The sequence below is a fragment of the Lathyrus oleraceus genome, chromosome 2 (genome assembly GCF_024323335.1).
Source record: "Lathyrus oleraceus cultivar Zhongwan6 chromosome 2, CAAS_Psat_ZW6_1.0, whole genome shotgun sequence".
NCBI lineage: Eukaryota > Viridiplantae > Streptophyta > Magnoliopsida > Fabales > Fabaceae > Lathyrus > Lathyrus oleraceus.
In genome coordinates this window covers 307,291,617-307,363,705 of record NC_066580.1, presented here as the reverse complement: position 1 = coordinate 307,363,705, position 72,089 = coordinate 307,291,617, and the positions used below count along the sequence as shown (strand labels likewise).

The window sequence follows — 72,089 nt, the reverse complement described above, 5'->3', positions numbered from 1 at the left end:
GGTGGCATTTTACTTTGAGATACATGTTTTGTGTTTTGTATTCATATCCCCACATGTAGCGCGGTTCCTTCGTCAAGGACTGCCTATTTGCCCTCGAGCATCCCAAACCCTAAAACCCAAAGCAACACGTTTACTCCTTCTACTACAGGCGAGTAAGTCTCCAAAGGTCGAGCATCTGGTAGATTGCGTAGTGACGTCGTTCGTCCAAAACCCAATCCACAACCCCGTAGTTAGCCGAACTACGGCTTGCTCTGATTCTCATTCCAAATGAGATACGTAGGCATAAGACGCGATGTCTTAGCGAGCACACATCCCCCCAACCCATAGGTCAGCCGAGCTACGAAGACTCTGATTCTCATATTCAGATGAGATACGTATGCAGTGGATGCGACATCCGAGCGAGTCATTTCTCTTAACCTTTTTAGTAAATAAACACATTAGGTAAACCCACACCCTTTAGACAAAAACCACAAAAGTGGATCCCGTAGAGTACTACGGATGCGTAGGGGTGCTAATACCTTCCCTTCGCATAACCGACTCCCGAACCCAAGATTTGGTTGCGAGACCCCGTCTTGTCCTTTCCTTTTTTAGGTTTACTTCGAGCGTTTCCTTTCCCTCCTTTGGGATGAATAACGCACGGTGGCGACTCTTCTGTCATTTTCTTTCGCCGGTTGTTTTTTCGCGCACTGTATTTTTCAGGTTGCGACAGTAGGACTTCAGCGAGCCAAAAATCAAAGAGAATAGTGAAGAAATGAGAGAGAATCAAAGAGATGAAGTTTCTAGAAAATCACCTTTGAGGGAGCGTGAAACTTGCTTGATCTTGCTTCCAATTGGCCTTGGCTTGACTTCAGATGCTTGTAGGAAGTGAATTGGATCAAGGGAGGGCTTGAATTCTTGGAGTTTCATCTTTAAAACTGAAGTGAAATTGAAACTCAAATTTCAATTTAAAACCTTCAAGTTTATCCTTTAATGGTGAGGGTTATGGTTGCAGGATCAAAGCTTGGGCAAGGTGTCCCCAATTCTGAGCATGAGGGTCTTATTTATAGGCTATGCATTTGCTTTCCACACACTTCATTCAAAATTCCAAAAAAAGAAATCTCACTTTCATGGATGCATGGGCATGTGATAGGCCCATCCAATTATGCCAAATGATCCATAATTCTGTATTATCCAACCTGAAATGATGTCACATGGCCATGCATAAAGGAAATGAATATTGACCATAAATCTTACCAAATAGAACCTTGTGAAGAACTCATGCACAATTCCTTTAATCCTTTTTGAAATATGGTGATCTTGGACTTTTTGGAAAGGTGAGATCAAGGGGAACAACTTTAATGTTGAACACTTTTCCATTTGAAGCTTGGATAATAATGAAGTTTGAAGTGGCAGTTTGGAAAATCAAACATAAATGAAATTTTTCTAAGTACCAAGCCAAATGTTCACTTCTTCCACCTTGAATAACTTTTGCTATGGGCTTCAAATGGAAAACATTCCTTCTCAAATTTATATCTATTTAAAACCTAATAAATTTGGTCACCAGTTTGGCCTCATTTGGATTTGGCATGAAGGATTTATGCATTTTAGAAGTTGAGGAAAATCTCTTGTTCAATGGTAATGGCCCAAAGTGACCCATAATGTTTCCTTTTGGCACATGCATTTTCAAGTTGAATTTTAATTTTATCAAGGAATAAAAGTTGGAAAGGACATATTTAATTTAATCATGAAACTTTAATGGCCTTCATATCATAAATATTGAGCAAGTTGTGGTACTTGGAAGTTGACCATCTAACTAGGGTTCAGACAAAATGACTTATAATCTGTCACCATAAAAATGAATTTACAAGAAAAACTATATCTTTACCTAAACATGAAAGTTGTTTGGAATGTAATAAGGAGTAAGGTTTCTCTTGGAATCATTTTCATATGAAAAACATTGTAGGAGATAGGGTCTAGGGAACCCCAGTTTTGACTAGTTGACTTTGTCTGGTCAACCACCATGAACCAACTTGCAAACTTGAAGTTATCTTGATCTATTGGAATCATGGAGGATCATATATGTGTAAGATAATGTAATATTAACTATCCCTTTAAATATTTTATCAATTGCTGAAGAAGCTTGTTGAGGAAGTCACACAAGATACCCAGATGAATTAGGGTTTCCAAGGCAAACAAACTTCAAACTCTTGATGGTTTCTTGATCAAAATGATAAGTGAAGATCATGGGGATACATATATGATGTATAGAGCCAATATGGACCATATCTTGATTGATCTCCTTGCATCGAGGGTCTCAAACCCTAGATATGAGCTTGATGAGGCCTTGGTGGATGCACACACTACCTACCAAAGAAGTAAAATTATACGTATACATATTTTTGGCATTTGGGTTACTAAACAAAGAAAAATAAAGTATGATACAATCCCAATGCAAACCCAATGAATGAAGGGTAAGAAGGATGCTAAGGTGTGATCCCGAAGCCAATGCATATGATGAGATAACATGAGGGATCTTAGGGTCAAAATTGGGGTCTTACAATATGATAATGATGTTGTTATTTAGGTAATGTTATAATAATAATGTTAAGGTGTTGATGAGTTTCTTCTATTTTTTCATATCATTTATGTGGTAACTGTAAGACCCCAATTTTGACCCTAAGATCCCTTATGCATTTCATCATGAGCATTGCCCTTGGGATCATATCTTGGCATTCTCCTTATCCCTTTTACATTGGGCTTATTTTGGGAGAGATCACCAAGCACTTTGTGATTATATCATACTTATATTTTTATCATTTCACTAACCAAAATACCAAAAATATGTCTTTGTATCCATCTAACTCTTTTGTAGGAAGGGACGTGATTTCCTAGATTCATTGATCACATCTAGGGTTTGAGACCCTCATGAACAAAGAGAACAATCAAGAATTGATTCGAGAGTGGTTATGAGCATCAGGTATGAGTACCAATTGATTCTACATGTTATATTGATCAATTTTTCTTCAAGAGTTTAAGGATGATTTGCCTTGGAAACCCTAGTTTGACTGGGTATCTTGAGTAACTTCTCCAACAAGCTATCTCACCAATTGATCAAATTTCTCAAGGGACATATCAAAATATCATCATCTTATGCATATATGATCTACCATGAGCCAATAAAGACAAGAGAATTGGAAATTAGCAAGTTGGTTGATGGTGGTTGGCCGGATGAATTCATCTGATCAAAACTGGGTCTCCTTAGACCCTATCTCCTACAATTTTCACCATATGGAAATTATTCCAAGAGAAACGTTACTCTAAATGACATTATAAACAACTTTAATGTTGAGACCTAGAGCTAGTTTTGCTTTGAAAATCATTTTCTATGTTGAACATTATAGGTCATTTTGTCTAAACCCTAATTTCAAATTCAACTTCCCAAGGCCATAACTTGCTCAATTTTTATGAGATGAAAGATTTCCAAGTTGCATAATCAAATTCAATGTGTCTAATTAAACTTTTATGTTTGGAGTGATAGCTAATTCAACTTCTTTGCACATGTGATATGAGGCTACATTATAGGTCACTTTTGACCTATACCATTGATCAAGTGATTTTCACAAACTTCAAAAATGCATAAGTCTATCATTTCAAATCCAAATGACATGAAATTGGTGACCACTTTGAAGGTATTTGATAGAGCTACAACTTTTATGAAGACACTTTTCTCATTTGAACTCCCATAAAAAGTTAAGCAAGGTGGAATATTAAGACATATGGCTTGACACTTAGAAAATTTTCAATATGTCAAATTTTTCCAAACTTCCACCTCAAATATCTCTAAGTTCCAAGCTCCAAATGAAAAAGTGTTCAACATAAAAATTGTTCCTCTTGATCTCACCTTTCCAAAGAGCTAAAATTCATGCATTTTGGATGAGAAATGCATAGGCTGCACATGGCTTAAACAGACTGGTATCATGTGTCATGGATCAAACTTCAATTTCAAATTCTCAATTGCCTTGCATTCCAAGTTTGCCTCAACATATCTGAACTTCAAATATGGACTTTTAGCAATCATTTGATGGGCCTAGGCGCGCCCATGCAGCTGATTACCTCACTTTGCCAATTTTAGAAACTTGAATGGAGTGTGCAATTAACACTTGAATCCTCTATAAATTGAAGCTCATTTGCTCACAATCAACACCCACACTGTGCAAGCTTTGATTCCCCACAGAAAACCCTTCACATTGAGAGGATAAACCTGAGATATTCTTTTGAATTTGAGCTTGAATCTACACTGTTTTGGAATTCAACTCTCCAGAAGTCCTTTGATTCTAAGCCATTCCATTCCTTTTCTGCAAGCAATTGGAGTGAAGCAAAGCACGATTCAGATCAAGATCTAGCAAGCTCAGACCTCCATTGAAGGTATTTTGTAGAATTTTTCAATTCTTCGATTCTCCTTGTTTCTTGCTCAATTCTCTTGATTATTGTGTTGGCTGAAGTCCTACCAATGTAGGCAAGGTGTTTGAGTTGTTTTGATGATGAATCAAAGCAACTCAGATCATGAACCTCATTTTTCAATTCCACATATCTCTCAATATAGTTGGAATTGGAAGAAATGGAGGTGATATTCTAGCTCAGTGATGTTTTCTCTTTAAAATCATGTCCCTGTTTGAAATTTTGGTGATGGTTGATGATGACCAGTCCGGCGAGGCTCGCTGGAGAAGACAACCGGAGCTCTGACTCCGGTGATGATGTGGTTAAGGTCTAAACCGTGTGATCCAATCCCTACGTTCTAATCTTGGCCGTGCATTCTGATTACCATGTTTACAGCGCGCTTGACTAGGGTGTTGATGGAACGCGCATTGTGGATCATCAGATCTTCCACCTTAATTAATGAGGGATCTGATGGTCCATGTTTTTTTGTAATTTCTGATTTTTCATTTAATTCCATTATTTTCAATAATTCATAATAAATTTAATATTGATCCAAAAAATATGGGACTTTCACCAAAAATTCTCAAATATTTTTCTCTTTCATATTCTGAATTAAAATTAATTTTTGGATCATTATTAATATTTTTCATGAATTAATTGATTTTTCACTTGTTTTTAATTGTTTAAAAATATTTTTAAGTGTCCAAAAATTATGAAATTTTTTATCCAAGGTCCTTTGACCTTGTTTGACCTATGATAAATCAAATGGCTATTTATTTGGTGTTTTGATGTGATTTTAGGATTTGGACAAAACATATTTGAATTTAATGTATTATTTTAATATTTTTAATTGATTAAATGCCATTTTAATTGTGTTGACCATTTGGATTGACTTATTTGAGTTTTTCTCATTTATTGTTGGGCCTTGGTCAAGGTTGATTTGACTTTGTCAAGTTAATATTATTGGATTTAGGGGATTGATGGAATGTACATTCCATCTCCCAAAATGAATGAATAATATTAATTTGGTAAAAGTCCTCCTTTGACCAATTTGTGATTTCATTCATCCTTTTCTCTCTTCATCTAATTCCCCTTCTTCATCCATTCATTTCAATTGCCCAATGATATATCTAAATCCTAATGCTAGTTGATTGAAAAATTAACATGAGTATGGATGAGATTAGGTCACACCTTTGCATATTTTTGTGTGTGGTATATTTAATGAGCATAGTTCTCAATACTATGTCTCCAACATGCATTAACACCAAAAGTTTATTGCCCGGCCTCAAATAGTTGTGACTTCTACATAAGTCCAATTACGATTGCTTAACATAGCGCTAAATTTGTGACACAAAAGGCATAAGCATTCTAGTTAGTGAGATTGTAAGTCTCCCCTCTTCCATGGTATTGTGTGGAAACTTGGCCTTCTTTCCTTCCTTTGGAAGATGTTTTGGTTCAAGGATCCATGCTTGTGGCAAGTGGGTTGAGTGTTCTCCAAAGAATGTCTTGAATGAAAAAAGCAAAACAAAACTAACTATTGACCTACTAACCATTAACTTTTACTTTCAAGCTTTTACTTTTAATGCAATTTATTTTTATTGTTCTATTATCGTTTATCATTGTACATATCATTCTAATTGTTTATGTTTATTGCAATTTTCATTTTTGTCCACTTGGACCATATGGCGTGATATACTTTGTTGCTTTGTTTGTTTGGTCTTTGACCATTAATGCACATAATAATAACAAGAACCCTAAAACACTTTTTTGAGTGGACTGTTGTTTTGATCTTCCCAGTTGGACTTAGAATTTAGGCAAAATTCCTTTGCTAATGGACTTGGCCAATGCCAATTTGTTGAAGAACCAAGAACTTGCAAGATTGAATTCATTTGATACATCATTCTAGATCTCTCTAGACTCATCTGCAACATTGATCCTTGTTAAGCTGTTATGTTGAACTTGTGACTTGTGGATTTCATTTGCTACATGGACTATATTTGAAGGAGATCATTGAAGTGGATAAGGTTGGATGAGGCCATCTTTATTTGATGCTTTTGCTCTTAAAGATTGATATAATTGTGCATTTGTATGTTGTCTGATTCTAAAGAAGTCCAAGGGAATTCTGGGTTTCTATTGACATACTTGTCTATTGGATTGCTCCCATCTTGGTCAGATCTTTTCAACTTTAAACTTTTAAATTTCTTGTATCTAGGGTAGTCTTTTCATCTTCTCCCCACTTCTTTAATTTCAAAATCTCTCCCTCCATTTTTAAAAATCTTCTTTGTGTGAACTATTCTTTTGTTCTAAACTTTGACCACTTTCAAAAAAAGATAGAAACTTTGGCCCTATGCCATTGCATTTTCAAACTTACTTCCTTAAATCAAAATTGTAAATGAACTTAACTATATTTGACTTAAACTTTCAAAAATCCAAAAAGAACTAACTCATTCAAACCATTTTTGGGCCCTTGTGCCTTTCAAACTTAAAATTTTGTTAAAACCAACATACTCACTTTGAAATTTCTCGCACGAACTACAAGATTTTGATCCCTCATTTATATGTTGGTACGTAGGCATGAGACTAAAGGTCTTGTCAAACACAAAAATATAATTAATCAATTCTTTTCTCATCCCCCATTCTATTTGTTTGTAAACATCACTTTGTACCAAATACATATGCATACAAAAAGGGCTCCCTAGGAGTACCTATGACACTTTGGATGCTAATACCTTCCCTCTATGCAACCAACTCCCTTACCTGTGATCTATTATTTTTATTAGTTTTTATTTGAAAACTTCTTACTATTTGGGTTTTGTTCGCATTTTTTCCCTTTTCCCTTGGAAACAATAAAATCGCGGTGGCGACTCTTGTTAATTGATCTTTAGCTTGTCAATAGCTTAATGATCATGAATTTCCCGCTACAGAAATTAAGTGGCGACTCTGATGGGGAGTAGTCTCCAGTGGGTTTAGCCTACTTTTTGTGTGAATTTATTTGTATATATGTGATGTTTATATATATGTATGCGTGATGTAATCTGCTTGTTGTGCTTGGTGATCTCTGAGTGGTGAGATAAGTTCTAACCCGAACTTGTGTGCAATTAAGATAGGAGGATGGTATAGTCATGTTTGACTTATGTGGAGTAGTCCTTAACAAGTTGGCTTGAGATCCATCCGCTCAGTGGAGACTCCTTTGGATTTGGGAATGTCACACAAGTATTTGTGGTTAGGCATGACTATTTCTAATTGAGTCTGAGAAGCTGAGGACCTTAGAACACCTAACCCATCTTGGCCTATTTAGGACGTAGTGAGGAAACTGTTCAGGTGTAGACTTGATAACAGTTGTTATGCGATACTACACTCAGACGAGTTTCTCTTGAGAATATTATGGGTCGATGAGTCAGTCATCTTAACCCGTAATATCCGATAGATGGAATTAAGACTCTGGGAACTTTTTAGAACATGATCTACAGGTTTTATCCCTAGTTCACTCCTTTGGGATGGTTCTTACCCAGACTCCATGCTCGTGACTTGCAACAAACCCTTGATTCTTGGTTGATCCAATCAAGTCTTGTCAATATCAATGGAACTTGGGTGTTGATAAGGTTTAAACCATAATCCACCAAAATGGATGATTGATCTTGACAATGAATTGATTCATCCCTTGACCTTTGTTTGCCTTGTGTGTGATCCCTTATTTGTGATTGTTGCATTCATGCATTCATGTGCATCATAAAGTGTTCCTTACGGAATGCAGTATACTCCTATGGACTTTCAGTCTCTCCAGATTCTTTTTCTTTGTGGCAATATATTACCCACAAAGGTTATTTTAGCATTCATATCATATGCATCATGAGGTCTCTTAGGGACCAAAACTTGTTTCTATATGTTATTATTTAAGTCCATTCTACTGAGTTGATACGAAGATTTTAACCTTTACATCCTAAGTTAGAATGTCCTTAAATAGGGGCAGCTGTAAGACCCCAATTTTGACCCTAAGATCCCTCATGCTATCTCATCATATGCATTGGCTTTAGGATCACACATTAGTATCCTCCTCACCCTTCATTCATTGGGTTTGCATTGGGAGAGGTCACCAAGCACATTTGATTGTATCATACTTTATTTTTATTTGTTTACTAACCAAAATGCCAAAAATATGTATATGTAGAGTTTTATTTCTTTTGTAGGTAGCGTGTGCATCCACCAAGGCCTCGTCAAGCTCATATTTAGGGTTTGAGACCCTCAATGCAAGGAGATCAATCAATATATGGTCCACATTGGCTTTATACATCATATATGAATCCCCATGATCTTAACTTATCATTTTGATCAAGAAATCATCAAGAGTTTGAAGCTTGTTTGCCTTGGAAGCCTTAATTAATTGGGGTATCTTGTGTGACTTCCTCAGCAAGCTTCTTCAGCAATTGATCAAATATTTAAAGGAATACTTCATATTACATCATCTTACACATATATGATCCTCCGTGAGTCCAAGAGATCAATAGAACTTCAAGTTTGCAAGTTGGTTCATGGTGGTTGACCAGAGAAAGTCAACTAGTCAAAAGTGGGGTTCCCTAGACCCTATCTCCTACAATTTTTGTCATATGAAAATTATTCCAAGAGAAACATTACTCCTTATGACATTCCAAACAACCTTCATGTTGAGGTCAAGAGCTATTTTTTCTTGTAAAGTCATTTTTTATGGTGAACGATTATAGGTCATTTTGTCTGAACCCTAGTTAGGAGGTCAAATTCCAAGGACCATAACTTGCTCAATTTTTATGATATAAAGGTCATTGAAGTTTCATGATTAAATTAAATATGTCCTATCCAACTTTTATTCTTTGATAAAATTCAAATTCAACTTTCAAATGCATGTGCCAAGAGGAAACATTATGGGTCACTTTGGGCCATTACCATTGAACAAGAGATTTTCCTCAACTTCTAAAATTCATAACTCCTTCATTCCAAATCCAAATGAGGTCAAATTTGTGACTAAATTGAATATGTTTGAAATAGATACAAATTTTATGAAGGAATTTGTTCCATTTGAAGGCCATAGAAAAAGTTATTCAAGGTGGAAGAAGTGAACATTTGGCTTGGTACTTAGAAAAAATTCATTTATGTTTGATTTCCAAACTTCCACCTCAAAATTTATCATGATCCAATCTTCAAATGTAAAAGTGTTCAACATGAAAGTTGTTCCCCTTGATCTCACCTTTTCAAAAATTCCAAGATCACCTCATTTGACCAAGTATTGAGGGACTTGTGCATGAGTTCTTCATAAGGTTCCATTTGGTAAGATTTATGGTCAACACTCATTTCCTTTATGCATGGCTATGTGACATCATTTCAGGTTGGATAACACATAATTATGGATCATTTTGCATCATTGGATGGGCCTATCAAATGCCCATGCATCCATGCAAGTGAGATTTCTATTTTTGGCATTTTGAATGAAGTGTGTGGAAAGCAAATGCATAGCCTATAAATAAGACCCCTCATGCTCAGAACTGGGGACACCTTGCCCAAGCTTTGATCCTGCAACCATAACCCTCACCATTAGAGGATAAACTTGAAGGTTTTCAATTGAAAATCGAGTTTCAATTTCGCTTCAGTTTTGAAGTTGAAACTCCAAGAATTCAAGCCCTTCCTTGATCCAACTCACTTCCTACAAGCATCTGAAGTCAAGCCAAGGCCAATTGGAAGCAAGATCAAGCAAGTTTCAAGCACCCTCGAAGGTGATTTTTCAGAAACTTCATCTCTTCGATTCTCTCTCAATTCTTCATTATTCTCTTTGATTTTTGGTTGGCTGAAGTCCTACCAATGTTGGCAACAAGATGGAGTTGCTTTGAGGTCAAATCGAAGCAACTCGGTTCATGATCCTCAAAATTCAAATCCCTATATCTTTTTATATATTTGGAATTGGGTAAAATTGAGGCCATATTCGAGCTCCTGAGCATTTTTCCTTTAAATCCATGTCCTTGTTTTTCATTTAGGTGGTGGTTAATGGTGGACCAGTCTAGTGAGGTCCACCGGAGAAGAAGACCGGAGCCCTAGCTCCGGTGGTGTATTGGCAGCTTCACATCCATCTGATCCTGGTCCAATGATCTAATCCTGGCCTTTAGTTTGAATTACCACGCGTACATTGCTTTGACTTTTGTCCACCATGGAAAGCGCGTGTGTGACCATCAGACCTGCCACCTCAATTAATGAGGGAGATCTGATGGCCCTTGTTTTTTCTAATTTCTTTTTATTTTCTGAATTTTCATTTAATCCTTTTATTTTGTTTAATTCATATTAATTTCATTTTTAATCCAAAAAATATGGGACTTTCACCAAAAATCTTTAAATATTCTTCTCTTTCATATTATGAATTAAAATTATTTTTGGATTAATTTTGGTATTTTTCATGAATTGAATGTTTTTGTGAATATTTTTAATTGTTTAAAAGTACTTATGACTTTCCAAAAATAGTGAATTTTTTGTCTAAGGTCCTTTGACCTTGTTTGACCTAGGATAAATCCCTTGGCCATTTATTTGGTGTTTTGAAGGGATTTTAGTTTTTGGCCTAATTAAAATGTAGTTTAATTCACTTTTAATTGGATTTTTAATTGATTAAATGCTTAAAAATATTATTGAGCCATTTTTATGGTCTTGTGATGTTTGACTTTCTTTTTGGGCCTTGGTCAACGTTGATTTGACTTTTGTTGGATCAAAACCATTGGATTTAGGGGATTGATGAAATTTACATTTCATCTCCCAAAATGAACGGATGGTTTTGATTTGATGAAAATCCTCTCTTGGTCAATTTGTGTTTCTATTTTCCCCTCCCTCTTCATCTTCATCCCTATTCTTTCCCATTCCCTCATTTAACCAATACAAGTATGATTGAGATAGGTCCACCCCTCTTGGTCTTTTCGTTTAGTGTGTGGTATGTTTTAGGAGTTTGGTTCTTCATACCAAATCTCTAACATGCATTAACACCTAAATTTTTATTGCCCGACCTCAGATAGTTATGACTTCTACATAAGTCCAATTACGATTTCTTAACATAGAGTTAAATTTGACCCTAATGGCATAGCATTCTAGTAAGTGAGATTGTAAGTCTCCCATTCTTCATGGCATTGTGTGGAGACTTGACCTTTTTTCCTTTCATGGGAGCTAGTGGCATACTTGTTGAATTATCCAAGTTAGGCCCTTCTCATGGAAGATGTCTTGGTTTAAGGATTCATACTTGTGAATGAATGGTTGAGTGTTCTCCAAAGAATGACTTAATCAATTAAAAATCACCACTGACACTTGACTAAGTTTTGACTAACATTTGAATAATTCTTGTTAATATTGCTTTACTTTCAAGTCATTTACTTTATGCAATTTAAATTTCAGTCATTTATCATTCATTGCCATTTACATTTCATTTAACTTGTTTATGTTTATGTCATTTTCACTTTGTTCATTTGAGCCATATCTTGTGATTATATATATTTGTTTATGTGTTTTGACTTTGTTTGTGGTCTTAGGACCTTAAAACACCTAATAACAAAAAAAACCCTAAAAAATATTTGGTGGACTATTGATCTTGATCAGAACTCTTAGACTTAGAATTAGGCAACATTCTCTGTGCAAAAAGAACTTGGCCAATGCCTACCTTTTGAGACCAAGCTATTATAAATTAAGTCTTCATCTGATACAAGTCTGGAGATATGTTTGAATTCATCTACTACTCTGTCTTTGTGCTTAATTGTTATTTTGATCTTGTGTCTGATACTTTGCTCTGAGTTGATCAAGGAATATTTCATCTGATACATAAGAAAACAAAGAAAGACTGCTAGCTTTTGGATTGCTTGCTTGGATATGGCTATATTTATTTGATGCCTTGATCTTCATAATATCTGGATATTTCTCATTGATTATTGATCATTGCTTGATTAAAGTCCAAAGGAAAATGGATTTCTATATTACATTATTGTCTATTGGATTGCATCCCATTGGTCAGATCTTTTCAACCCTTAAATTTTAATGTGCTTAGGATAACCTCTTCATCTCATCTCACTTCTTAAATTTCAAAATCTCTCCCTCTTTTCAAAAACCTTTCTTTGCTTGTGATTTCAAACTTAGACATTTTTTAACAATTAGAAACTTTGGCCTTATGCCATTGAGTTTTTGAACTTATTTTCTTAAATCAAATTTATAAATAAACTTAAATCATATTTACTTAAAATTTCAAAGGACAAAAAGAACTAACAATCTCATTCAAATTTTTGGCCCTTTATGCCTTTTCATTTAAACTTTTGTTAAAAGCAATTCACCAACTTTGAAATTTTTACCACGAAATACGAGGTTTTGATCCCTCATTTTTATGTTGGTACGTAGGCACAAGTCTGAAGGTCTTGTCAAATACAAAAATATAATCAATGAATTCTTTTCTCATCCCCACACTCTATTTTTCACAAACATCTTTTATACCAAACACATATGCACACATAAAAAAGGGCTCCCTAGGAGTACCTAGGACACTTTGGGTGCTAACACCTTCCCTCTATGTAACCAACCCCCTTACCTGTAATTTCTGGCATTTTATTAATTTTGATTTGAAAACTTCTTATCTTTGGGTTTTGTTCGTACCTTTCCCTTTTCTTTTGAAAATGATAAAAGTGCGGTGGCGACTCTGGTTTTATTGACATTAAGTTTATCCATAGCTTGATGATCATGAATTTATCGCTACACACACCATAATATTACAACAATGCAATGATTAATCAATCAAACATATAAACAAATACATTTATCAACATAGTAGGCACGTGAATAATATTCAAGTTGTTGGTGTAAGCCCTAGAGGCCAATACTTTTGGTACTTGTATCTAATTATTTTTTAATAATAAAAGGTTTTTTCTTTATTATGTTTGTTTAATAAAGTCCCTAGAAAAGATTGTTCGTTTAATGTATCAAGTGTGACTTAATCATTAGATCCCATTAAATATAAGGACACTATTCTTAAAGTATCCGTAGTCGAGCTTTGTTGTGAAGTGGGATAAAATTAAAGCATTAAGACTATTATGTATATAGACTGATGATCACATCTCATGGATCATGGATAAGGAGTTATCAAGTCTTAAGTATAGGTATGAATATTAGGAGTAATATTTATACTGGATTGACCCGCTATGAGAATACCATATAGAATGTTATGCAAAGTGTCATAAGTTATTCTCATGGTGATAGTGGTGTATACCATCCTTCGACCTGAAACCACTATGGACCCTAGATGTAGAGTCGAGTGCTTTATTATTGATCAAAAGTTATCCATAACTGGATGACCATAAAGACAGTTGATGGGTACTCCATGAAGCATGGTGAAGGACATGAGTGACCTAGATGGAAGTTGCCCATCCTGCGTAATAGGATAAATGTCTATGGGCCCAATATTAAACTGGACAAGGATGACATGGTCTATGCCTTGTGTTTAATATAGACATAGGGGAAAAAGGATAATTATACACATAAGTATTATCACAAAAGGATTTGTCAGATCACATGACATTTTCGTGTCTTGGGTAGCAGTGATGTGTTGCTAGATACCACTCGGTGTTTATTATCTTAAATACGTGATTTAATATAATTGCTAATGTCGCGAAAACCTACAGGGTCGCACACAAATGGACGGATTGATGAGAGATAGAGTAAATAAGGAACATCGTAAGGTACGGTGCACTTAAGTGAATTGTAGAACATCGTAAGGTACGGTGTACTTAAGTAGAATATGAAATATGGTAAGGTACCACGCGCTTAAGTGATTTTGGCATATCATAAGATTGGGCCAGATACACTTAAATGGGCTTTTTAGCGTGAAGCCAACACAAGTGATTTTATAAATAGAACCCTTGTGCAGAAGCATTTGTGCAGTTGAAATTTATTTTCTCTCTCTCTCACTCAAAGCCTTAATTCGTAGCAGCTAGCACTGAGATTGAAGGAATCCGTTCGTGTGGACTGAGTAGAGGCGTTGTCACCATTAAACATTCATGATCACTCCTTAGATCTGCATCAAAGGTTTCAATCTCCATAAGAGGTAATGATTCTATCACTGATCATGCCCATTCGTAAGGATCACTAAAGGAGAAATTTTTAATTTCCGCTGTGTTTTGGATCGCTATTCTCCTTCACAAGCATCTCACCAATCACTACCATGTTACACATATGAACATTATCTTTCTAACACTTCAAACGAAATCAAAATCGGAATTACAGAATGAAAGTTATGACCAAAAATCGTTGGGATATGTCAACGATTCATGTAATCAAATACTCATATTATCACAACACATTCGCCCCTAAAACATAATTCATTAGATAGTAATTTACGTTAGCTTTCCAACGCTTCAAACGAAACTCGATTGGACTTACAAATCAAATGTTATGGTCAAAATGATTTCGACCTAAAAACACGAACAACGGCTCTCGCGCTGAGCGTACCCCCCCCCCCCCCTGGGTTGAGCACGGTCGTGACGAACATAAGCCAATGAGATCAGAATAATTGCAAATTCCCTCAAATTAAATATTAAGTTTATGCTTTCCAAGTTTTAGCACTCATCAAGACTAATATCGAATAATGTAGGTTTCGCCTACGCGAGGTGCATATTCTATATTAGTAAGATGCGATGGGATGATTGTAATATCCAATTTCTAAAACAATGGGTCAAACTTAACTAAACAAATTATAATAAGATTATATATGTATAGAAGCAAGAGTTGGAAATGATCCATGTGATGGATTGGAATAAGGAGTTATTCACCCAACTAAAATATTTAAGAGTTGTATTAGATACAATTGGAAGGAATTCCTACCTAAATAACCTAGTTTTGTGTAATCCGCCTATGTAGACTTAAAACAAAGTGAAATGTGGATCTCGACCCACTAGAAAATCTTCCAACGGGATTTTCCGAACAAAATGGTGAGGGTCATTTGTTTTGAGTAAAATAGTGGGAGAATATTTAATTAAATGTATAATTAAATATATTATTGATACTTATATTTTCATTATTTTCATATAGATTACCATGACAACAAACACCTCTAACAACATTTTACGATCAATCCTTGATAAGGAAAAATTGGCTACGACAAATTTTCTGGATTGGCACCAAAATCTGAGGATTGTCCTCAAACATGAATGATATGGACAAATCTCTTCCTGAACTGCTAGCCATGTTAAGAACTGCTGAGCAGAATCTGAAGTCAAAAGGGAAGTCCATTCTGATGATCAGAAATGGAAAGAGACAGAACAAAAGACCCACCAAGCAGGGTGATAAAGGGAAAGGCAAGGAAATTGCCAAACCCAAACCCACAACTCCTGCTTTTAAGCCTAGTGGAGGCATAGCAACGGAAGGCACCTGCTTCCATTGCGGTAAGACCGGACACTAGAAGAGAAACTGCCCAAAGTACCTAGAAGATAAGAAGAATGGAGTAGAGACTTCAACTTCAGGTATTTTTGTTATTGAAATTAATTTATCTACTTCTGTATCATGAGTATTAGATACTGGACGCGGTTCTCACATTTGTACCAATGTGTAGGGGCTAAAAAGGAGTAGAGATTGGGCAAAAGGTGAAGTTGTCCTACGAGTTGGCAAGGGAGCAAAGGTTGCTGCTTTAGCCGTAGGAACTTATGTATTGACTTTACCTAGTGGTTTAATAATTCAGTTAGAGAACTGTTATTATGTACCCGCAATTAGCTGGAATATTATTTCCGTTTCTTGTTTGGACAAGTTTGGTTTTTCATTTATAATAAAGAACAATTGTTGCTCCATTTATTTGAATAATATATTCTATGCTACTGCACAAATGAACAATGGACTATATGTCCTTGATATTGAAATGCCTATTTATAACATTAATACTAAAAGGATGAAACCTAATGAGTTAAATCCAACTTACCTTTAGCATTGTCGATTAGGCCACATAAATGAGAAACGCATTTCCAAACTCCATAAAGATTGACTCTTGGACTCTTTTGATTATGAATCATATGAGACATGCAAATCTTGTCTAATTGGAAAGATGACAAAGTCTCCATTCATAGGAAAAGGTGAAAGAGCTAATGATCTTTTGGCCCTCATACATACTGATGTATGTGGACCACTGAACATACCAGCCAGAGGAGGTTTTCAGGACTTCATCACATTTACTGATGATTTCAATAGATATGGTTATGTGTATTTAATGAAACACAAATCAGAGTCCTTTGAAAAGTTCAAGGAATTCAAGAATGAAGTACAAAACCAACTAGGTAAGAATATTAAAACTCTTCGATCAGATCGAGGTGGTGAGTATTTAAGCCTAGAGTTTGATGACCATCTAAAAGAGTGTGGGATCCTATCCTAACTTACTCCTCCTGGAACACCCCAATGGAACGACATATCTGAGAGAAGAAATCGAACATTGTTAGACAAGGACTCATTCTTAATATATGGAGGTCGGGAAGAGCTTGCTGTAATTGGATACACCGATGCTAGCTTCCAGGAAGATAAGGATGACTTTAGATCACAATCTGGTTATGTGTTTTTCTTAACGGTGGCGGTGTGAGCTGGAAAAGTTCAAAGAAAGATACAATTGTTGATTCTACAACCGAGGTCGAGTATATTGCTTCCTCAAGTGCAGCAAAGGAGGCTGTTTGGATCAAAAAGTTCATTAGTGAACTTGGCATAGTTCCTAACATTGTGGATTCCATTGGTCTCTATTGTGATAATAATGGTGCTATCCCACAAGCTAAGGAGTCTAGATCTCACAAACGATCCAAACACATACTTAGGTGTTATCACCTCATTTGAGAGATAATAGATAGAGGAGATGTGAAAATATGCAGAGTACCTACACTTGACAATATTGTTGACCCACTGACAAAGCCTCTTGCACAACAGAAGCATGATGGTCATACTAGATCTATGGGCATTAGGGGTATGCCTGATTGGCTCTAGTGCTAGTGGGGGATTGTTGGTGTATGCCCTAGAGGCCAATACTTTTGGTACTTGTATGAATTATTTATTAATAATAAAAGGTTTTTTCTTTATTATGTTTGTTTAATAAAGTCCCTAGAATAGATAGTCCGTTTAATGTATCAAGTGTGACTTAATCATGATATCTCATTAAACATAAGGACACTATTCTTAAAGTATATGTAGTCGAGAATTATTATGAAGTGGGCTAACATTAAAGCATTAAGACTATTATGTATATAGACTGATGATCACATCTCATGGATCATGGATAAGGAATTATCAAGTCTTGAACATAGGTATGAATATTATGAGTAATATTTATACTGGATTGACCCGCTATGAGAATACCATATAGAATGTTATGCAAAGTGTCATAAGTTATTCTCATGGTGATAGTGGTGTATACCACCCTTTGACCTGAAACCACTATGGACCCTAGATGTAGAGTCGAGTGCTTTATTGGTGATCAAACATTGTCTATAACTGGATGACCATAAAGACAGTTGATGGGTACTCCATGAAGCATGGTGAGGGACATGAGTGACCTAGATGGAATTTGCCCATCCTGCGTAATAGGATAAATGTCTACGGGCCCAATATTGAACTGGACAAGGATGACATGGTATATGCCTTGTGTTTAATATAGACATAGGGGCAAAAGGGTAATTATACACATAAGTATTATCACAAAAGGATTTGTCATATCACATGACATTTTCGTGTCTTGGGTAGCAGTGATGTGTTGCTTGATACCACTCATTGTTTATTATGTTAAATACGTGATTTAATATAATTGCTAATGTCGCGAAAACCTACAGGGTCACACACAAAAGGACGGATTGATGAGAGATAGAGTAAATAAGGAACACCGTAAGGTACGGTGCACTTAAGTGAATTGTAGAACATCATAAGGTACGATGTACTTAAGTAGAATACGAAATATGGTAAGGTACCACGCGCTTAAGTGATTTTGGCATATCATAAGATATACGCCACATACACTTAAGTGGGCTTTTTAGCTTGCAGCCCATACAAGTGGTTCTATAAATAGAATCCTTGTGCATAAGCATTTGTGCAGTTGAAGTTTCATTTCTCTCTCTCTCTCTCTCACTCAAAGCCTTAATTCGTAGCAGCTAGCACTGAGATTGAAGGAATCCGTTCGTGTGGACTGAGTAGAGGCGTTGTCACCATTCAACGTTCATGATTACTCCTTAGATCTGCATTAAAGTTTTCAATCGCCATAAGAGGTAACGATTCTATCTCTGATCATGCCCATTCGTAAGGATCACTAAAGGAGAAATTTTTTAATTTCCACTATGTTTTGGATCACTATTCTCCTTCACAAGCATCTCATCAATACTACCATGTTACAAATATGAATGTTAGCTTTCTAACGCTTCAAACGACATCAAAATCGGACTTACAGAATGAAAGTTATCTATGCAATCCATACAATACTCTAATTATCTCAAGTTAATTTACAATTTTAACACAATTAAATCATCAAATCATTATCTTTAGATTATGTCTAAAACCTTCGAAATTGCAACAATGGTGGATATAAGTTCAATCGTCACAAACAAAATAATACACACATATAAGGCATACGAAATTCATCATATAACAATCATTATAGCATCACAATTCAAAATTATGAATCAAAACACCCAACCCTAGGGAAGTTAAGAGTTCCTCAATTCTACCATTCCATCACACCCCTTATTATTGAAACAATTTCTCACCCTTACCTCAATCGTTAGCATAAATTCTGGTTTTGTTGTGTTCTTCCTTCCTAAATCTCTTCAATGGGGTCCTTCTTATGCCCTAACTTTTTCCTCTTTCTCTTCTCACCAAATTCTGATTTTTTCTATGTAAAAACTCTTCAACATCTTACTAACCTTTTTATCATTAACCTAATCTTCCTCAATTATAAATTTTCACCATTGCCCTCACTTAACCTCTTACTTACCACCATTCCCCTATTGGCTCTAATTTTATTTTAATAAAAATAAAACTAATAATATTATCCTTTTATTTTATTATTTCATTCAAATAATAACACTAAAACATTATTTTAATCCATTAAGTAGTTCTAAATGAATCTACCAACCTCTAATTACCCTTCACACTCTCTACCTATAGGTTACCCACCATTGTCGTTCTAAAATATCCTAATTATTACACAAATAATAATTAGATACACACATAAAATTATAATTATTTAATATAAATGATTTCTAGAAAAATGGGGTGTTACATATCACACATATTCTCCTTGTACACCTGCTACATGGGATCCGCTAGCTTAACAGTCATGCATGGAAGACAAGTGGCAACTGACCCGCCATTTGTCTCAACCAAAATGAAACATATGAAGCGCTTAAAACAAATAAAAAATGAGATGAGGGTTTCACTTGTAACCTTTGAATCTTTATCTTCATTTCTTCTTCACACACATTCTCTCTACTATGTAATTTCTAATTTTCGATCATCACCTTCGTCTCACCTTGCCGAAGAGGGGCGACGGTCGACGGCGGTGTCACCGTCATCTCCGACGGTCAACCACCACGGATCAAAAAACCTAACACACAAATCCCCTTTTATTTTAGCCCCTCTTTCTGAATCCGACCTCAATTTTATCAATATCCCAACTAAACACCAGGATCGAAACTCACATAAACCCTAACCTCATAGCAATCCAAAACCCATCCTATTTTATTCAAAACTCAACGACTATCCACTATTCAAACATTAAACAGGCACAAAATTATTTTAAACAAACCAAATCAACATTTGAGCTCGAGCATTAAAGGTTTTCTTCAAAGATGTTCAAGGCGACAAATATTCAAGTGCGACGGAGTTAAAAAGAAAGAGGACTACCGAAACTTCAGGTGACAGTCTTCTTATCCTCGCTCTTGTGTTCTTCGTGTTTTGTTTGGTTCACCCTTTCCTCCAATTTCTTTGTTATTGTTGTTTGTATGTTGTTAGAGGTTAAGCTCTTGAATCTCTGAATTTCAGTTTGAAAATTAAAGTTGATATAAAATATTAGCTGAGCTTTAGTGATAGGCATCTGTTAGGGTTTATGTAGAAAATTTTGCAGAGTTTCTTTGTAGTTTTTTCATGCAGTTTATGAATGAAGTAAGGTAGTGCATTTATAGGGAGTGAAATATGTGTGAGGAATTATGATATTTTCTTGTTTACTCGTGTGAAATTTGTTGCAAATATGTTGAACTGTGATTTTTCTGCTGAGTAATTCCTTAAGGGTTCACTCTAAACCCCTGATTTTGTGGAATTTTGTGTAGTGGGGTGAAATGAATTTTTACTGCTGAAATGCTTTGTGTGTGTCTGTTTTGTACACACGTTCTTTCCAATATGCCTAACTTTTTTCCTTGAATATGGGTGCTCTATTGTATGCCCCTTTTGGATCGTCCTGATCCATATTCATAATTTTTGAAGTCATGAAACTTGATAAAAAAATCTAGCTCGACGTCATTCGTTGGGTTGAATATGGACGTAGAATGGTCTAGAAGAGAGAGGGGGTTGAATATACCTTTCCCAAAAAAAGTAGTTTTCAAAATATTTCTAAAATCATAATTTAAAATGTGTGGTAGCGGAAGTTTAAAAGTGTTTACAAAATGAATTACAAAATTGAATTAATGTAAAGAGGAATTCAATAATGATAGAATAATGATGAATTGATCAAACAACAATATCGTAATTAGTCTAATTTGATTCAAACAAGACATTCAAATAAAATGTAATTAATTGATATAACAATCTACAATTACATATTTTCGAAATTAATCATCAAAAATAAATATTTAGCGGACAAAATCTAACACAAACCTAAGCTTAAATATTTAATTGCTATAAAAAATAAAACCTAGAAACATACCGTTCTAGAAAGTGATTAAACCTAATAACATGCAAATCTACATGTACACCAAACCTAGAAACATACCGCTCTATACTAATTATGTGTGTTGTCCTTACTTGCACCTAATTTAATTTTCAATGACAAATCATTAAAAATTATCGAGTTTTTCACTAATTAAAAAATTATCACAAGTATTTTTTTTATACAACAAATAATAAGAATTCAAAATTTAAAGTAAACCGTCAATCAACACAAATCTGAATCTTGATTTTCTTCTTTTGGTGTCACTATATTTTTCACTTATATTTTATTTTTTATAGAATTTCTTACAAATTTTAACAACAAGCATAATTTTTTAAAATTGAAAATTCATAAAAAATATTCTTACAAAGTCTAAAATATAAGTAAAAAAAAACAAGTGACACTAATTTCAATGGCGCTGCCTATGAAAAATTTAGTGAGTATCAATATACTAAAAAGAATTTATCTGTTTGAAATTTAGATACATTAGGAATTAGTTTAGAGACTAAGCTAATTTAAGAATAAAGTTGAAAATATTGATACTTTTGATAAAAAAATCTATATATATATATATATATATATATATATATATATATATATATATATATATAGACGTGCGTAAGCAATGACTCTATGCGCAAGGCAGAGTGTGACAGTCTCAGCTTTTTGTTTACTCTGTCCTCCGAGCCACATGGATATGATCATCATCATGGGCAATTACGAAAATTCATGCTGTAATTTTGTAGTATATCTATAGCTTGCGTTATGTCACAATCAAAAAAGGTGTTGGTTAAATTCAGTAAGACATTTTGACCACTTAAAACAAGTAATATTGCAATTAAAGTAGTTTCCTATTTATGAATTTCTAATGTGATATATCTCTTTCAGTTGATTATTTTATATATATTAAAAGATAAATAAATAAAATAAATAATAATATTTTTATTAAATTATCTTTATCATGTATTGAAAAAGATAAAATGAAATATTAATTAGAGATAAAATTAAAAAAATACATATTAAAAATTGATATGAATCATTAATTTTGGACACATTTTTATTCCAAATAAATTATACTTATTATGGGATAGAGGAAGGACAAATTATTCTATATTCTAAATTACTTTACAAATAATATTATTCCAAATTCTAAATTACTTTACTATATTGTTTAAATATTAATAACCTTTTTTTATTAAATATTTCTTATCTATTACTTTTTTCATTCTTTTAATTTTCAATTGCACTAATATATTACATATAAATTTCATTAATCTACTTATTTATTTTATTGATTATCAAATTCCATATATATTTAAGGTTAAATTATAGTTTTCTTCTCCAAATTTTATTAAATTTATGAATTAATCCTCCATATTTTAAATTTAAATAATCTTGACCAATTTTTATAATTTTTCATAAGAAATCATTGATATGTTTATTATATATATATATATATATATATATTATATATAATATATATATATATATATATATATATATATATATGTATGTATATATATATAATAAATTTATATATGATAATTTATTATATTTTATAAAAAAACTTATTTATTTAAAAAATAAAAATATCGATAATTTTAAATATAAAAATATAAGAGAAGATTAAAATTATTTAATATTAAAATAAGGAGATTAATTTCATGAATAAAATAAAATAGAGACATCAAAAATTGTAATTTCATTATATTAAAAGTGGTTGAACTAATTAGTAAAATTAATTGTTGCACTTTTTAAATAGTTGTACGAGACAATAAAAAATAATATATTTAAATCATATTTAATATTTAAATACATTATTTTTGTTAATCCTCGTATCTTTTTATAAAAAAAACAGCAGAAATTTATACAAAAATAATTATTTATATTCACTTTATTCTTGATGATTTGAAACAAATTAAATAGTCTTAAAATAATTAACACTTTCAGTTTTTAAAGTGTTGTTAGTTATATTCTTAAATACTTTAACTTAATTAATGTGACTCTACTATCACTCTCAATTTAATATATTAATAAAATTAAATATTTATCATGATAATAATTGCACAAAAATTTCTAAATTTAATATAGTAATAATATTAAATTCATTCATTAGGCAAATGGAGTAAGCAAAACTGAAATTGAGCAATTTGAGACAAATACCTGTTCAACTTTGAGACAAATACCAATTTCCTTTAAAAGCCACACTTTAGACAATTGAACTTGAACCTCTCAATCATTCCTTCTTCTCATCTTTTTTTTCCTTTACTTTTGGGTTAACAAGCTAGCCCAAATTGCTTGGTAGCTATGTCGAACAAAAAGCTATCTTCACCCTTAGGAGAAGCAAAGGTTCCATTATTACTACGAAATGAAGATGAAGAAGAACAACAAGAAGAACAAACTCTTACAAGAAAGGTTTTGATTGAATCAAAGAAGCTATGGCATATAGTAGGTCCTGCAATTTTCAGCCGTATTGCATCCTATTCTATGTTGGTCATCACTCAAATCTTTGCTGGCCATCTCGGTGATCTCGAACTTGCTGCTATCTCCATCGCCAATAATGTTATTGTTGGCTTCGATTTCGGACTCTTGGTAAATTAACGTAACACTATTCTATTCTAATATATACTCATTTTGTTATCGCTATATTCAATTTTTCTGATGAATTTTCAGTTGGGAATGGCGAGTGCATTAGAAACACTATGTGGCCAAGCATTTGGAGCAAAACAATATCACATGTTAGGAGTATACATGCAACGATCATGGATAGTATTATTCATCTGCTGCATTTTTTTATTACCGATATATCTTTTCGCAACGCCGGTGTTAAGAGTGTTGGGACAACCAGAGGATTTGGCGGTATTATCAGGAGAAGTTGCAATGTGGATGATACCGTTACATTTCGCATTTGCGTTTCAGTTTCCTCTGAATAGGTTCTTACAGAGTCAGCTTAAAACCGCAGCTATAGCTTGGGTTTCTCTGATGGCACTTTTGGTTCATATTTTTGTTAGCTGGTTGTTTGTTTATAAGTTTCAGCTTGGTGTGACTGGAACTGCTGCAACTTTGAATTTCTCTTGGTGGGCACTAGCGATTGGGCTTTATGTTTATACTGTTTACGGTGGTTGTCCTTTGACATGGAAAGGGTTTTCTATGGAGGCTTTTTCTGGCCTTTGGGAATTTCTTAAACTCTCTGCAGCTTCTGGAGTTATGCTATGGTAATACTAGTAGATTCTATGTTTGTTACTGTTTTTGAAGTTTCTGATTGTTTTTATGTTTTTCTTGTCTTGTTTTTGCAGTTTGGAGAATTGGTATTATAGAATACTGATATTGATGACTGGGAATCTACCTAATGCAGAGATTGCAGTAGATGCTTTGTCCATATGGTAAATGATTATTTATAAAACATTTTTAATTTTATTTTTATATATTTTCAGTAGATGCTTATCAATATACTAATATTTGGTTGTTTCAATATATGCATTTTCTCAGAATTATATGTAATCAATTTTTGTACTGATGCGTAAACGTTTTTGGTTTTGCAGTATGACGATAAATGGTTTGGAGATGATGATTCCTTTCGCATTCTTTGCAGCAACTGGGTAACATTTTTCTCTTATTTTAATTTTAATAACATGCTATTCTAAATTTTGTAGTACTAGTTTCTTATTTTATTTTATTTTATTTTAGTTTTTTCATAAATAAATAAAAAAGACCTCATCAAACTCATGGTTAAGATTAAAGCATGATAAGCCTAAATTTTTTGTATGATTATGCCATACCCAATAATTTAAATTGAGGTGGTGAGTGAGACATTTGGTCTTAGTGAAAAAATACAAATAAAACACGAAATCTGAAATCTACAACCATGTAGTATATACTAATTAAAAAAAAACTCCTCAAAAAGAAAAACATAGTCAAACAAAGATTTTTGTATTATGTTTATTGAAATATGAATGGTTATCTCTAGACTTTGGCTGCAAAAGACTAAATACATATAAAATACGACAAAGATTTCTTACGTGTTTTTTTACCCAATATTTTAGTAGTTTTTTATTATAAATATTTTAGGCTACTTTTTATGACCAGGACAAACCTTTAATATTGTCCGTGGATGCCAGAGTTGTTAAAAAAACCATAACCGATCCGTGGAACCGAATTGTTAGGTTTGGTTAATCAATCTGATGATATTGTACAAAATATTTTAAAATTAAATCAAAATTAAAATTGTAACCGATCCAAAATTAAAATGAAAAAATATAAAAAATAAATTATAATTAAAAAAGAAAAGAAATTTAAGATCCGATTCAAATAGTTTGAGAAAAATTAATTTCTAACCATTTCTTATAGTTTACAATGTCAAAACTGTATACTAAATATTAATAATTATGATTCTATTTGATTCTAAATAAATTAAAAATATTCATTTTAAATTTAAATAATTTTTATTATAATTTAATTCGATTTGGTTCAATTTTCTAAAATAAAACACTAAGAATCCTAGTGGATGTCACCTTCCAAATGGTGGTGTTTTCGTGTTCAGTGAATCATGTGTGAAGATATGAACAATTGTTTGTTTGGTCACTGATTTGTCAACTTGAGGGCCACGTCTATGGTTTGGTATTGCCGCCATCAATAATCTATATAATCTGACATTTAATAATATGGATTTCCATATAGTAGTACTAGAATAAAGACAAGTAACTTTATATATGGTCATACATTTTTAAGAAGAAAAATGGGCAAGAATTACAATTATTGAGTGCTACTGATAGAGAATAAAAAGAATCTTTTATAATAACATATTTGGATAATATATATACTATACAAAAATTCAATAAATTTAAATTCTTTTTTTATAAGTAAGTAGAAAAAAATAATCTCAACACAAGCGAAAACACATTCACAAAAGAAGAAAAAAATAAAAAATAAATTTAAAAATAAAACTCAAAAGTTTATTATTCAATTTCTAGTTAAAAAAAAATTATAAATCCTCTCATACATTAAAAAAAATTTATAGAAAAAATTGCAAATCTTATCTACTACAGTAATTGACAACACAACTTGTGTTTATGCAGAGTGAGAGTTGCAAACGAGCTTGGAGCTGGAAATGGAAAAGGAGCAAAATTTGCTACTATAGTATCTGTATTGACATCATTAGCAATAGGACTTTTCTTCTGGATATTGATTTTGGCATTGCACAATAAATTTGGTTACATATTTACTACTAGTAAACCTGTTCTTGATGAAGTAAGCAAGCTTTCTCTTCTATTAGCTTTCACTATTCTTCTCAACAGCATTCAGCCAGTTCTATCAGGTACTACATTCAACAAATTACAATAAAGAATCTTTACAATTTTAAAATTAAATATATTTTTTTTAATAATTCGACGATTCTGATTGTTCGATAATGTTGAATCAGGAGTGGCCGTTGGATCAGGATGGCAATCATATGTTGCATACATAAACTTGGGTTGTTATTATATTATTGGAGTTCCTCTTGGATTTTTAATGGGTTGGTACTTTAAGCAAGGAGTTATGGTATGTTTAATTTCTCTAATTTTTTTTTTAATATTGTTGATTAAATTGTGAATTTAGTATTTTACTAGAATGCAAACTAATGGTTATGAAATTGAACAATCAGGGAATTTGGGCAGGGATGATTTTTGGAGGAACAGCAACTCAGACATTAATATTGTGTTGGATTACACTTAGGTGTGATTGGGAGAAAGAGGTAACTATGTAGTGTCTTTTCTTTTGTTTTTGTTTTTGTCCTTATGAATTTGGATAATCTAACTTTATTTTGTTTTTTGTTTTGGTTAAAATTGCAGGCAGCGAAAGCAAAATTGCATGTTTCAAAGTGGTCAGATAAAAAACAACAACTCGGGTAGTGTTTGTTTTGTTTAAGATATTTAGAAGAAGTTGAAAAATGTAATTGTTCATTACTTCTTTGAAGGGGTTGTCTCTTTGTAACTAAATTGGATAGGAATTAGTATTATTTGTACTGGGTTTTCGGTATATGAATATTTGTACTGGATTTTGTTGGCTAAAATTATATAGATACTATTGTTCATTTAAAAAATAATTAATCAGATTTATTATAGTTTTTCTCATTCTGTTTGAATTGAGGATTGCTTGTTAGTTTTTCTCATTCTCTTATAGTTTATTTTGTAAAACTTCAATTTATTAACTAATTCATTATCATTATCATTATTTTAATTCAGGATGATGATTATTATGATAATACTGATGAAGATGATTCAAAATTTCAACAAATTTAATATTTTAATATAAAATAGAAGAGAATGAACAGTTTGTTTTAAAGAATTTGGGACGTTGAATCAAATTTTATATGTTAAAGAACGAGACATGAATTATAAGATGCATGCAATTCGAAAAACATTTATTGATCTAAGTTGATTTTCAAATATAACTTAACTTCCCGATTATCATTTTCTAAATCAATTTAAATGAATGCATGTTCAGTGAGGGGATAGTGAAATAAACAATCTACATACGACATGATAAACTCAACTGAAATTAAAAAACAAGGCAACCATTTTTGAACAATAACATATCAATTCATAAAATGTTTCACAAATGTACCTTTTATTGAAAAGATTTGTGAAAAATGAAGACGAAGAAATGATCTATTTGTCTCATTATGACATTCACAATGAAAGGAAGCTGAAGCTGAAGTGAAAGCAACAAACTTGTGTCTCATGATCCGAGTCTTTCACACAAGTTTGCAACTTTCACATTAACTTCGTTCTCATTATATTTTTTCTTCATAGCAACAAAAATAATTTTTGAACCACACCTACAAGTCAAAATGTATTAACATGTTAACCTGATTTGGAAACATAAACTAGCATGACATTATAATCCTACAAACAACATGTTAACTTGATCTGGAAACATAAACTAACATGACATTGTAATCCTACAAACAACATGTTAACCTGACTTAGAAACATATCAACTCATAAAATGTTTCACAAACATATTTTTTATTGAAAAGATTCGTGCAAAATAAAGACGAAGAAATGATCTACTTGTCTCAGAATGACATCCACAATGAAATAAGGATGAAACTGAAGTGAGAGCAGCAAACTTGTCTCTCATGATCTAGGTCTTTCCCACAAGTTTCCAGTTTTTAGATTAGCTTCATCCTCTTTGTATTTTTTCTTTATAGCAACATAAACAATTTGTGAACCACACCAAGTCAAAATATATATTAGCATGTTAACCTAATTTAGAAACATAAACTAGCATGACCTAGACACGGTGATGTCTCTATTGAACTAATGTCTTAAATTTAATAAAATTGACCTAGACACAAATTAGATTTGTAAGAAGAACACGAAAATGAAGGTCATTTCATGGAGAAAATATGCTAACATAGATTTTAAGATTTTTAATAAGAACTAGTGTCATACATAGAACAAATATGGTAACTGAAATCCATTTCAAGTTTAGAGGACAAATCATATCTTGATTGTTAAGAAGATTATTCGGTCTATGACTTCAAGATTTGGTTATGTCATTTGTTCAATTGAAGAATCAAATTATTTATACCACCGTATCAATTGATAAACACCAAAGTAGTTTATTGGTTCGTGAGCAACGCATGAGGTGTCATAGTGAAGAAGATCACGCTCTCAAAATGACCAACGGTGGTTAGTGTAACACCCTTCTAAAATACCCCAAATATTTAATTAAAATAACAACATATAAATCAGAGTAATCATGCAATTAAGGGTGTCACACATTTATTTCGCACCATTCGTCATACTATTTAGTCATGCTCATTATTTAACTCAAAACATAAAGTATTGCACAATACGCAGCGGATAGAGATCAAATCGATCATTCAAAACATGTAACATACTACATGTAAATTGGTTCAACAAACATCAACAACACAATTAAAATGTTCCCTCCCGATGTTACATCTATCAGAGCATGACCCACTAAGGAGACTACACTAGACTCCAAGCATTAGCTTCTACTCAATCACTGCTCGCTACCTGAAAAATAGTCGTAAGGGTGAGTTCCTCAATCGATATAATAAGCATTATAGAATATAATGTCATGTTAAGTAATTTAACACGTTAATCACCCTAATCGTATCACACATTCAGTAACGGCACATCAACTCAAATATCATACTCAATATCAACACAATTCATACTCATGCTCAATGCCAACACAACACACGTATAACATTGGAATACATCCATTCATATTATACACTACACATATATTATGCAATGAGACTCCATGCATGCGGTACCGACTATTCGTGAACATATAGTCCAACTTCACCGACCAAATCCAGGTACGGCTACCAAGCTCACCAGTCCCACTCATTTGAGACCTAGTGACTCACATCACTAATTCCTCACCATGGGAATTAGCTACCACCCCAAGGGCCATGCTATGCACGCTAATTCACCTAGCATGCAAACATCAAAAACAGTCCAAATGACTCACATCACTAATTCCTCACCATGGGAATTAGCTACCACCATAAGGCCACATTATGCACGCTAATCACCTAGCAATGCAACATCACAACAATAATCCACAATGGACCGATGCTCACTCTCTAAGCCATAAAACAGTCCATTCACAACACATGCATAACATACACATTCACAACGTTATGCATACCATCATACAGTATCAACACATGTATCAACACATCATATCATGTCAAATAATTAAACATAGTATTAGCACACTCTACTAATACCTATACTGCTCAAAACAGCGGGAAAATAATCCCTACTATATCACACACCGATATAGGCAACCATCAATTAGGCACACAACATTTTAATTAACAATTTTTCCACTCTGCAACAGTGTTAACCGGTTAACGCCCTGGGTTAACCGGTTAACGCAACACAAACACGCTTCCTGCCCAAAACTTAACAGTGTTAACCGGTTAACGCCCTGGGTTAACCGGTTAACGCAGACAAAACAGCAATATCTCAGCAATCACAACAGTGTTAACCGGTTAACACCCTGGGTTAACCGGTTAACGCAGACAAAACAGCAATTGTTCAAAATACATAACAGTGTTAACCGGTTAACACCCTGGGTTAACCGGTTAACGCAAGACAGAAGCTGTTCCTGCGCTAACACAAGGCAGAATGCAGAATTCTCCGCATTTTCCGCCGTTGGAGGACTTCCGGACCTCCGATTCCAATTCCGTAAAAAGCTATACGTTCGGAAATTCACAACTAACCCAAACACAGATTCAATTACAGCCTAAACACAGTTTATCCAACATAATTTTCCAGCATTCATAATCCCAATTAGGGTCAATTCAACGGCTTATCACTACCCATTACATGCTAACCCATAATACCCATTAAACGACGATAAACCCCCCTTACCTGAGTTAATCCGGCAAATCTCTAAGCTCCAAGCTTTTCTCTTCTCCAACCTTTGCCCTTGCTCTTCCTCTTTGCCCTTTCTCCACTTTCCACTTTTCAGCCGCTTCTCTGTTTCACGTAACACTCTTTTTACCAAATGGGATTCTTTTTCCTTACTTCACACTTATATATTTTCCAATAATTATTATTCCAAAATAATAATAATAATAATCCAATAATTCCAATTATTTAACTAAATTAATAAATATAATATTAATTTAAATCAAATAATTATCTTATTTTTTTATTGGGGTGTTACAACTCTCCCCCACTAAAAGAGTTTTCGTCCTCGAAAACATACCTCAAGCGAATAACTCCGGATAAGACTCCTTCATCTGACTCTCCAGTTCCCAAGTCACATTGCCACCTGCTGGTCCTCCCCAAGCTACCTTCACCAAGGCAATCTCTTTACCCCGCAACTGCTTCAACTCTCGATCCTCAATCCTCATAGGTGATGTTTCAACAGTCAGGTTATCTCTCACCTGTACATCATCTACTTGGACTACATGCGACGGATCATGAATGTACCTCCTCAACTGAGACACATGAAAAACCTCATGCAAATTCGCAAGTGACGGCGGTAAAGCGATGCGATAGGCTACCTCCCCTATCCTCTCCAAAATCTGATAAGGACCAATAAATCGAGGTGTCAACTTCTTCGACTTCAAAGCTCGACCAACACCAGTTATCAGAGTGACACGAAGAAACACATGATCTCCCTCTTGAAACTCAAGTGACTTCCTCCTCTTGTCGTGATAACTCTTCTGACGACTCTGAGCAATTCTCATCTTCTCCTGAATCATCTTAATCTTTTCCGTAGTTTGTTGAACAATCTCCGGTCCAACCACAACACTCTCACCGGACTCATACCAACATAAAGGCGTCCGACATCTCCTACCATACAAAGCTTCAAACGGTGCCATACCAATGCTCGAATGAAAACTATTGTTGTAGGTAAACTCAATCAAAGGAAAATAACAATCCCAAGCACCTCCCTTTTCCAAAACACAAGCCCTCAAAAGATCCTCTAGTGACTGAATCGTCCTCTCAGTCTGACCATCAGTCTGCGGGTGATATGCAGAACTCAATCTCAGCTTAGTTCCCAAAGCCCTCTGCAAACCTTCCCAAAACTTCGATGTAAATCTAGGATCTCTGTCCGAAACAATACTCGACGGAATACCATGCAAACTTACAATCTTCTCAATATACAACTCGGCTAATCTCTCTAACGGATAATCCATTCTGATCGGAATGAAATGAGCCGATTTCGTCAATCTATCAACAATCACCCAAATAGCTTCAAAATTCCTACTTGTCCTCGGTAAACCCGAAACAAAATCCATACTGATACTATCCCACTTCCACTCTGGAATAGCCAACGGTTGCATTAGCCCAGACGGCTTCTGATGCTCAATCTTTGACTTCTGACAAGTCAAACAAGAATAAACAAAACTCGCAATTTCTCTTTTCATTCCCGGCCACCAAAATAACTTTTTCAAATCATGATACATCTTCGTAGCTCCAGGATGAATACTCAGGCCACTACGATGTCCTTCCTCAAGAATACTCTTCTTAAGTTCGGTAACATCCGGAATACACACCCGATTCCCAAATTTCAAAATACCATTCTCATCAACTCTGAATTCACCACCTTGACCTTGATTCACTGAAGTCAACTTATCAACCAAAAGCACATCGGATTTCTGACCCTCTCTGATCTCATTCAGAATACTACTCGTTAACTTCAACATTCCCAATTTAACACTATTGTGAGTACTCTCACACACCAAACTCAAGTCTCTAAACTGCTCAATTAAATCCAATTCTTTAACCATTAACATAGACATATGCAATGATTTCCGACTCAATGCATCAGCCACTACGTTTGCTTTACCCGGATGGTAATTCAAACCAAAGTCATAATCCTTCAGAAACTCTAACCATCTCCTCTGTCTCATATTCAGCTCTTTCTGATCAAACAAATACTTTAAACTCTTATGGTCACTGAAAACCTCAAATCTTGATCCATACAAGTAATGCCTCCATAACTTCAGAACAAATACCACAGCTGCCAACTCTAAATCGTGTGTCGGATAGTTCCTCTCATGAACCCTCAGTTGTCTCGAAGCATAAGCTATAACCTGCTTATTCTGCATCAACACACCACCCAAACCCAACAATGAAGCATCACAGTAAACCTCAAATGGTTCCGACGGACTCGGTAATATCAGAATAGGAGCAGTAGTTAACCTTCTCTTTAACTCTTGGAAACCTTCTTCACACTTTGAGTCCCAAACAAACGCTTGCCCCTTTCTGGTCAACATCGTCAACGGTAACGCCAACTTAGAAAATCCCTCAATGAACTTCCTATAATAACCAGCCAATCCAAGGAAACTTCGAATCTCAGCAACAGACTTCGGAGCTTCCCGCTTAGACACCGCTTCTATCTTAGAAGGATCAACAGCAACACCACCTCTTGAAATTACATGACCAAGAAAACTAACCTCCTCTAACCAAAATTCACACTTGGATAGTTTAGCAAATAACTTCTTTTCTCGGAGAACTTCTAAAACCACTTTCAAATGTTCAGCATGCTCTTCTTCAGATTTCGAATACACCAAAATGTCATCAATAAACACCACAACAAACTTGTCTAGGTACGGATGGAAAATCCTATTCATATACTCCATGAATACTCCAGGCGCATTAGTCACACCAAAAGGCATTACAGAATACTCATAATGTCCATACCTTGTTCTGAAAGCAGTCTTCTGAATATCCTCAGTTTTCACACGTATCTGATGATACCCAGATCTCAAATCTATCTTGCTGAACACACTCGCACCAACCAATTGATCCATCAAATCATCAATCCTCGGCAAAGGATACCGATTCTTGATCGTCACTTTATTCAGTTGCCTGTAGTCCACACACAACCTCATAGTACCTTCTTTCTTCTTAACCAATAACACTGGTGCACCCCACGGTGACACACTCGGACGAATAAATTTCTTATCCAACAGATCTCCCAGCTGACTCTTCAATTCAGCTAACTCAACAGCAGACATATGGTACGGAGCCATCGATATCGGTCTAGTACCAGGTACCAAATCAATTGAGAATTCAACTTCACGCTCTGGCGGCAATTCATTCACTTCTTCAGGAAACACATCAGGAAAATCACACACCACGGCTAGATCGCCAATCACCAGTTTATCTTTAGCCTCCAAAGTCGCTAACAGCATAAACAACTCTGCCCCATCTGCTACTGCCTCATTCACCTGCCTCGCTGATAGAAGCAAACTCTTTCCTTCCTCAATCTCAGGAAAAATCACAGTCTTATCAAAACAGTTGATAGAAACTCGGTTAAACACCAACCAGTTCATACCCAAGATAACATCAATCTGCACTAATGGAAGACACACAAGGTCTATCCCAAAGTCTCTACCAAAAATACTCAAAGGACAATTCAAACAAACTGAAGTAGTAGTCACTGAACCCTTCGCAGGAGTATCAATCACCATACTTCCATGCATCTCAGATATCTCTAACTTAAGTTTCACAGCACAGTCCAAAGATATAAAGGAATGAGTAGCACCGGTGTCAATAATAGCTACAAGAGGAAAGCCATTAATATAACACGTACCTCGGATCAAACGATCGTCTGCAAAAGTCTCAGAACCCGATAAAGCAAAGACCTTGCCTCCCGACTGGTTCTCTTTCTTCGGCTTAGGACACTGTGGACTGATATGACCCACCTCTCCACAGTTGAAGCAAGTCAGAGTCTTCAACCGGCACTCTGCAGCCAAATGACCACCTTTACCACACTTGAAACACTTCTTCTCAGCACTGGTACACTCGTGGAAACGATGTCCCGCCTGACCACATCTGTAACACTTAGCAGGAGCACTAGAGTCTCCCCCACTAGGCCTCTTCATCCCACTCTGTCTCTGGAAACCTTTGCCAGCTGCATACGGTTTCCCACGATCATTCTGATTCTTGCCTTTCCTATCAACCCTCTGCTGATAGCTTTCCGTTCTGGCCTTGGTATCCTGTTCAAAAATCCTGCAACAGTCAACCAGATCAGAAAACACTCTAATCCGCTGATACCCAATAGCCTGCTTGATCTCAGGACGTAACCCGTTCTCAAACTTCACACATTTTGAAAATTCTCCAGCAGCCTCATTATAGGGAGTGTAATACTTTGACAGCTCTGTGAACTTAGCAGCATACTCAGTAACAGACCTGTTACCCTGCTTCAATTCCAAGAACTCTATCTCTTTCTTTCCTCTAACATCCTCTGGAAAATACTTCCTCAGGAATCTCTCTCTGAACACAGCCCAAGTGATCTTAGCATTCCCAGCAGATTCCAACTCAGTGCGGGTAGCAACCCACCAATCATCTGCTTCTTCTGACAGCATATGCGTACCGAACCTGACCTTCTGGTTATCGGCACACTCAGTCACTCGGAAGATTCTCTCTATCTCCTTCAACCACTTCTGAGCGCCATCTGGATCGTATGCTCCCTTGAACATTGGAGGATTGTTCTTCTGGAACTCACTCAGTTGACGAGCAGCTCCCATTCCCGCAACATTCGGATTCCCTCCAAGTACTCCAGCTAGCATACCCAGAGCCTCAGCAATCGCAGCATCGTCTCTACCTCTTCCCGCCATCTCTATTCTGAAAACCCAACAAGCTAAAACAATAAGTACTGATAGGGTTACACAACACCTATCCCGTACAGGGGAAACAGAATAATTACGACTCGACTCGACCGACCAGGCTCTGATACCACTAATGTAACACCCTTCTAAAATACCCCAAATATTTAATTAAAATAACAACATATAAATCAGAGTAATCATGCAATTAAGGGTGTCACACATTTATTTCGCACCATTCGTCATACTATTTAGTCATGCTCGTTATTTAACTCAAAACATAAAGTATTGCACAATACGCAGCGGATAGAGATCAAATCGATCATTCAAAACATGTAACATACTACATGTAAACTGGTTCAACAAACATCAACAACACAATTAAAATGTTCCCTCCCGATGTTACATCTATCAGAGCATGACCCACTAAGGAGACTACACTAGACTCCAAGCATTAGCTTCTACTCAATCACTGCTCGCTACCTGAAAAATAGTCGTAAGGGTGAGTTCCTCAATCGATATAATAAGCATTATAGAATATAATGTCATGTTAAGTAATTTAACACGTTAATCACCCTAATCGTATCACACATTCAGTAACGGCACATCAACTCAAATATCATACTCAATATCAACACAATTCATACTCATGCTCAATGCCAACACAACACACGTATAACATTGGAATACATCCATTCATATTATACACTACACATATATTATGCAATGAGACTCCATGCATGCGGTACCGACTATTCGTGAACATATAGTCCAACTTCACCGACCAAATCCAGGTACGGCTACCAAGCTCACCAGTCCCACTCATTTGAGACCTAGTGACTCACATCACTAATTCCTCACCATGGGAATTAGCTACCACCCCAAGGGCCATGCTATGCACGCTAATTCACCTAGCATGCAAACATCAAAAACAGTCCAAATGACTCACATCACTAATTCCTCACCATGGGAATTAGCTACCACCATAAGGCCACATTATGCACGCTAATCACCTAGCAATGCAACATCACAACAATAATCCACAATGGACCGATGCTCACTCTCTAAGCCATAAAACAGTCCATTCACAACACATGCATAACATACACATTCACAACGTTATGCATACCATCATACAGTATCAACACATGTATCAACACATCATATCATGTCAAATAATTAAACATAGTATTAGCACACTCTACTAATACCTATACTGCTCAAAACAGCGGGAAAATAATCCCTACTATATCACACACCGATATAGGCAACCATCAATTAGGCACACAACATTTTAATTAACAATTTTTCCACTCTGCAACAGTGTTAACCGGTTAACGCCCTGGGTTAACCGGTTAACGCAGCACAAACACGCTTCCTGCCCAAAACTTAACAGTGTTAACCGGTTAACGCCCTGGGTTAACCGGTTAACGCAGACAGAACAGCAATATCTCAGCAATCACAACAGTGTTAACCGGTTAACACCCTGAGTTAACCGGTTAACGCAGACAAAACAGCAATTGTTCAAAATACATAACAGTGTTAACCGGTTAACACCCTGGGTTAACCGGTTAACGCAAGACAGAAGCTGTTCCTGCGCTAACACAAGGCAGAATGCAGAATTCTCCGCATTTTCCGCCGTTGGAGGACTTCCGGACCTCCGATTCCAATTCCGTAAAAAGCTATACGTTCAGAAATTCACAACTAACCCAAACACAGATTCAATTACAGCCTAAACACAGTTTATCCAACATAATTTTCCAGCATTCATAATCCCAATTAGGGCCAATTCAACGGCTTATCACTACCCATTACATGCTAACCCATAATACCCATTAAACGACGATAAACCCCCCTTACCTGAGTTAATCCGGCAAATCTCTAAGCTCCAAGCTTTTCTCTTCTCCAACCTTTGCCCTTGCTCTTCCTCTTTGCCCTTTCTCCACTTTCCACTTTTCAGCCGCTTCTCTGTTTCACGTAACACTCTTTTTACCAAATGGGATTCTTTTTCCTTACTTCACACTTATATATTTTCCAATAATTATTATTCCAAAATAATAATAATAATAATCCAATAATTCCAATTATTTAACTAAATTAATAAATATAATATTAATTTAAATCAAATAATTATCTTATTTTTTTATTGGGGTGTTACAGTTAGGGCTTTATTCAAGTAAGTGGTGTTTTACATGTATTCATGTTAGAAGGAAACAAAGTAAGGAAATTATGGAATGTTACAAGCATCATAAGAAAGGACACTATCAAAATTAATGTCCCGAATGAGGGAAAAACGCCAATTATGCTAAATTTTTATAGGTATCTTGAAGTTTATTCTTGGGGGTGAACATATGTTAATTAGGTAAGTTATCATAGCAATAACTTTACCCCATGAGATAATTGGTAACCCAACTCTCACCAACATGCAAAATACTCTGTCTAAAATGGTTTTAGTCACGTGTTCTGATAGGCCATTTTATTGTGTGCCAGCAACGGTTCTATGCCTTTTGATACACTATTTTCTGTAAAACTCATTAAATTGCTATGAAACACACTTTTGGCCTTTTTCGTTTCTCAGTACATTATGTTTAGTTCCAATTCATCTATTATAAAAGTATATCATTCATTAAACATTTCAAAGGTGTCACTTGTACTTTTCAAAATGTAGACACATTCTCTTATAAGAAATTCTCAATAATATAGAGGAAATAGAATCCACCCCGTGAGTTTCCACTCTTGTAGGACCTCATGGATTTAAGTGAACATACTCAAAAGGTCTAATAGAATTATGTACATTGCTCTTAAAATTCAGCATGTGTTGTTTGCATAGTATTTAATTATCACAAAATTTTAATTTATTCAATTTATCACTTCCGAGAAATCCTTGTTTAGCAAGTTCAGCTAACATTTTTCATTGAAATACCCTGATCTCAAATTTCATAGCTTAGTTTTGTCATGAAAGTCTTGCTTAGCTAATGTTACATGACCAATAACAATGAAACCATCTAGTATATACAACCGACATATTGTGTGATTTGAATCAAGTATAACACATGATTCAAATTAAATATCAAATCATCAAAATTCAAATGTTCTAACTTTTGATTCAAGCTACTCATGTGGAAATGAAAAAACAATAACTTTCATACGCTCAAAAAGGAAATAGCTAACAAGGATCAAATGAATATAGTTAGAAATGCAAAGGGTTTTCAATGGTACAATTAAGTAGAGGAAACGATTATAATAAAATGGAAAGAAATATCACAATCACACATAGGAATGCAAATAGCATACAAATTACAAATACATAATGAAATAATAATCGAATTGTAAAAAAATAAAAACATAATAGATACTTAAAGCACGTAAATGATACCAAGTGATACTATGTGCTTTTAGTTCCCCCCTTTTTGATGTTTGGCAAAATTATGAGATTAATGTTGATGAAATAACCAAAAAAAATTTTGGAATTTGATGAAACATCAGTAAATCTGATGGCTATCATACAATACTTGTTGATGAAATGTACATTTCATCTCCCAAAATGAATGGATGGTTTTGATTTGATGAAATTCCTCCCATGATCAATTTGTGTTTCTATCTATCCCTCCCTCTTCATCTTCATCCCTATTCTTCCCCATTCTATCTTTTGACCAATGAAATATCTAAATATCTAAAGGCTAATTGGTTCAGCAATGACCTTGTGTCAGATGAATCAATACAAGTATGATTGAGATATGTCCCTCCCTCTTGATCTTTTCTTTTAGTGCATGGTATGTTTTAGGAGTTTGGTTCTTCATACCAAATCTCCAACATGCATTAACACCTATATTTTAATTTCCCGGCCTCAGATAGTTGTGACTTCTACATAAGTCCAATTACGATTGCTTAACATAGAGCTAAATTTGACCCTCAAGGCATAGCATTCTAGTAAGTGAGATTGTAAGCCTCCTATTCTTCATGGCATTGTATGGATACTTGACCTTTTTCCTTTCATGGGAGCTAGTGGCATACTTGTTGAAATGTCCAAGTTAGAGCCCTTCTCATGGAAGATGTCTTGGTTTAAGGATTCATACTTGTGAATTAATGGTTGAGTGTTCTCCAAAGAATGACTTAATCAATTAAAAATAACTACTAACACTTGACTAACTCTTTACTAACTTTTGACTAACATTTGATTAACTCTTGTTAATATTGCTTTACTTTCAAGCCATTTACTTTACGCAATTTAAATTTCAGTCATTTATCATTCATTTCCATGTACATTTCATATAACTTGTTTATGTTTATGTCATTTTCACTTTGCTCATTTGAGCCATATCTTGCGATTGTATATATTGTTTGTGTGTTTTGGTTTTGTTTGTGGTCTTAGGACCTTAATATACCTAATAACAACAAAATCCCTAAAAAAATCTGGTGGAATGTTGAACTTGATCTGAACTTTTGGACTTAGGATTAGGCAACATTCCCTGTGCAAAAAGGACTTGGCCAATGCCAACATTCTGAGACTGAGCTATTGTGAACTGAACCTTCATCTGATGCAAACCTTGGGATTTGTTTGAATTCATCTGTTACTTTGTCTTTGTGCTTAATTGTTATTTTAATCTTGTGTCTGATGCTTTGCTCTGAGTTGATCGAGGAATATTTCATCTGATACATGGGAAGACAATGAAGACTGATAGCTATTGGAGTTGCTTGCTTGGATGTGGCTATCTTTATTTGATGCCTTGATCTTCATGATGTTTGGATATTGATCATTGTTTATTGGTTATTGCTTGATTAAAAGTCCAAGGGAAAATGTGTTTCTATATGACATTATTGTCTGTTGGATTGCATCCCATTGGTGAGATCTTTTCAACTCTCAACCTTTAAATTTGTGCTTAGGATAGCCTCTTCATCTCCTCCCATTTCTTAAATTTCAAAATCTCTCCCCCTTTTTAAAAATTTCTTTGCTTGTGATTTCAAACTTAGACATGTTTTAATGATTAGAAACTTTGGCCTTATGCCATTGAATTTTTAAACTTCTTTTCTTAAATTAAATTTATAAATAAACTTAATCATATTGACTTAAAATATCAAAAGACAAAAAGAACTAATAACTTCATTCAAACTTTTGGCCCTTTGTGCCTTTCTTATTAAACTCTTGTTAAAAGCAATTCACCAACTTATTTGAAATTTTTACCACGAACTACGAGGTTTTGATCCCTCATTTTTATGTTGGTACGTAGGCATAAGTCCGAAGGTTTTGTGAAACACAAAAATATAATTAATGAATTCTTTTCTCATCCCTAGACTCTATTTTTATCAAACATCTTTTATACCAAAAACATATGCACACATAAAAAAGGGCTCCCTAGGAGTACCTAGGGAACTTTGGGTGCTAACACCTTCCCTCTGTGTAACCAACCCCTTACCTGTAATCTCTGGCATTTTATTAGTTTTGATTTGAAAACTTCTTATCTTTGGGTTTTGTTCGTACTTTTCCATTTTCCTTTCGAAACAATAAAAGCACGGTGGCGACTCTGGTTTTATTGACGTCATGTTTATCCATAACTTGATGGTCATGCATTTACCGCTACAGAAATTAAGTGGCGACTCTGCTGAGGAGTAGTCCTTAGTGGGTTTAGGCTACTTTTTTATGTGTATATATTTGTATATTTGATGTTTGTACATATTTGCTTATGTGATATAATCTGTCTGTTGTGCTTGGTGATCTCTGAGTGGTGAGATAAGTTTTAACCCGAACTTGAGTGCAATTAAGATAGGAGGATGGTATAGTCATGTTCAACTTGTATGGAGTAGTCCTTAACAAGTTGACTTGGTACCCATCTACTCAGTGGAGACCTCTTTGGAGTTACTGATGTCACACAAGTTATTTGTGGATAGGCATACTTTCTCTGATTTGGGGTCTGAGAAGCTGAGGACCGTAGAACATTTAACCCAACTTGGCCTATTTAGGACATAGTGCGGAGACTGTTCAGGTGTAGACCCGATAACAGTTGTTACGTGATACTACACTCAGACGAGTTTCTCTTGAGAATATTATGGGTTGATGAGTAAAAAATCCTAACCTATAACATCCGATAGATGGGATTAAGGCTCTGGGAACTTTTTAGAACATGGTCTACAGGTTTTTATCCTTAGTACACTCCTTTGGGATGGTTCTTAACCTGACTCCATGCTCGTGACTCACAACAAACCCTTTGATTCTCGGTTGATCCGATCAAGTCTTGTCAATATCAATGGAACTTGGGTGTTGATAAGGTGAAAACCATAAACCATCAAAATGGATGATTGATCTTGATGATGACTTGATCCATCCCTTGACCTTCGTTTGTGTTTGCATTGTGTGTGATCCCTTTGTCGCAACCTGAAAAATACAGTGCGCGAAAAAACAACCGGCGAAAGAAAATGACAGAAGAGTCGTCACCGTGCGTTATTCATCCCAAAGGAGGGAAAGGAAACGCTTGAAGTTGTAAGAACAAAAATTGTTCTACAACAGATTCCTTGATTTTGATGATAACAAAGGATGAAACCAAAAATGGCACCCTAACGAAAAGTTTCTAAGTGTGCAGGGTTCTAAAGAAAGAAGGAAGAAATCTGATGATGTCATCAGATACAAAACCAGATCAGATACAAATCATCAAATGATCAGAAGCATCTGAAGTGAAAACAAGTTCAAGAAAGTCTAACTCTGAGCAAAACAACAAGTATCAGAAGCATCTGAACAAGAAGTAGCTCTAGAAGTTCTGATTCTGAACAACGCTATCTCTAAGCTCCAGAAGTTATCTGCGCTATCTGGAGAAACTATCTGAACTCACAAGAGATTAAACGTCAGAAGCAAGATTCCAAGACTCTCCAGAAACACATATACTCTGAGCATGGAATTGCTAATCATGAAAGAGTAACGTTAAAGTCAAGTAAAGATTTGCAAATGGATTTCCTAATTAAGAAAGAGACGTTAATCTCCAATTTCAATAAAGAAGATACTACTTGTGGTAAGTAGTCATTTCAAGGAGAAAAAGTTATCCTGCAGAAGCTACTTATGTTATGGCGTAAAATCATCTTATTACTCATCAGTTTCAACTACTACCTCACTGATCTATATAAAGGATTGCAAATCAACTTTCAGTATACAACAAGAAGCCAACAAGTCAAAACTATACTGAAACATCCACGCTCAAGAAAAACACTCCTGCTCTCTAAGATCTTCACGAAGCTTTTGCTTATTACGTGAAAAACTCTTGTTCTTAATATTGTAACACTTGCTTTCTTAGAAGCACTCTAGTTTACATAAATCTTTCTTCTATTATTTGTTGATTTCCTCAAGTGACTCTGTGTAGTCTGTATACTTGAGAGGGCTAAGAGATTTTTTATCTTAGACGTTGTTTGTAATCTTTCAAGATTAGTGGATTAAGTCCTTGTTGAAGGCGAAATCACCTTGGCCGGGTGGACTGGAGTAGCTTTGTGTTATAAGCGAACCAGTATAAAATCATTGTGTGGTTTTCATTTTGAAAAGCGCTTATTTTTCAAAACAATTCAAACCCCCTTTCTTGTTTTTCTCACCTTCAATTGGTATCAGAGCTCCGGCTCTGTTATTGATTTTCTAATCAAACACTTAACCGTGTAGAGAGATCCAGTACGAGAAAAACAATGGCCCACTCAAATGAAAGAGATTCTTACAATGCTAAGCCTCCTGTTTTTGATGGAGAGAAATTTGATTACTGGAAAGATAGAATCGAAAGTTTCTTTCTGGGTTATGATGCTGACCTCTGGGACATAGTCACAGATGGATATACACCTCCAGTCTTAGAAAATGGAGCTGAAGTTCCCAGAAACAAAATGTCAGAAGATCAGAAACGTATCTTCAAAAATCATCACAAGGCCAGAACAATACTTCTAAATGCTATATCATACAACGAATATGAAAAGATCACCAACAGAGAGACAGCCAAAGATATACTTGACTCTCTGAAGATGACCCATGAAGGAAACTCCCAAGTCAAGGAGACGAAGGCTCTGGCGCTTATCCAGAAATATGAAGCCTTCAAAATGGAAGATGACGAAGCTATAGAGGCTATGTTTTCTAGATTTCAAACTCTTATTGCAGGTCTTAAAGTGCTAGACAAAGGATACACGACTGCAGATCATGTTAAGAAGATAGTCAGAAGTCTGCCAAAGAAATGGAGACCTATGGTTACTGCTCTGAAGCTGTCAAAGGATCTGAACAATATCAGCCTTGAAGAACTTGTTAGTTCTCTCAGAAGCCATGAGATAGAACTAGAGGAGGATGAGCCTCAGAAAAAGAACAAGTCCGTAGCGCTAAAGTCCAGATCTGAAAGACGGAAACCTGACAGAACCAAAGCTCTCCAGGCAGAAACTGAAGATACTGACGATTCTGAACCAGAAGACTCTGATGATGAAGAAGAGTTGTCCCTACTAACCAGAAGAGTCAAGCAACTCTGGAAAAAGAGGAACAACAACTTCAGAAGACCAAGACCCAGAGGGGATCGATCAGAGTCAACTTCAAAAGGTAAAGCTAACAAAGATATTACCTGTTATGAATGTAAAGAAACAGGTCATTACAGAAATGAATGCCCCAAGCTGAAGAAAGACAACTCTAGAAAAGAAAGCTTCAAGAAAAATACCTTCAGAACAAGGAAAGGATTAATGGCCACCTGGGATGATAGTGAATCTGGATCATCAGAATCTGACTCTGATGAACAGGCCAACGTAGCACTTATGGCTACCACATCCAGCAGCTCAGATGAAGAATCTGAAGAGGTATTTTCTGAACTTTCTCGTTCTGATTTAGAATCATGCTTGTTAGAAACTCTAAGCTCATATCAGAAATTAAAACAAAAGTTTAAAAACATCAAAGGCTGTCTTAAAGCAAAATTTGAAGAATGTAGAGAGCTTGAGATAACAATTTTATCACGAGAAGATACAATCAAATCTTTAATGTTAGAAAGAGATGAAGCAAAAACAAAAAGCTAAGAATTAGAAGAAGCATTATCTCAAGCACCACAAACTTCAAATAAAATAATTTATCAATATGAAGAAGCCTTTCAAGAATTTCTGAAAAATGGGATAGATAGGAGTATTATGGCATCCATGATTTATGGAGTAAGTCAGAACAATAAAAGGGGAATTGGGTATGATCCTAAGGAAGATAAAACTTCTACCAGTGACTAACTTAAATCTCCCTTTTCATATCATTACACACACACACAAGAACAAAAATTTAAAAATGCTAGAAAACCCAAAGTTATAAGAAACTCTGGGAAAACTAATCTGAAAGGACCCAAGAGATTCTGGGTACCGAAAGATAAGATTATCTATGTTGCAGATATCCTATGCAGCAAAGTTCAGACACCAGTCATGGTACCTGGACTCTGGATGCTCGCGACACATGACGGGAAGAAAGTCTATGTTCCAAAGTCTGGAACTTAAAGACGCTGGATTTGTAGGCTTCGGAGGAGATCAGAAAGGAAGGATCAGAGGCTCCGGAACTATTGGTAATGGTACTCTTCCCTCTATTTCTGATGTTCTTTATGTAGAAGGATTAATGCATAACTTGTTATCCATAAGTCAATTAAGTGATAACGGTTATGATGTAATCTTCAATCAAAAAACATGTAAAGCCATTAATCAGAACGATGGCTCTGTCCTTTTCACAGGCAAGAGGAAAAACAACATTTACAAAATAAATCTTTCTGATTTAAAAGATCAAAATGTTAAATGTCTAATGTCAGTTCACGAAGAGCAATGGGTATGGCATAGACGCTTGGGCCACATTAGCATGAGGAGACTTTCTCAGCTAACTAAACTCGAGTTAGTCAGAGGCCTACCTAAACTGAAGTTTTCTTCAGATGCTCTGTGTGAAGCTTGTCAGAAAGGAAAATTTTCAAAAACATCTTTTAAAAAGAAAAATGTTGTTTCTACCTCTAAGCCTCTGGAACTTCTTCACATTGACTTATTTGGTCCTGTGAAAACAGCATCAGTTAATGGAAAGAAGTATGGACTAGTCATTGTTGATGATTACAGTCGCTGGACATGGGTAAAATTCCTAAAGCACAAGAGTGAGTCTCACTCTGTATTCACCAGTTTCTGTTCCAAAGTGCAAAAAGAATTTGACTCTAAAATTATTAGAGTCAGAAGTGATCATGGTGGAGAATTTGAAAACAAAGATTTTGAAGAATTATTTGATTCAAATGGAATATCCCATGATTTCTCCTGCCCTAGAACTCCACAACAAAATGGAGTTGTAGAGAGGAAGAATAGGACACTCCAAGAGATGGCCAGAACCATGATCAATGAAACTAATGTAGCAAAGCACTTTTGGGCAGAAGCTGTAAATACAGCGTGTTACATTCAGAATAGAATCTCTATAAGACCTATTCTAGAAAAGACTCCCTATGAACTGTGTAAAGGAAGAAAACCAAACATTTCATATTTTCATCCTTTTGGATGTTCATGTTTTATATTAAATATTAAAGAACATCTGAACAAGTTTGATTCCAAAGCACAGAAAGGTATTATGTTAGGATACTCAGAACGCTCTAAAGGCTACAGAGTATACAACACAGAAACCAAAATTATGGAAGAATCAATTCATGTCAGATTTGATGATAAGCTTGACCCTGAAAAGTCAAAGCTAGTTGAAAAGTTTGCAGATTTGGAAATCACTCTTGTAGAATCTGATAAAACTCCAGAAGCAACTGTCACTCAGAACTCTGAAGAAATTAAATCTCCAGAAATCCCAAAGAAAGTCAAAAGTCGTATCAATGTATCTGAAGATTTGATTCTGGGAAACAAGGACGAACCTGTCAGAACCAGATCTACCTTCAGGACTTCTGAAGATACTACTCTGGGACTAGTGTCTCTGATTGAGCCTACGTCTTGTGATGAAGCACTTCAGGATAACGACTGGGTGGCAGCTATGCAAGAAGAATTGGATCAATTCTCAAAGAATGATGTCTGGGATCTCGTTCCTAAACCCAGAGGCACTCATGTCATTGGAACCAGATGGGTTTTCAGAAACAAGCTGAACGAGAAAGGAGAAGTTGTCAGAAACAAGGCTCGACTGGTAGCTCAAGGTTACAGTCAACAAGAAGGTATTGACTATAATGAAACCTTTGCTCCAGTCGCGAGGTTAGAATCTATTCGTCTTCTTGTATCTTTTGCTATTAATCATTCTATTAAATTATATCAAATGGATGTCAAGAGTGCATTCCTTAATGGTTATATATCAGAAGAAGTGTATGTCAACCAACCTCCAGGTTTTGAAAATTCAAATTTTCCAGAACATGTCTTTAAACTTAAGAAATCCTTATATGGACTTAAACAAGCTCCCAGAGCTTGGTATGAACGATTAAGCAATTTTCTTCTGGAACAAAATTTTATCAGAGGAAAAGTTGATTCTACACTCTTCTGTAAAAACCTTAATAATGATCTCATGATATGCCAATTTATGTTGATGATATTATTTTTGGTTCTGCTAATATCTCTGTTTGCCAAGAATTTTCTAAGTTAATGCAGGCAGAATTTGAGATGAGTTTAATGCAAGAACTAAAGTTCTTTCTGGGAATTCAAATTAATCAAACTTCAGAAGTCACGTACGTCCATCAAAGTAAATATATTAAAGACGTTCTGAAGAAGTTTGACATGACTGAATGCAACTCTGCAAAAACTCCCATGCACCCAACTTGCATTCTGGAAAAGGAAGAGGTAAGCAACAAGGTTTGTCAGAAGCTCTATCGAGGTATGATAGGCTCTCTTCTCTATCTGACTGCTACTCGTCCTGATATTCTCTTTAGTGTCTGTCTTTGTGCCAGATTCCAATCAGATCCTAGAGAATCTCATTTAACAGCAGTTAAGAGAATTCTTAAGTATCTGAAAGGAACTCCTAACCTGGGCCTGATGTATGAGAAAACATCAGAGTATAGACTCTCGGGTTATTGTGATGCAGATTATGCAGGAGATAGAATAGAACGAAAAAGCACCTCTGGAAATTGCCAGCTTCTGGGAAACAATCTGATATCCTGGGCTAGCAAAAGACAATCAACAATTGCTCTATCAACTGCAGAAGCAGAATATATCTCAGCGTCACTGTGCACAACTCAGATGCTCTGGATGAAGCATCAGTTAGAAGATTTGCAAATCTTTGAGAGTAACATTCCTATCTTTTGTGATAATACTGCTGCTATTTGTTTAAGTAAGAATCCCATTCTACATTCCAGAGCCAAACACATTGAAATAAAACATCATTTTATCAGAGACTATGTTCAGAAAGGGATAGTAACATTGAAGTTCATTGATACTGAACATCAATGGGCAGATATCTTTACTAAGCCTCTAGCTGAAGATAGATTTCTTTTTATCTTAGAACATCTGAACATTAAAAATTGCCCTGAATGAAGTGTGGCTCTGAAAAAGTAAAATGAGACTCTGATGTAAACAAATGTATTTCTGCCTCTGACTCTGATACTTCTACCAAGTTAAGAAGATATCTGAGTTAGAAATCTTCAGAAACCTATCCTTTGGTATTCCTGAAGATCAGATACATCAACACGTGGAGCACTAAGCGTCTAACCCTAGAACTTCTAGACAGCTGTCAAAAGAAATTCAAAGGTCAGAACGTTTGAAATCTCCTTGAGCAGTGTGCGTACTGTGGGATTAGACATTCATTAATTAGCTGTAATCATTTTTCCCCCCAAGCGTGCTTACTTGAGCGTTGTGCTAACGCAATTTTATGTGTCGTTTTGCATGTGTTTCACTTAGAGTATATAAACACTTTTCTCACATTTCACACACTTATCACTCTCACTCACTCTAAAACCCTAAACCCTCTCTGAAGCATTCTCTGCAAGTTCTTCATCTTCATCAATCTTCATCTTCTCCTTCACCATGGACGCTCAACAACAACAAGTCTTTAACTTCTCTCAAGAAATGGAATCTAGTTCTACTGCTCAAACCTCAAGCATTCCAACACCAACGGTTACAGGCGTCACCATAACCCCTGTTTACAAAGAACCCCATGTTCTTGACCGTGAACGCCATATTAACCTTTCAACCCTTTTGAAGGATTGGACGTGTTGTGTGAATCACTAGTTGATTTCGACAACTTGAAGAGAAATGGCGTTGATCTTACTGAAGAGCTTCGTAAACAAGGATGGGAAAAATTTCCAAAGGCTTTATGGTCCTGTTTACCCTCTTCTCATCAAGGAGTTCTGGAGGTTTGCAGATGCAGATGACCACTTCATCGTCTCATATGTTCTGGGGGTGAAGATTGTTATCACTGAAGGGTCAATAGCCTCTCTACTGAACATGGAGAGAGCTGGAGGAAAAAGGATTTACAACATCCCTCCTAGGTCAAAGCGCATTACTGAAGTAATCAACCCAACAATCTTCAAACCCAACATTGAAGGAAATCCTTCAAAGAACAAAGAGCTGCATCAGAACCTCAGAGTGTGGCTGAAGATTATTCTGGGAACTATTCACCACCGTCCAGCCTCTAACTCCTCTGACTACATCAATGCAGACCAGAAATGCATTCTGTACTGCATTCAGAAGGGTGTGAAGATCTGCCTCCCTGCTCTCCTTTTCAGATATCTGAGAGATTCTGTCAGAGAAACCAGAAACAACATGAAGCCCAGATCCTACATCCCTCTGGGAAGATTGTTATCTGATGTCTTCATTGAGAATGGGCTGGTGGATCATCTGGAGAAGGCCAAGCTGATGCTAGATCTGGCAATAGATGTTGGGAAGCCTCTGAATGCCAGAAATCTCAAGAGTATGGGGATAATTAAGAAGATTCATGTCAGACCCACTCTGGATACATCCTGGGATTGTTTGAAAGATCAGAGGAAGATGCCTCATGGCCTTGCCAGGTTCTTCAAAAATGAACCCAGAGATGCTGTTGCTATCTATCTTCAGCGTCTGCTGGATGATGGTGTTGACATCTCTGACTTCAGCCTCGACGACTGTCTGGATTCAGAAGAAGACTTCGTCAGATACAAGAGAGGTCTCTCTGAGAAGAAAATAGCACCTCCGGCAAAGAAGGCAAGACTTGGAGAATCTTCTGGAAGCAAATCTTCAGCTCCTCTGAATATATCTACTGGTACGTCTGTTCCTTCTGTTACCACTAATCCTCTGATGGCTTCTTCTAATCCTCTCTCTTCACAACCTATTTTTACAACCTCTGAAATCCCACCTTCAACCACCAGAACCTCCCAACCTTCACCAGTTCTAAATATAGCCCGTACTTTCATACCTCCCTCTAAACCTGCACAAACTCACCAAAGCACTTCCTCTTCATCATCCTCAGAACCAGAATCACCCCCATATGTTTCCATCTCTTCTGACCCAGAATATCCTGACCCTGATTCCCCAACCATAGCCACAATTTATGCTCATAAACTTGCTTCACAACAACAAACACAAACACAATCTGAAGCAACTTCACCTCCACCACAACAAACAACCACCATACCTTCTGAAACTCAACCCTCTGAACCCCACACCTCTGATATCACCCCACCAAACATCTCCGCTGCACCTGAAGCTGAAACTGAACCCTTAGATTTAAACCCTCTTTACGCTTCACCCCAAACATCTGAACCTCAACTAGAAGCAGAATCTGAACCCCAACCTGAATCAGAATCTGAACCTCACACATTAAATCTCAGCCCTCCAAACTCTCCACCTCATACCTCTGAACCTGAACCTGAACTTTCTACACCTACCCTTGAGGAAGCCATCATGCAGGTAGCAGAAGCTTCAGTACAAAAGGTCAAGTCTCTGACCACTAACTCTGAAATCAGTGATGATCCTAAATCTGTAAGGACACACTGGAACAGAGTCATTGGCTGGATGACCTCTGAGTCTTTTAGACTGAAGAGCATATCTGAACAAGTCAGAAATGGCTACATCAGAGATGCTGAGGCAAGACTCCAGGAGAGACTTGCCAGAGAAGCTGAAGCCAGAAGGCTGGAGGAAGAGAGATTGGCCAAGGAAGCTGAAGAAGAAGCAAGAAGACTAGAAGAAGAAGAAAAAGCTCGTCAAGCTGAAATCCTAAGGGAAAAGGAAGCTGAAGCTAAGGTTCTGGCGGATGCAGAAGCACAAGCTGCTGCTGAAGCTGAAGCTCAGCAGGCTCTGACTCTGGGGGAGTCCTCTTCTGTGATCCCTATGGTTCTTCAGACTCTGAAAGAACTTAAGCAAGATCAGAATGAACTCCGGGCCAGAATGGACAAGCAAGATACTGTCAACGACAACATCCAGAATATGCTTGCAATGTTGCTTCAGAGAATGCCTCCGCCTCCGAACCCTTAGGCACTTAGGATTTATTTTTTTTCTGCTTGCCTGTTGTTTTTATTTTCTCTGAATCTGATGTTTTTCTAGCTTCTGTTGCCTTTGTGCTTCTATCTATGAATTCAAGTTTTTCTCTTTACTTATTTTTTTTACTATGTCTTTTTGATTCTGACAAAAAGGGGGAGAAGTCATTAATAGCTCTGATGAAAATATTGTCTAATACCTTAAGCATTCTGCAACATATTTCTCTTAAAAATAAATTTATCTAACCTGAATTTAAGAAATTGCAGAAGGTATCAAGAAACCTCTTTACTTAAGAAACTCTGGTAAGAACTTCTGAACTCCCTAGCACTATCTCAGGGGGAGCTTCTGTCTATCTGATCTAATATTATTCATGTTTCATCTGCTAATTAAGGTTGTTTTGTCATCATCAAAAAGGGGGAGATTGTAAGAACAAAAATTGTTCTACAACAGATTCCTTGATTTTGATGATAACAATGGATGAAACCAAAAATGGCACCCTAACGAAAAGTTTCTAAGTGTGCAGGGTTCTAAAGAAAGAAGGAAGAAATCTGATGATGTCATCAGATACAAAACCAGATCAGATACAAATCATCAAATGATCAGAAGCATCTGAAGTGAAAACAAGTTCAAGAAAGTCTAACTCTGAGCAAAACAACAAGTATCAGAAGCATCTGAACAAGAAGTAGCTCTAGAAGTTCTGACTCTGAACAACGCTATCTCTAAGCTCCAGAAGTTATCTGCGCTATCTGGAGAAACTATCTGAACTCACAAGAGATTAAACGTCAGAAGCAAGATTCCAAGACTCTCCAGAAACACATATACTCTGAGCATGGAATTGCTAATCATGAAAGAGTAACGTTAAAGTCAAGTAAAGATTTGCAAATGGATTTCCTAATTAAGAAAGAGACGTTAATCTCCAATTTCAATAAAGAAGATACTACTTGTGGTAAGTAGTCATTTCAAGGAGAAAAAGTTATCCTGCAGAAGCTACTTATGTTATGGCGTAAAATCATCTTATTACTCATCAGTTTCAACTACTACCTCACTGATCTATATAAAGGATTGCAAATCAACTTTCAGTATACAACAAGAAGCCAACAAGTCAAAACTATACTGAAACATCCACGCTCAAGAAAAACACTCCTGCTCTCTAAGATCTTCACGAAGCTTTTTGCTTATTACGTGAAAAACTCTTGTTCTTAATATTGTAACACTTGCTTTCTTAGAAGCACTCTAGTTTACATAAATCTTTCTTCTATTGTTTGTTGATTTCCTCAAGTGACTCTGTGTAGTCTGTATACTTGAGAGGGCTAAGAGATTTTTTATCTTAGACGTTGTTTGTAATCTTTCAAGATTAGTGGATTAAGTCCTTGTTGAAGGCGAAATCACCTTGGCCGGGTGGACTGGAGTAGCTTTGTGTTATAAGCGAACCAGTATAAAATCATTGTGTGGTTTTCATTTTGAAAAGCGCTTATTTTTCAAAACAATTCAAACCCCCCTTTCTTGTTTTTCTCACCTTCAGAAGTAAACCTAAAAAAGAAAAGGACAAGACGGGGTCTTGCAACCAAATCTTGGGTTCGGGAGTCGGTTATGCGAAGGGAAGGTATTAGCACCCCTACGCATCCGTAGTACTCTACGGGATCCAGTTTTGTAGTTCTTGTCTAAAGGGTGTGGGTTTATCTAATGTGTTATTTACTAAAAAAAAGGGGTTAAATGAAAATGACTCGCGCGGATGTCACATCCACTGCATACGTATCTCATCTGAATATGAGAATCAGAGTCTTCGTAGCTCGGCTACCTAGGGGTTAAGGGTAATTGTGCTCGCTAAGACATCGCGTCTTATGCCTACGTATCTCATCTGGCCTGAGAATCAGAGCAAAACGTAGTTCGGCTAACTATGGGGTTATGGATTGGGTTTTGGACGAACGACGTCACTACGCAATCTACCGGATGCTCGACCTTTGGAGACTTACTTGCCTGTAGTAGAAGGAGTTAACGTGTTGCTTTGGGTTTTAGGGTTTGGGATGCTCAAGGGCAAAAAGGCAGTCCTTGACGAAGGAACCGCGCTACCTGCAGGGATACGAACACATACAAAACAAACATGTATAAAGTAAATGTGCCAACAAGGGGCTCAGAAGTAAATAAACAAAAGAAAACAAATGCCTCCTATCGAGGTCTTCCAGCTAAGAAAGCGATAAAATGCGGAAAAGAGGTAAAAGTACCACACAGATAAAGATCCGAAGTAACAACAATTAAAGGAGTAAGAAACCCAGGGATCTCCCAAGCTAATGCCATCAAAGAAAGGTGAGTCAGTACAGGTAATCGGAATGAAACTCCAGGGGGTATCCCACAAATAAAGTGGGAAAACCACGCAAACCATCTCTGCAAGAGTCTGTGAGCCCTCACAAAAACTCAACAAAAGGGTTAGTGAAACACGATAAGCATTTTTTTCATGGATAATAGTATGGTTTCAGAAACCTCAAACCCTGTGGCATACATTTCAGAAATCATGTGATTAAACATTCAAGGCATAGGTTTCACCTATTCATGCATAATTAAACCCGTGGGCAAAAACATAATGAAATTCATCCATCATACCTCATACATTCAAATGATCCAAATTAAGAGCATAAAATCATGGGAATGAGGCAAACCTGATGGGAGAGACCGGTTGAAATCAAATGGCACGGCTGGGTTTGCAAGGCAATGTTAGGGTTTGCGTGAGATGAAAGTGTGTGAGTCAGATTGAATTTTTCAGAGCTGCCTGGGGGTTGCCCTGAGTTCTCTGTCAGGTTTCTCTCCACGTTTTGTCAAGGGTTTTGTTTCAAGGAAACCTCAGAGTATTTTGCTTCTCTTCCTTCTTCTGTCTGATCTCCCTCTTTTATAACCTGATTTTCATGGCTTTGTGGGCTCAAATGAGAGAGGTCCAAGTCCAAGTTTTTTCTATTATATATATATATATATTTTTTTTATTATTTTTATTTATTTATTTATTTATTCGTTTTTTTTTTCGTTTTTTTTTAATTTTTATTTTAAAGTTTCTTGGATCTAATTCTGATTGACATGATGAAATGCAATATGAAATGCTAAATGAATGCATGAATGAGGAGGGCAAATTTTGGGGTGTTACAGCTGCCCCTATTCAATCATCAGCTAACCCGAGTAGGATGAAAGCGAACAGCTTATCAGACAAACGGGGGTGAGCTGTGATTGAATACCAAAGAAAGACCAAAAATTTGCGCTCCGAGAACACCACAAAAACGCAGAAATACACCGCGCTGTTTATTTTTCTTCCGATTCTCTGACTGGATCTGAATCAGTCTTCTGGCTTAATCTGGAGTTTCGATCCTCTGGCTGAACCTATACTCAATTTAGTCCTCTGGTTGGATATTAATTTTGATCCTCGGGCTGGATACGATTTTGATCTTCTGGCTAGATCTTCTTCGATCTTCTGGCTAGATCTCCTTCGTTTCGATTCTCTAGCTGAATCTATTTCCTTTGATTCTCTGGCTGAATCTACTTCGATCTTCTGGCTAGATCTGAATTGTTGCGATTTTCGATCTTCTGGCTAGATCTTCTTTGTTTTTATTCTCTGGCTGAATCTACTTCGATCTTCTGGCTAGATCTGGATTGTTTTGATGATAAATTCCCATCATTAGGATCCCGCATCTGAGGCATGCGCTGGTTGACCCTCTTTTGAAATCTACACCCAACCTTCATATTAGATATGCAGCTTCGAGAATATTCCACTTTTGGGCTTCGTACATATTCTTCGGGCTAGAACATGTTGTAACGACTCCTCAATTAGACTTGGGCTTGCTGGGGAAATAAAGCTTGTAGGCGACTTCACTGGGGAATCTTCAAATTGAGCCTTAGGCTGGCTTACTGGAACACGATTCTCAGGCTGAATCTTCGAAATAACCCTCAGGCTGGATCACTGGAACACGATTCTCAGGCTGAATCTTCAAAACGACCCTCAGGCTGGATCATTGGAAAACGATTCTCAGGCTGAATCTTCAAAACGATCCTCAGGCTGGATCACTCACGCTTGATCCTCTGGCTGGATGTCATGACCTTGGTTGTAAAGTAATTTTTCAGTCTGCTTGGAAGAACCTGTTTATCAGCTTATGTGTATGCTTGATATGATATGCATGCAAATGCAAATGTTATGCATGGTGTAAAAAGAAATTTGCTTAGGGAAGCAAACTCCGGTAGGGAACAGATCGCTGTATCAATCCTTGAATGCTCTGTGGGGAATGATCCGTCTGCCGGGACCAATGAGCCACCAAAAATAAATTGGCTGCTTGAAAAGTTGACCTTGCGGGGGGAGTATCAACTATGGAAACTTTGTTCGGCGAGGCTCTGTGAGGAGAGTCTGTGGGGAAAACACTTCCTGGGGAAATGTCGTAGGAAACGACCTTTGCTGGGGATATGAACTTGCTAATCGCCCTCAAGCTGGGGATTAACAAATCTGTTAAAAATAATCTGCTGGGGAATGAGATGAACACTGGGAACACCACCCTCTCATCTGTTGGTTATGCAACCACTCCGCTGTTGCTAGGAAGATACAGTCTGACACTGTCAACTCCGCTGGGGATATATAGTCTGGATACTGTCAACTCTGCTGGGGAACATGCTCTGCTGAGGAGAGACTTTGTCAACCGCTTGGGGATGAGGATTCATGACTTGGCATCCGGTTCCTGTGACCTGCAACCAAAAATACACGTATGCCTCGGGGGAATTACTCGGTTTGAATTCACCGTCAGGGATTAAGCACATTCAAAGCAATTTTAAATGTTTTCCTAAGCAAATCATCTGCAAAAGCCACCTTTATGTTCATATGCAATATGTTTTATCAAAAATTCGGACATTTTTGCAAACAAACTGATAAATAAAAAATAAAGAGGCTCTTTAACTGAATTATTCGACTCTTACTGGAGAGAAAATTTGTGCCAGGAATAGGCGAGGGTATCAGGAAGCTGATCCCTGAAAAGAGGTGACCGCTATAAAAAGAGAACTATCCTAATGGCAATGGGGACACGGGGTCCCACCGAGTTTCGACTCTGCTATGGCTCGTATGTCCTCAAGACGCTCTGCTCATCTTGCTTTCTGAAGTGGTGATTAGTCGATCTTTAACCTTCGAAGATTGCCGGATTGAATGAAACGGTGATATAACACTGATGAACTGAGATCACAGTCATTCGCTTATTCCCTAACTTTTGCCTGGATCGCCCCCTTTTCGGGTTTTCAATCCACCGGGATACCCATTTTGCCTGAGCCGCCCTTTTGGGTTTTCGACTCACCGGGTGTAATCTTTTTTTATATCCCTAATTTTTGCCTGAACCTCTTTATTCTTTTTTTTTGGTTCGTCGGGATGCTCTTTTTTTTCCTGGACTATTCTTTTTATCGTCCAGCGGGTCTATTTTATGCGAAGTATTTTTTTTTAACTGCGTCTGAGTTAATAGGGGATGGGAATCCTTCGCCATCCATGGTTGTTAGCATCAAAGCTCCGCCATAGAAAATCCTTTTAACCACGTACGGACCCTCATAGTTCGGTGTCCATTTGCCCCTGTGATCTGTGTTGGGAGGAAGAAATCTTTTGAGTACCAATTCACCGACTTGATACCCCCGAGGGCGCACTTTCTGACCAAATGCTTTCTTCATTCGTCTCTGACCGAGATACGTCAATTCTGGGTACGTAGTTCCAGCATAGCACCTTAATCATCGAAGACAAGGTAAACAAAGCATCAGCAAATTGGTTTTCTTCAAAAGAAAGTCAACAATCTTCTCGTGTAGTCTCTGTAAGGAGCCAGATGAGGCTGAGGTGTATACCATTTCCCGTTGGTTTGATTGATGACCAAAGCTGAATCCCTGTATACATCCAGGGTTTTAATCTGTATATTGACAGCTTCCTCAAGTCTTAGGATACAAGCTTCGTATTCGGCTTCATTGTTGGTGCAGGGAAAAGTTATTCTGGCACCAAATGGCATATGAACCCCCTTCCGGTGTGATCAACACTATACCAACTCCGCGACCATTGACGTGGACCGCCCCATCAAACATCATAACCCATTTGGGTTCAGGGTCAGGCCCCTCCTCCGGGAGTGGTTCCTCTCAATCTTTCGATTTGAGAAACATGATGTCCTCATCAGGAAAGTCAAACCTCATAGGTTGGTAATCATCAATCGGTTGCTCTACAAGATAGTCTGACAAGACACTTCCCTTGATGGCTTTTTGTGAAGTGTATTGGATGTCATACTCTGTCAGTATCATTTGTCACCTAGTAACCTTTCCGGTAAGTGCTGGCTTTTCAAAAATATACTTGACTGGATCCATTTTTGATATCAATAGAGTCGTGTGAGTCAACATATACTGTCTTAGTCGGTGAGCAGCCCATGCCAAAGCGCGGCAAGTTTTCTCGAGCAATGAGTAACTTTGTTCACAGTCTGTAAACTTTTGCTAAGGTAGTATATTGCATGCTCTTTTCGACCTGACTCGTCATGCTGACCGAGCACACAACCCATTGACCTTTCTAACACAGTCAAGTACATGATCAACGGTCTTTCCTCTCGGCCTGTAGACTTTCCCCGATCTTGATCTCTTTCTTGTCGTCTGCGGTCCCGATGTTGACGGTCTCAATCACCTCCTGATAAGGTGTAATAGCTCGGTCCTCCTGTTTCAACAATCTGGCTAACCCTTCAGGCAATTCACAATCTTCCTCAACCCCTTCTTCGACTTAATAGATAGGATTGTCGAAGTCATACTTGGCCATAGCAGTGTCGTTAGTAGTGAGATCCGGGTGGTCCGCTTTGCATGATGGAGGATCATGCTTTACCTTAGAATGAGAGATTTTTTTTTGGAAAGAAAGAAAAAACGAAAAAAGAAACATTGCCATTTTTTTTTGTAAAAGTAGAAAAAACTGAAAGAAAGAGAACACAAAATTGTTTGCAAAAGCCGTCCTTTATTGATGATAACAATAATTGCGAAATATAACTAAATGGATGGCCCTACAAATTAGCCGTTACACCTTGGGCAAAGTGTAAGACTTTATTATGCATGTAATAAAGGAAAACAATAAAAATCACTCTTTCAGTAGAGTAACCCGGATGGTTTTTTCAGACGACCAATTGTCGAGCTTTTCTCCCGGTACACACGGGCGAATCCAGCTATCTAAGTCACAATCGCTGTCAGCCTTGTCTTCATCTGCAGCCTTGACGATGTGGGGAGAAACCAAACCCCCGCTGGAGAGAGTACCGGTTTCATTCTTCTGAGATCCCGTAGCATACCCCAATCCAAACTTGTCTTCTTTGATGACTGGCTCCACAAATTTTCCCCAGCCTTGGGCATTACCAGCTTTAACCACTTCGACAGCTTGCTTGTATGAAGAGATAGAAGTCCCGACCTTCTCAAACTCAGGTGAAAAGACAGCTTCGAGCGCGACCTCATTGATGTTTATGGCTTCGAAGCCCTGACACAGCATCTCGTGCATCTCGCTGTCCATCTCTACATACTTAAATGTAGACAGGTGGCTAACAAAAATATCCTCTTCACCACAGACAGTGACGACCTGACCTTCTAGTTCATATTTGAGCTTCTGGTGGAGGGTAGAAGTAACAACACCGGCAACATGAATCCAAGGCCGACCTAGCAGACAACTATAGGTAGGCTGGATATCCATCACATAAAAGGTGCTCTTGAACACCTGCGGTCCAATCTTAACTGGAAACTCAACTTCGCCAAAGACAGCTCTCTTAGAGCCATCAAAAGCCCTCACAACTAAGGTACTTGGCCTCAGGATGGTGTCATCGCAATCCAACTTCGTTAAGGCTTTCTTTGGAAGAACATTTAGAGAAGAGCCTGTATCAACCAAAACATGGGAAAGCACCACCCCTTTGCACTCCATTGTGATATGCAAGGCTTTGTTGTGATTCCTGCCCTCAGATGTCAGGTCATTATCGATAAAACCTAGCCCCCGGCTAGCGTTTACATTGGAAACTACCGACTCCAGCTGGTTAACAGTTATCTCCGGTGGAACATAGGCCATATTCAGTACTTTCAACAAGGCTGCTCTGTGTGCCTCATAGCACAGCAATAGTGAGAGAATGGAGATCTTTGAGGGTGTCTGATTTAGCTGGTCGACTACCTTGTAGTTACTTTTCTTGATAATCCTCATAAACTCATCCACTTCTTTCTCGAATGCGGTCTTAGGAGGATCTTCCTCAGTAGTAACCTCTTTGGCGGCCATCTGTTTCCCTTTAGCCTTGGCAGCTGCCTCGGCTTCAATATTCGCGCGTAATGTTGATGGTGCAAATAGGCGTCCACTGCGAGTGAAGCCACCAACCCCTCCAACATTGCCTACAGCGGAGCTACCAATGTCAATGTCTTCTTCGTTAACTTTCTGCCCCTGGCAGTAGATATCAGCCCCATAGTGCCACGGGATAGCACTGTCTTTCTCATACGGAACGGGTCCTGGTATTGTGATGGTGATCGGACCAACCAAAGTCGGTTGAGGGCTGTCAGAGTAAATTGCAACTGGTGCTGAACTTTCGATGTTCACCGCTGTTGGTTCTGTACTTTCTGGGAAATATATTGTTGTCGGAGCGAGTCTCTCGGGAACACATATTTCTTCAGGAGTGAAATAAAACGTCACCGTCGATACATCATTCTTCACTGGACGGGCCTGATCGAACTGAAGACAACCTTCATCTATCAGTTGCTGAATACCCCTTCTCAAACTGTCACATCCGTTTTCGGCAGCTTGACAATTTCTGCATTCTTCCCCACAGCCCGGGAAAATCTGTCCTTTCAGAAGTCGGTCTTTAACCACCGATAGCGAAGTCTTCACCTTAGTCACATCAGAAACCAAATTCAAAGTGTCCCCACTATCAACAGCATTAATCCTCTGTCCGCCGTGAGCCGGCATCGGGTTCTGGATAACATTAGGCACCGGAGCAAAATTGATAGCCTGGGCATCTCTCAAATCTTGTACCTTTAACTGGAGAGCCTTGCAATTATCTGTAGTATGGGCTGGTGCGTTGGAGTGAAAAGCACATTTGGCATGGACATCATAACCTCTAGGCAAATTATTGGGATCGATTGGTGGGGCCAGAGTTCTCAACGTAACCAGATTCATGTCAATCAGCTTGGGAAGTAATACTGAATAAGGCATTGGGATTAGCTCGATGACCCGGTCCATCTGCCTTGGACGTTGTTGATAGTGTCTCTGCTGACCCAGTTTACCTCCTTGTTGTTGATTGTTGTACCTGGGTTGTTGTTGCGGATGATATTGCGGTTGAGGAACAGGTGTTGGAATAGTGACTGCGGCCACTTGATCTTGATAATAATTAGGGCGTTCTCTACCCCTGCCTCTGCCGGCATACACAACGCTTGCCTCGCCTTCTTTTCTTCGCCGACCGTTACCAGCAAACGGTCTCTTGGGACCTGATGAGTTGGAAGCACTATTGTCTTGAATTCGGCCCATCTTCAACAGACTCTCGATTCTTTCTCCAGCAATTACTATCTCTATAAAGCTGATTGACGGGCAAGCAGCCAATCTCTCAATATAATTGCCTTGAAGAGTGTTCATGAACATGTCCGCCATCTCCCTTTCAGACATAGGGGGTTGGACGGACGCAACAATCTGTCTCCAATGCTGAGCATACTCTCTAAAGGTTTCCTTGGCAGTCTGAGACATACCTTGCAACAAGGTCCGATTTGGAGCCATGTCCAAGTTGTATTGATATTGCTTGACAAAAGCCTCTGCCAAGTCTTTCCAGCTCTTGATGGTAGTACGAGACAAATGAGAATACCATTCACGAGAAGCTCCAGTTAGATTGTCTTCAAAATAGTACATCCACAGCTTTTCATCTTCCGTGTGAGCTCCCAACCTTCCCAGATAAGATTGGAGATGAGTGCGTGGGCAAGAAGCCCCGTTGTATTTCTCAAAAGTAGGGGGTTTGAACTTGTGAGGAATCCTTACTCCCTGAACCAGACCAAGATTTGTGACATCAAAGCCTAAGGAATTTTGAGACTCCAAAGATTTGAGCTTCTCAGCAAGCTCATCCATACGGCGAGTGGTCTCGAGGGCCTCGTCGTGAAAAGAAAATTGATCATACTGATAATCTTCAGTAACGGGGCGCCCGTTAATCCGAATTCCTTGATTCACATTGTACCTTCCGCCAATACCATTTCCAACATTCCCTGTGTTTCCAACATTACCCGGGTTTCCATCAGCATTTGCGTTACCCGCGTTACCAGTGTTCACAGGGTTATCAGCGTTCCCAGGGTTACCAGGGTTTCCCTCAGCATTTGGTATCTCCACCTCCGGATCAGGTCTCAGTTGCTCAACCAATTCCCTCAGCTTTTCCTGGCCTTCTGCCATACCAGTCATCAATGTCATGAACTGATCCATCCTTTCACGCATATCAGCCAACTCTTTCTGTACTTGGTCCATCGCTAGCTGTGGACGATTTTCCTTTGTCGGGTACCTGTGGACTCGCTTGGGACCAATAACTGCCTGATACAGGGAACAAACATTAGACACTGCGGTGACACCTGCAAAACAGACAAGGGTTAATATGCATGGTATGCGATGCACTGCTTGTTCAGTTTTAAGGCACCCCCGTTTTGAAAGGGAATACCCTGCAAATGAATAAGCATGAGATGTTGGATGCAAATATGCAGATGATGTTATGCAATGCAAAGGCATGTCAATCAGAATTGATGGATCCGCTTGAACATATGTCAGGTTGCACTGCCTGGAGAGAAATTCACTGAGGAATATAATACAAGACCAAAACTCTGCTCCAGAAAACCGGGTTGGTTGGAGGTTAAGGTTTCCTGAATTTAGGCCGCCCCTCACTGGTAGGTTCTAAGAACAGAAGTTCGTCAGCTTCAGCCCTTTAATCGCGAATAATACGTTTACCACTGAAGGTTTGGTATTATTACGGGACAAAAGACCTCCATTGACTCCCCTCAACAGGACATCCTAATAGCAAGTTCCCAGTCTCGGGATCCTCGAATTGAGCAACGAGAATGCGCCCACCAGAGCTAACATAATCACGTCTCGGAGGAGAGGCCTCGACTGAGTTCTCGAGAAATGGTCACCAGAGTCGACGATTTCTAGAGGAACATCCTGCCGTTACGGAACACCCGTAAGACATAATATATCCAGAAGAAACCTCGTCTGGGTGTGGTGCTTCACGAACGACTTAACGTAGCAACACGCCACGCAAGCCTCATGATTATCCACTCTAAAACCTGTGTGTACACTCAAGCCTGGGTAATGGGCTTATCTCTCATAGAACACCCCATCCCAACAAACAAACAAACAGATCCAACAGATACAACAGATGCATGCAAGCAGGTAAGCAAATAAAGGTACAAAAGCATGAACACCCAATAAACAAGAAATCAGACAAGCTAGGAGGGACTCGCTTAGGGAAGATGGACCAGCAAGAGGTCAACTTCTTAGTATGTCCCCAGCAGAGTCGCCAGCTGTCGCAACCTGAAAAATACAGTGCGCGAAAAAACAACCGGCGAAAGAAAATGACAGAAGAGTCGCCACCGTGCGTTATTCATCCCAAAGGAGGGAAAGGAAACGCTCGAAGTAAACCTGAAAAAGGAAAGGAAAAGACGGGGTCTTGCAACCAAATCTTGGGTTTGGGAGTCAGTTATGCGAAGGGAAGGTATTAGCACCCCTACGCATCCGTAGTACTCTACGGGATCCACTTTTGTAGTTCTTGTCTAAAGGGTGTGGGTTTATCTAATGTGTTATTTACTAAAAAAAAGGGGTTAAATGAAAATGACTCGCGCGGATGTCGCATCCACTGCATACGTATCTCATCTGAATATGAGAATCAGAGTCTTCGTAGCTCGGCTACCTAGGGGTTAAGGGTAATTGTGCTCGCTAAGACATCGCGTCTTATACCTACGTATCTCATCTGGCCTGAAAATCAGAGCAAAACGTAGTTCGGCTAACTATGGGGTTATGGATTGGGTTTTGGACGAATGACGTCACTACGCAATCTACCGGATGCTCGACCTTTGGAGACTTACTCGCCTGTAGTAGAAGGAGTTAACGTGTTGCTTTAGGCTTTAGGGTTTGGGATGCTCAAGGGCAAAAAGGCAGTCCTTGACGAAGGAACCGCGCTACCTGCAGGGATACGAACACATACAAAACAAACATGTATAAAGTAAATGTGCCAACAAGGGGCTTAGAAGTAAATAAACAAAAGAAAACAAATGCCTCCTATCGAGGTCTTCCAGCTAAGAAAGCGATAAAATGCGGAAAAGAGGTAAAAGTACCACACGGATAAAGATCCGAAGTAACAACAATTAAAGGAGTAAGAAACCCAGGGATCTCCCAAGCTAATGCCATCAAAGAAAGGTGAGTCAGTACAGGTAATCGGAATGAAACTCCAGGGGGTATCCCACAAATAAAGTGGGAAAACCACGCAAACCATCTCTGCAAGAGTCTGTGAGCCCTCACAAAAACTCAACAAAAGGGTTAGTGAAACACGATAAGCATTTTTTTCATGGATAACAGTATGGTTTCAGAAACCTCAAACCCTGTGGCATACATTTCAGTAATCATGTGATTAAACATTCAAGGCATAGGTTTCACCCATTCATGCATAATTAAACCCGTGGGGAAAAACATAATGAAATTCATCCATCATACCTCATACATTCAGATGATCCAAATTAAGAGCATAAAATCATGGGAATGAGGCAAACCTGATGGGAGAGACCGGTTGAAATCAAATGGCACGGCTGGGTTTGCAAGGCAATGTTAGGGTTTGCGTGAGATGAAAGTGTGTGAGTCAGATTGAATTTTTCAGAGCTGCCTGGGGGTTGCCCTGAGTTCTCTGTCAGGTTTCTCTCCAGGTTTTGTCAAGGGTTTTGTTTCAAGGAAACCTCAGAGTATTTTGCTTCTCTTCCTTCTTCTGTCTGATCTCCCTCTTTTATAACCTGATTTTCATGGCTTTGTGGGCTCAAATGAGAGAGGTCCAAGTCCAAGTTTTTTATTATTTATTTATTTATTTATTTTTCGTTTTTTATTTTATTTTATATTTTAAAGTTTCTTGGATCTAATTCTGATTGACATGATGAAATGCAATATGAAATGCTAAATGAATGCATGAATGAGGAGGGCAAATTTTGGGGTGTTACAGCTGCCCCTATTCAATCATCAGCTAACCCGAGTAGGATGAAAGCGAACAACTTATCAGACAAACGGGGTGAGCTGTGATTGAATACCAAAGACCGACAGAAAATTTGTGCTCCGAGAACACCACAAAAACGCAGAAATACACCGCGCTGTTTATTTTTCTTCTGATCCTCTGACTGGATCTGAATCAGTCTTCTGGCTTAATCTGGAGTTTCGATCCTCTGGCTGAACCTATACTCAATTTAGTCCTCTGGTTGGATATTAATTTTGATCCTCGGGCTGGATACGATTTTGATCTTCTGTCTAGATCTTCTTCGATCTTCTGGCTAGATCTCCTTCGTTTCGATTCTCTGGCTGAATCTATTTCCTTTGATTCTCTGGCTGAATCTACTTCGATCTTTTGGCTAGATCTGAATTGTTGCGATTTTCGATCTTCTGGCTAGATCTTCTTTGTTTCGATTCTCTGGTTTAATCTACTTCGATCTTTTGGCTAGATCTGGATTGTTTTGATGATAAATTCCCATCATTAGGATCCCGCATCTGAGGCATGCGCTGGTTGACCCTCTTTTGAAATCTACACCCAACCTTCATATTAGATATGCAGCTTCGAGAATATTCCACTTTTGGGCTTCGTACATATTCTTCGGGCTAGAACATGTTGTAACGACTCCTCAATTAGACTTGGGCTTGCTGGGGAAATAAAGCTTGTAGGCGACTTCACTGGGGAATCTTCAAATTGAGCCTTAGGCTGGCTTACTGGAACACGATTCTCAGGCTGATTCTTCGAAATAACCCTCAGGTTGGATCACTGGAACACGATTCTCAGGCTGAATCTTCAAAACGACCCTCAGGCTGGATCACTGGAAAACGATTCTCAGGCTGAATCTTCAAAACGATCCTCAGGCTGGATCACTCACGCTTGATCCTCTGGCTGGATCTCATGACCTTGGTTGTAAAGTAATTTTTCAGTCTGCTTGGAAGAACCTGTTTATCAGCTTATGTGTATGCTTGATATGATATGCATGCAAATGCAAATGTTATGCATGGTGTAAAAAGAAATCTGCTTAGGGAAGCAAACTCCGGTAGGGAACAGATCGCTGTATCAATCCTTGAATGCTCTGTGGGGAATGATCCGTCTGCCGGGACCAATGAGCCACCAAAAATAAATTGGCTGCTTGAAAAGTTGACCTTGCGGGGGGAGTATCAACTATGGAAACTTTGTTCGGCGAGGCTCTGTGAGGAGAGTCTGTGGGGAAAACACTTCCTGGGGAAATGTCGTAGGAAACGACCTTTGCTGGGGATATGAACTTGCTAATCGCCCTCAAGCTGGGGATTAACAAATCTGTTAAAAATAATCTGCTGGGGAATGAGATGGACACTGGGAACACCACCCTCTCATCTGTTGGTTATGCAACCACTCCGCTGTTGCTAGGAAGATACAGTCTGACACTGTCAACTCCGCTGGGGATATATAGTCTGGATACTGTCAACTCTGTTGGGGAACATGCTCTGCTGAGGAGAGACTTTGTCAACCGCTTGGGGATGATGATTCATGACTTGGCATCCGGTTCCTGTGACCTGCAACCAAAAATACACGTATGCCTCGGGGGAATTACTCAGTTTGAATTCACCGTCCGGGATTAAGCACATTCAAAGCAATTTTAAATGTTTTCCTGTGCAAATCATCTGCAATAGCCACCATTATGTTCATATGCAATATGTTTTATCAAAAATTCTGACATTTTTGCAAACAAACTGATAAATGAAAAATAAAGAGGCTCTTTAACTGAATTATTCGACTCTTACTGGGGAGAAAATTTGTGCCAGGAATAGGCGAGGGTATCAGGAAGCTGATCCCTGAAAAGAGGTGATCGCTATAAAAAGAGAACTATCCTAATGGCAATGGGAATACGGGGTCCCACCGAGTTTCGACTCTGCTATGGCTCGTATGTCCTCAAGACGCTCTGCTCATCTTGCTTTCTGAAGTGGATGATTAGTCGATCTTTAACCTTCGAAGATTTCCGGATTGAATGAAACGGTGATATAACACTGATGAACTCAGATCACAGTCATTCGCTTATTCCCTAACTTTTGCCTGGATCGCCCCCTTTTCGGGTTTTCAATCCACCGGGATACCCATTTTTGCCTGAGCCGCCCTTTTGGGTTTTCGACTCACCGGGTGTACTCTTTTTTATATCCCTAATTTTTGCCCGAACCTCTTTATTTCTTTTTTTTGGTTCGTCGGGATGCCCTTTTTTTGCTTGGACTATTCTTTTTATCGTCCAACGGGTCTATTTTATGCGAAGTATTTTTTTTTAACTGCGTCTGAGTTAATAGGGGACGGGAATCCTTCGCCATCCATGGTTGTTAGCATCAAAGCTCCGCCATAGAAAATCCTTTTAACCACGTACGAACCTTCATAGTTCGGTGTCCATTTGCCCCTGTGATCTGTGTTGGGAGGAAGAAATCTTTTGAGTACCAATTCACCGACTTGATACCCCCGAGGGCGCACTTTCTGACCAAATGCTTTCTTCATTCGTCTCTGACCGAGATACGTCAATTCTGGGTACGTAGTTCCAGCATATCACCTTAATCATCGAAGACAAGGTAAACAAAGCATCAGCAAATTGGTTTTCTTCAAAAGAAAGTCAACAATCTTCTCGTGTAGTCTCTGTAAGGAGCCAGATGAGGCTGAGGTGTATACCATTTCCCGTTGGTTTGATTGATGACCAAAGTTGAATCCCTGTATACATCCAGGGTTTTAATCTGTATATTGATGGCTTCCTCAAGTCTTAGGATACAAGCTTCGTATTCGGCCTCATTGTTGGTGCAGGGAAAAGTTATTCTGGCACCAAATGGCATATGAACCCCCTTCCGGTGCGATCAACACTACACCAACTCCGCGACCATTGACGTGGACCTCCCCATCAAACATCATAACCCATTTGGATTCAGGGTCAGGCCCCTCCTCCGGGAGTGGTTCCTCTCAATCTTTCGATTTGAGAAACATGATGTCCTCATCAGGAAAGTCAAACCTCATAGGTTGGTAATCATCAATTGGTTGCTCTGCAAGATAGTCTAACAAGACACTTCCCTTGATGGCTTTTTGTGAAGTGTATTGGATGTCATACTCTGTCAGTATCATTTGTCACCTAGTAACCTTTCCGGTAAGTGCTGGCTTTTCAAAAATATACTTGACTGGATCCATTTTTGATATCAATAGAGTCGTGTGAGTCAACATATACTGTCTTAGTCGGCGAGCAGCCCATGCCAAAGCGCGGCAAGTTTTCTCGAGCAATGAGTATCTTTGTTCACAGTCTGTAAACTTTTGCTAAGGTAGTATATTGCATTCTCTTTTTGACCTGACTCGTCATGCTGACCGAGCACACAACCCATTGACCTTTCTAACACAGTCAAGTACATGATCAACGGTCTTTCCTCTCGGCCTGTAGACTTGCCCCGATCTTGATCTCTTTCTTGTCGTCTGCGGTACCGATGTTGACGGTATCAATCACCTCCTGATAAGGTGTAATAGCTCGGTCCTCCTGTTTCAACAATCTGGCTAACCCTTCAGGCAATTCACAATCTTTCTCAACCCCTTCTTCGGCTTAATAGATAGGATTGTCGAAGTCATACTTGGTCATAGCAGTGTCGTTAGTAGTGAGATCTGGGTGGTCCGCTCTGCATGATGGAGGATCATGCTTTACCTTAGAATGAGAGATTTTTTTTTTTGGAAAGAAAGAAAAAACGAAAAAAGAAACATTGCCATTTTTTTTTGTAAAAGTAGAAAAAACTGAAAGAAAGAGAACACAAAATTGTTTGCAAAAGCCGTCCTTTATTGATGATAAAAATAATTGCGAAATGTAACTAAATGGATGGCCCTACAAATGAGCCGTTACACCTTGGGCAAAGTGTAAGACTTTATTATGCATGTAATAAAGGAAAACAATAAAAATCACTCTTTCAGTAGAGTAACCCGGACGGTTTTTTCAGACGACCAATTGTCGAGCTTTTCTCCCGGGACACACGGGCGAATCCAGCTATCTAAGTCACAATCGCTGTCAGCCTTGTCTTCAACTACAACATTGACGATGTGGGGAGAAACCAAACCCCCACTGGAGAGAGTACCAGTTTCATTCTTCTGAGATCCCGGAGCATACCCCAATCCAAACTTGTCTTCTTTGATGACTGGCTCCACAAATTTGCCCCAGCCTTGGGCATTACCAGCTTTAACCACTTCGACAGCTTGCTTGTATGAAGAGATAGAAGTCCCGACCTTCTTAAACTCAGGTGAAAAGATAGCTTCGGGCGCGACCTCATTGATGTTTATGGCTTCGAAGCCCTGACACAGCATCTCGTGCATCTCGCCGTCCATCTCTACATACTTAAATGTAGACAGGTGGCTAACAAAAATATCCTCTTCACCACAGACAGTGACGACCTGACCTTCTAGTTCATATTTGAGCTTCTGGTGGAGGGTAGAAGTAACAGCACCGACAACATGAACCCAAGGCCGACCTAGCAGACAGCTATAGGCAGGCTGGATATCCATCACATAAAAGGTGCTCTTGAACACCTGCGGTCCAATCTTAACTGGCAACTCAACTTCGCCAAAGACAGCTCTCTTAGAGCCATCAAAAGCCCTCACAACTAAGTTACTTGGCCTCAGGATGGTGTCATCGCAATCCAACTTCGTTAAGGCTTTCTTTGGAAGAACATTCAGAGAAGAGCCTGTATCAACCAAAACATGGGAAAGCACCACCCCTTTGCACTCCATTGTGATATGCAAGGCTTTGTTGTGATTCCTGCCCTCAGATGTCTGGTCATTATCGGTGAAACCTAGCCCCCGGCTAGCGTTTACATTGGAAACTACCGACTCCAGCTGGTTAACAGTTATCTCCGGTGGAACATAGGCCATATTCAGTACTTTCAACAAGGCTGCTCTGTGTCCCTCAGAGCACAGCAATAGTGAGAGAATGGAGATCTTTGAGGGTGTCTGATTTAGCTGGTCGACTACCTTGTAGTCACTTTTCTTGATAATCCTCATAAACTCATCCACTTCTTTCTCGAATGCGGTCTTAGGAGGATCTTCCTCAGTAGTAACCTCTTCGGCGGCCATCTGTTTCCCTTTAGCCTTGGCAGCTGCTTCGGCTTCAGTATTCGCGCGTAATGTTGATGGTGCAAATAGGCGTCCACTGCGAGTGAAGCCACCAACCCCTCCAACATTACCTACAGCGGAGCTACCAATGTCAATGTCTTCTTCGTTAACTTTCTGCCCTTGGCAGTAGATATCAGCCCCATAGTGCCACGGGATAGCACTGTCTTTCTCATACGGAACGGTTCCTGGTATTGTGATGGTGATCGGACCAACCAAAGTCGGTTGAGGGCTGTCAGAGTAAATTGCAACTGGTGCTGAACTTTCGATGTTCACCGCTGCTGGTTCTGTACTTTTTGGGAAATATATTGTTGTCGGAGCGAGTCTCTCGGGAACACATATTTCTTCAGGAGTGAAATAAAACTCCACCGTCGATACATCATTCTTCACTGGACGGGCCTGATCGAACTGAAGACAACCTTCATCTATCAGTTGCTGAATACCCCTTCTCAAACTGTCACATCCGTTTTCGGCAGCTTGACAATTTCTGCATTCTTCCCCACAGCCCGGGAAAATCTGTCCTTTCAGAAGTCGGTCTTTAACCACCGATAGCGAAGTCTTCACCTTAGTCACATCAGAAACCAAATTCAAATTTTCCCCACTATCAACAGCATTAATCCTCTGCCCGCCGTGAGCCAGCATCGGGTTCTGGATAACATTAGGCACCGGAGCAAAATTGATAGCCTGAGCATCTCTCAAATCTTGTACCTTTAACTGGAGAACCTTGCAATTATCTGTAGTATGGCCAGGTGTGTTGGAGTGAAAAGCATATTTGGCGTTGACATCATAACCTCTAGGCAAATTATTGGGATCGATTGGTGGGGCCAGAGTTCTCAACGTAACCAGATTCATGTCAATCAGCTTGGGAAGTAATACTGAATAAGGCATTGGGATTGGCTCGATGACCCGGTCCATCTGCCTTGGACGTTGTTGATAGTGTCTCTGCTGACCCGGATTACCTCCTTGTTATTGATTGTTGTACCTGGGTTGTTGTTGCGGATGATATTGCGGTTGAGGAACAGGTGTTGGAATAGTGACTGCGGCCACTTGATCTTGATAATAATTAGGGCGTCCTCTACCCCTGCCTCTGCCGGCATACACAACGCTTGCCTCGCCTTCTTTTCTTCGTTGACCGTTACCAGCAAACGGTCTCTTGGGACCTGATGAGTTGGAAGCACTATTGTCTTGAATTCGGCCCATCTTCAACAGACTCTCGATTCTTTCTCCAGCAATTACTATCTCTGCAAAGCTGATTGACGGGCAAGCAGCCAATCTCTCAATATAATTGCCTTGAAGAGTGTTCATGAACATGTCCGCCATCTCCCTTTCAGACATAGGGGGTTGGACGGACGCAACAATCTGTCTCCAATGCTGAGCATACTCTCTAAAGGTTTCCTTGGCAGTCTGAGACATACCTTGCAACAAGGTCCGATTTGGAGCCATGTCCAAGTTGTATTGATATTGCTTGACAAAAGCCTCTGCCAAGTCTTTCCAGCTCTTGATGGTAGTACGAGACAAATGAGAATACCATTCACGAGAAGCTCCAGTTAGATTGTCTTCAAAATAGTACATCCACAGCTTTTCATCTTCCGTGTGAGCTCCCAACCTTCCCAGATAAGATTGGAGATGAGTGCGTGGGCAAGAAGCCCCGTTGTATTTCTCAAAAGTAGGGGGTTTGAACTTGTGAGGAATCCTTACTCCCTGAACCAGACCAAGATTTGTGACATCAAAGCCTAAGGAATTTTGAGACTCCAAAGATTTGAGCTTCTCAGCAAGCTCATCCATACGGCGAGTGGTCTCGAGGGCCTCGTCGTGCAAATAAAATTGATCATACTAATAATCTTCAGTAACGGGGCGCCCGTTAATCCGAATTCCTTGATTCACATTGTACCTTCCGCCAATACCATTTCCAACATTCCCTGTGTTGCAAACATTACCCGGGTTTCCATCAGCATTTGCGTTACCCGCGTTACCAGTGTTCACAGGGTTATCAGTGTTCCCAGGGTTACCACGGTTTCCCTCAGCATTTGGTATCTCCACCTCCGGATCGGGTCTCGGTTGCTCAACCAATTCCCTCAGCTTTTCCTGGCCTTCTGCCATACCAGTCATCAATGTCATGAACTGATCCATCCTTTCACGCATATCAGCCAACTCTTTCTGTACTTGGTCCATCGCTAGTTGTGGACGATTTTCCTTTGTCGGGTACCTGTGGACTCACTTGGGACCAATAACTGCCTGATACAGGGAACAAACATTAGACACTGCGGTGACACCTGCAAAATAGACAAGGGTTAATATGCATGGTATGCGATGCACTGCTTGTTCAGTTTTAAGGCACCCCTGTTTTGAAAGGGAATACCCTGCAAATGAATAAGCATGAGATGTTGGATGCAAATATGCAGATGATGTTATGCAATGCAAAGGCATGTCAATCAGAATTGATGGATCCGCTTGAACATCTGTCAGGTTGCACTGCCTGGAGAGAAATTCACTGAGGAATATAATACAAGACCAAAACTCTGCTCCAGAAAATCGGGTTGGTTAGAGGTTAATGTTTCCTGAATTTAGCCCGCCCCTCACTGGTAGGTTCTAAGAACAGAAGTTCGTCAGCTTCAGCCCTTCAGTCGCGAATAATACGTTTACCACTGAAGGTTTGGTATTATTACGGGACAAAAGACCTCCATTGACTCCCCTCAACAGGACATCCTAATAGCAAGTTCCCAGTCTCGGGATCCTCGAATTGAGCAACGAGAATGCGCCCACCAGAGCTAACATAATCACGTCTCGGAGGAGAGGCCTCGACTGAGTTCTCGGGAAATGGTCACCAGAGTCGACGATTTCTAGAGGAACATCCAGCCGTTACGGAACACCCGTAAGACATAATATATCCAGAAGAAACCTCGTCTGGGTGTGGTTCTTCACGAACGACTTAACGTAGCAACACGCCACGCAAGCCTCATGATTATCCACTCTAAAACTTGTGTGTACACTCAAGCCTGGTAATGGGCTTATC

The 72,089-nt window shown here is 37.9% G+C and overlaps 1 protein-coding gene and 1 long non-coding RNA gene across 2 annotated transcripts; both read left to right on the top strand.

Annotated features, from left to right (window-relative positions):
• Positions 1-14,168: 14,168 nt before the first annotated feature.
• LOC127119247 (uncharacterized) lies at positions 14,169-16,169 on the top strand. The gene is made up of 3 exons (XR_007802730.1): positions 14,169-14,488; positions 15,472-15,902; positions 15,992-16,169. It is a non-coding gene; the product is annotated as an uncharacterized LOC127119247 (long non-coding RNA).
• A 7,292-nt stretch (positions 16,170-23,461) lies between these two features.
• LOC127119246 (protein DETOXIFICATION 27) lies at positions 23,462-27,413 on the top strand. The gene is made up of 8 exons (XM_051049447.1): positions 23,462-23,902; positions 23,984-24,525; positions 24,607-24,693; positions 24,853-24,909; positions 26,386-26,624; positions 26,730-26,848; positions 26,952-27,041; positions 27,139-27,413. Exons 1-8 carry the CDS (start codon positions 23,618-23,620, stop codon positions 27,196-27,198), a joined length of 1,479 nt encoding a protein of 492 aa, XP_050905404.1. The 5' UTR covers positions 23,462-23,617; the 3' UTR covers positions 27,199-27,413.
• Positions 27,414-72,089: the final 44,676 nt, after the last annotated feature.

Excerpts from the sequence above, each read along its gene's own strand:
- LOC127119246 (XM_051049447.1), top strand. The coding sequence starts at position 23,618 with ATGTCGAACAAAAAGCTATCTTCACCCTTAGGAGAAGCAAAGGTTCCA. Across the intron at positions 24,694-24,852 it reads GTAGATGCTTTGTCCATATG|TATGACGATAAATGGTTTGG; the intron begins GTAAATGATTAT and ends TTGGTTTTGCAG. Across the intron at positions 24,910-26,385 it reads GCATTCTTTGCAGCAACTGG|AGTGAGAGTTGCAAACGAGC; the intron begins GTAACATTTTTC and ends GTGTTTATGCAG.